This window comes from Manihot esculenta, chromosome 2, assembly GCF_001659605.2.
Source record: "Manihot esculenta cultivar AM560-2 chromosome 2, M.esculenta_v8, whole genome shotgun sequence".
Classification (NCBI taxonomy): domain Eukaryota; kingdom Viridiplantae; phylum Streptophyta; class Magnoliopsida; order Malpighiales; family Euphorbiaceae; genus Manihot; species Manihot esculenta.
The window spans coordinates 37,437,513-37,509,601 of NC_035162.2; the positions used below are offsets into that span (position 1 = coordinate 37,437,513).

The window sequence follows — 72,089 nt, forward strand, 5'->3', positions numbered from 1 at the left end:
CTCTGACTTACTCTGGCTTAACTTAGCTCTGGCCCTGCAAAACTGGGGTTAAGGGAAAGGGATGAGCTACAAGAGCCCAGTGAGTAGAAATAGATAAAACAATTCGTTCATTCATTACATGCTTTCATGATATGTGTCACAGCACAAACATTCCACATCTCGGATTAGACATGACCTCAAAACTCCCTCTGTCGGCACCCGATTCCCATAGGAACTCACACAGGATTTTCACTGCCATGACAGATCGTGGGCTATTGATGTCGCCTTGGTCCAATCCCCACTATCAGTAAATAATGCAATGCACCATCTTCGTGAGTCTAATGCAATCATCCTATTACATAACATGGCATTCATGATGCGTGTCTTATGCTCATACTGTCATTACCTTTAATCATCAATTTAAAACATGCAAGGTTAGTTCTACTCACCTGAAGCCACTGCTCAGCTAACTCTACTGGGCCAACTAGCACCGAAGCTAGACACCTCGATGTCTCAGGTCCGATCCTACACAGATGGACTCACATGAGGTACCAAACAACTCTAACATAGACATAAACATCTCCCCAAAAACCCCCCTAAAACATCCTCAAAACATGCATAGAACATACTCATGAAAAGGCTGGACAGGGCACTTTCGGCGGCACTTTCGGCGGCCGAAAGTCCCTTCCAGAGACGAACCTCATGCACCTTCGGCGGCACCTTCGGCGGCCGAACCCTCTCTCCAGAGACGAAAGTCAGGCACTTTCGGCGGCCGAACATTACCTTCGGCGGCCGAAAGTCTGCTTTCAAGCCAACACTCAACTTTCGGGGGCAAGGTTAGGCGGCCCAACCCTGCATCCTCAGGCAGGTTCGGCGGCCGAAACTACCTTCGGCGGCCGAACCTGAGTTCATCAGAACTCAGCCTCTTGAGCATACCAGCCTCCCAACCCCCCAAAACCAACCTCAACCTCACATACTCTCTCCCAAACATGCATACACACTCCCACAAGCATAAAGGAGCAAAGAAACTAGCTTAAACCTACCAACACAACACCACATAACATACATTGGGCATAAACCCACAAAAGCCTAAACATGCATAACTATCCATACATAAACATTAAAACTTCATAAACTTATTTAAAACTTCATTAAACCATAAGGGAAAACCAAGATCTACACTTACCTCTTGAAGATCGAGGGTTGGTGAAATCCTTAACTCGGAGGTGTGGAGGATCCAAGCTCCAAAAGCCTCCAAGCTCCCAAAACTTGATTTAACCTTAAAACTCTTCAAAACAAACGTAAAACTCATGAAAACTTGAGGGATGGGTAGAGAAAGCATGAAAACGACCAAAGGAAGGCAAAAACTCACCTGAGCTCGGGAATGGGGAGAAAACTCGCCCATTTCCGATCTGAGGGCCCTTTATAGGTGGCCTGGTCAAAGACCTTCGGCAGCCTAACGTGCCCCCTAAACTCATGCATGTTCGGCGGCCGAACTTGACTTTCGGCGGCCGAACCTTGGCTCGTTTAAACAAGACTTTCGGAGGCCAAAGGCGCTCCCGAAGCCTTTCCATGTTCGGCGGCCGAATTTCACTTTCGGCGGCCGAACCTGGCAAACGCCTCCTTGGTCTTTTCTCTTCAAAACTCAAAACATTTCTTTTACAACCATAAAACACTTAAAACCATTTTAGAAAACCTTCCCTTAACTCTTGCTATACCCCTCAAAAAGGATCCGACATCTGAAACTCCACCTGACGGCAGGAATTCCGATGCCTGAACGAGCGGGGTCTTACATTCTTCCCCCCTTATAGAACATTCGTCCCCGAATGTTCAAACAGAAACACATAAAACCTCAAACTTGCGACTGAACGCCACCAGCTTCCGCTGCGTTACTCTGATCCTTCTCTTCTTCCTCCTTCGCTGCTCTTACCCTCTACTCTTATACTAACCTCTTCTCTAAGCTCAACAACCTGAACCCGAATCTCAGATCTAGGAAAACAACCGACTCTTGCCAGCTGATCCATAGATCATCGATCCACGGTAGAGATTACCTACTCCCGGTAGTAACCCTGCACAACTGCTTATAGTCGCTACAAAGGCTCAAGGATCCATCCTTCCTTTCCCGCACAATACTGGAGCGTTCCAGGGTGAGGTACTAGGTCGAATAAAACCCTTGTCTACCAAGCACTCCACTCCTCCTATAACGCTACAGGTACCATCCTGGGGAAAGAGAAAAACGGTTCTGGTACTAAAATACCACTTCTAAACCAAACTCTACCTCCCTGACCGATGGTAAACCTGACACTAGCCTGGAATCTCTAAAACTCGCTCTATTTACGGCACTAAGGCTGGTTCCTTGACCTGCCTACTAACCTTTCAAACCTGAACAAGAACCCTCTAACAACCACTCCTACACACCCTACGAGCCTAACGGGATGACATCAAACCTCTCGGCATCTCTACACTGTCCCCTCTGAAGACTACCTCTGACCCATCCTGAACTCTGAACTTGACCACCTCGTCTCAACAGACCAAGGTAGCACCAGCACCACGAGTAGAGAAACCGATCCATCCCCCGAATGACATCCAGACAACTAAGTCTCGGACCTCAAGGTCGGGTGGAAGGTATCTACCCTCACCTGATACTGGACTGAACCGGCAGACTGACTCCGCCACAGATGGATCATACTTAGATTCAAAGAGAACACTCTACACCCAGAAGCTATCAACTCCACCTTTCAAAGGCTCCTAGAGCAACAACAGAAGAAGAAACACACCAGGGTTCACAACAACACACACATCAGAACAGTCAAAAGTGAGCGTACCTAGCATCACCGTGTTCGATGTGTCTGCTCCCCTTCTATGATCACTGGTCTGAGCCACATTACTTGGAGCTAACCACTGGGACCGTACCATCCTGGGCGCAGTAGGACACTCACGTGCGAAGTGCCCTTCTTGTCCGCACCTAAAACATGCCGTAGTCCCCGCCAGACAAACTCCTTTGTGTGGCCTCCCACACCTCATGCATCCTGTAGTGCCTCGACCAGAACTCGAACCATCTTCAGCCTCTAGCCTAAACCTCTTCCACAACCTACCCTTCCTAGTCCTGCCCCATTGCCTAGGGGTTCTTCTCCCCCTTCTACCTCTCTTGGCGGCTGTACTCAGCATGGAGGGATCAACTTCTCCTGAACTTGAACTCTTAGAATCCTTAGACTTTTCCATATTTTCTTCATCCATATCCACTTGCAGACCTACATCCCTCCTCTGCACCTCCATCTTCTCTTCTCTGCTGGCATCAACAGACCTTCCAGGGTCTCTTGATGTTTCCCCACTGCCAACTCTACCTGACTGTACTCCTGGCAGAACGGGAGGAAAGGCCTCCGTACCTTCCCACTCAGACGGATCTGTCTCCACAGATCGACCAGCACCTTGCATCTTCTCTCTTCTGAAAACACAACAGGCATGCAAGCAAACATCAGCATCGCATCACAGCATACAGTCCATGTAGAAACACATGAACTCACAACACATAGCATGCATCGTATCATATGGTTCATGTGACAAACACATGACCCCTCATGCAACACATATCATGGATGAGCTTGTCACCTACAGCCTACAACATAGCAGAACATGCCATGACCAACTGTGCCAAGGGCCACTCCTGGTCGCTCGGCTCATCTCATACATATCATGCCATCTCGCAGCTAAGGGACCATCAACATCCATAATACAAACACAAATGCACATGCATCATACATGGCATTACACATCATCAAGCAAGACAGGACTCCTCATCCTATCCTAGTGGACATGATCTTACTCTGAATCTTTCTTATTGTGCTTGCCCATCTAAAGCAACCTCTTTCCGATGTGGGATACCTTCATCCCTGAGCATCCTTGCTCAAAACACCGTACTCTTGAGGCCCTATGCTCTGATACCAACTGTAACAGCCCGCATCTTCGGACCGCCACCGGCGCTAGGATCCAGATCAGCTTAAGGCCGCCGGGACCCGTAGCAAGCCACAAGACATGCTAAACTTCTGGTCTAATCCCATACATGATCAAACTTTTCTTGAAAACTTAAGCTATGTTTCAGAAAAACCTTTAAATTTGTTTTCCTTACCTTCGCTTGACCTATGCATGAAAACATAGAACCTCATACCAGATGGGTCATCAAGCTTGCTTTAAAACCATGTCCGCTTTGGGTCAAGGGGTTGAAACCCTTTCTTCCCTCACGGGCCATTCAAATCTCATAACATTTAAAACATTTCACATCATGAAAACCTTTAACTCATAAACATCAAGACATTTTCTTAAGATCATGTAAACCAAGGGATCAACCAACTCTAGGGTCAAGCACAACTCTATACATCACATGACATACTATACTTTCCATCCTCTAGCTTTTCATTAACTCTTTACATACATCATCATATCATATCCTTTATATACATCATGTCCACTACTATACTATTCAAGCATACAAAACATAACATCTCTTTATATCCAGCTTACTTAACATATACATGCTTTTTCCTTTACAAGCTAAGCTATACTATTACATCAAAACACGGCAACCCATGCTTAAACTCTGCTTTCCCCATAGCTTACTCTGACTTACTCTGGCTTAACTTAGCTCTGGCCCTGCAAAACTGGGGTTAAGGGAAAGGGATGAGCTACAAGAGCCCAGTGAGTAGAAATAGATAAAACAATTCGTTCATTCATTACATGCTTTCATGATATGTGTCACAGCACAAACATTCCACATCTCGGATTAGACATGACCTCAAAACTCCCTCTGTCGGCACCCGATTCCCATAGGAACTCACACAGGATTTTCACTGCCATGACAGATCGTGGGCTATTGATGTCGCCTTGGTCCAATCCCCACTATCAGTAAATAATGCAATGCACCATCTTCGTGAGTCTAATGCAATCATCCTATTACATAACATGGCATTCATGATGCGTGTCTTATGCTCATACTGTCATTACCTTTAATCATCAATTTAAAACATGCAAGGTTAGTTCTACTCACCTGAAGCCACTGCTCAGCTAACTCTACTGGGCCAACTAGCACCGAAGCTAGACACCTCGATGTCTCAGGTCCGATCCTACACAGATGGACTCACATGAGGTACCAAACAACTCTAACATAGACATAAACATCTCCCCAAAAACCCCCCTAAAACATCCTCAAAACATGCATAGAACATACTCATGAAAAGGCTGGACAGGGCACTTTCGGCGGCACTTTCGGCGGCCGAAGGTCCCTTCCAGAGACGAACCTCATGCACCTTCGGCGGCACCTTCGGCGGCCGAACCCTCTCTCCAGAGACGAAAGTCAGGCACTTTCGGCGGCCGAACATTACCTTCGGCGGCCGAAAGTCTGCTTTCAAGCCAACACTCAACTTTCGGGGGCAAGGTTAGGCGGCCCAACCCTGCATCCTCAGGCAGGTTCGGCGGCCGAAACTACCTTCGGCGGCCGAACCTGAGTTCATCAGAACTCAGCCTCTTGAGCATACCAGCCTCCCAACCCCCCAAAACCAACCTCAACCTCACATACTCTCTCCCAAACATGCATACACACTCCCACAAGCATAAAGGAGCAAAGAAACTAGCTTAAACCTACCAACACAACACCACATAACATACATTGGGCATAAACCCACAAAAGCCTAAACATGCATAACTATCCATACATAAACATTAAAACTTCATAAAACTTATTTAAAACTTCATTATACCATAAGAGAAAACTAAGATCTACACTTACCTCTTGAAGATCGAGGGTTGGTGAAATCCTTAACTCGGAGGTGTGGAGGATCCAAGCTCCAAAAGCCTCCAAGCTCCCAAAACTTGATTTAACCTTAAAACTTTTCAAAACAAACGTAAAACTCATGAAAACTTGAGGGATGGGTAGAGAAAGCATGAAAACGACCAAAGGAAGGCAAAAACTCACATGAGCTCGGGAATGGGGAGAAAACTCGCCCATTTCCGATCTGAGGGCCCTTTATAGGTGGCCTGGTCAAAGACCTTCGGCAGCCTAACATGCCCCCTAAACTCATGCATGTTCGGCGGCCGAACTTGACTTTCGGCGGCCGAACCTTGGCTCGTTTAAACAAGACTTTCGGAGGCCAAAGGCGCTCCCGAAGCCTTTCCATGTTCGGCGGCCGAACTTCACTTTCGGCGGCCGAACCTGGCAAACGCCTCCTTGGTCTTTTCTCTTCAAAACTCAAAACATTTCTTTTACAACCATAAAACACTTAAAACCATTTTAGAAAACCTTCCCTTAACTCTTGCTATACCCCTCAAAAAGGATCCGACATCCGAAACTCCACCTGACGGCAAGAATTCCGATACCTGAACGAGCGGGGTCTTACATTCTTATCTCATCATTTTAAAGTGTAAACATTTAACTTTTATTTATTTGTAAAAAATAGTGTACTTACAAAAATTATTTAACATGAAAAATATTTTACTTTGCTAAATTACTGTCACATTTTTCTCTTTACCTTTATACCCACATTTTTATAATCAATAGCTAATTAAAGATTTCAAGGTTTACTAGCCTACTTATCAGGGAGTCTACTTATCAGGGAGTTTACTAATGTCGCAGTGAGGAAACACTCATAAAAATAAATGAGCTTGTGATAAGTATTTTAATAAAATAAATTATTTTATATTATTTAATTTTAATTTTAAAAAAAATTTTTAATTACACTCACACGATTAATTTGATAGTAAATATATCTGGATAAATATCTGAGTAAATATGAGAGATTTTAAATTTTACTTCTCTAATTTTTAATTTTTATTTAAAAAAATTAATATATTTATATATGTTAATATAGTAAATTCTCGTAATATAAAAATTATTTTTTTTAAATGAAAAAATGACTTTATTAAAAAGAAATTTTTTTCTTATTTGTTTAATTATTTTTTATTATTTATTTTTTTAGAGTTTCAAATGGAAATATAATTAAAAAAATTGAAATTAAATAATAAATAAAAAAATTATTATTTAATTTAAAAAATTTACTAATTCATTTTTAAATTTAAAAAAATATATTAATATATATATTTTTTAAAATAAAAATCAAAAATCGAAAATCGAAAATTCAAAGAGTAGAATTAAAATCTATTTACTAATAAGTCCATCAAAAATTTTTTAAAATATTAATTTAAAATATATTTTAATATTTTAAAAAATTTATTAATTAATCAATTTGATAATTTTAATAATTATCTTTTAATATGAAAAATTAATTAATAAATTTTTATAAAATTAAAAAAATTATATTAATTAATAAATTTTTTATAAAATTAAAAAACTAACTAATAAAATTAGTTAAAGTAAAAACTAATAAAATTAATGAATTTTTTAAAATATTTTAATATATTTTTTAAAATTAAAAATCAATTAATCAGTTTTTACCTATAAATTAAATAATAAATTTTTCATTAAAAAAAATTGCCCATTTTTGGAAATAACAGTGTCCGGGTCTAGCACCAGTGCATAAACCCTAAACCCTGGAGACTTGCCCAAGTCCTCTCCTCTCTACCTCTGTTGTCAGCCATGCAGTTGCCAATTTTCCTCCAACGTTCCAGAACCATGTCAGACCACATCCGAACCCGAATCTTAGCCCGGCTCATGGGCGGAGGTCCACGAACCTTCCCTGGTGGCCTGAACAAATGGCAATGGAAGCGCCTCCATGAGAAAAGAGCCAGAGAAAAAGAAAAGAGATTGCTCGAGCAAGAGAAACAACTATACCAAGCCCGAATCCGCTCCCAACTTCGACACAAACTCGCCGGAAAAACTGACCTGGATTCTAATCCGGATACAAACATTTCTTACAGCCCTATGACCCCCAAGGACCACGTCAAAGCCCTTGCTGATCGTTTCATGAAAGAAGGAGCTGAAGACTTGTGGAATGAAAACGACGGCTCGTTGAAATCTCCGTTGCCGAAATCAATTGAAAGGACAATACCAGTTGGGCCGAATGGACGGCCGGGATCGATCAATTCGCCGATCGATTTGAGGAAATTGATATCGGAGGCTCCGAATATATCACATAATTGCGAAATTTTTAGCGAGGGTTATAATTACGTAAAAGCAAGGGATTATTCGGTGCAGAGAGGCACACATAACAAGGGTTTCTCTTCTCCTAAATTGAGGAGATTTCGGAGATCTGGGAGTTCTTCCAGCGATGACGAGGATGACGATTATGGATTTGATTCGTATAACGAGGGGGAAAGGCGAGGGAGAACGGCGGAGGAGATCGGGAGTAGAGCTGCTTTAAGGAAGTACGACGTGAAAGTAACGAAAAGAGTGCCACTTAAGGAGCTTGATAAGGAGTCGGATTTTGCGAAGGAAGTGGAGTTGATTAGGCATGAGCTTGGGAAGAAAAAATTGGCGGAGAATCAAGGTGAGAATAATGAGACAGCCGAGGAGGAATCAATTCTCAGTCAGAAAAGGTAAGTGATCAGGTAGTGTTTGTTAGTAGGTAGCTGTAGAATTGGATGTTTTCATGTGTTTATGATTTCCATTTGTCTGAGAAATGAATATTAAAAAGAAAAAAAAAATTACATACTCTGGGGTGGCTTTTGATTTTTCTTAGGACTGGGAAACAGAGTGGCTTCTCATCTGTATGATATGCTGCCTTTTCTTGTCCAGATTTGACGAATGTGGTTTATCACCATTGACTGTGAAGGCACTTACAGCAGCTGGCTATGTTCAAATGACCAGGGTGCAAGAGGCTACTTTGTCCGTTTGCCTTGAGGGTAAGTGAATAGCCGCTTATGTGTCATCTCCAAACCTACACTTTGTCCATAATACTTTAGTTTGTTAGTTATTTTGTGATATTGCAACTTGTTAACGTTTTTGCCAATGTTAAAAATTCTTAATTCCATTGAGTTGACTTTGGTTTTTAATGCCTGAAAGTAGTCTGATAATATGCCAAAGCATTATTGAAAAATAAAAATTCACTGTAGTTAAAAGCTACTTGTAAATATTCTATAAATTGATACATGTGATGGATGAATGCTTGTTATCAGGTGTAATAAATTACAACTTGTGGATCTGATGTTAGTCATTTGAATTGCTTAGAATGGCTCAATTTCAATTATAATATGGGCCATGTTTCTGATTTTATTTTGGAGCAGGCAAGGATGCTTTGGTTAAAGCCAAAACTGGGACAGGCAAAAGTGCTGCTTTTTTGGTAATCTACGACTCTTAGGCATTCTTTAGTTGTCATATTTTGGCTCTTTTTTTTTCTCTGTGCTGTTGTTAAGGACAAATAGCTTCCTGCAATTGAAACAGTTCTGAAAGCAAAAAGTAGCAATTCTAATCCACGGGTGCCTTCCATTTATGTTCTTATTATCTGTCCAACAAGAGAACTAGCAAGTCAAATAGCTGCTGAGGCAAATGCTATGCTGAAGTACCATGATGGCATGGGTGTGCAAACACTAATTGGGGGTATACGTTTCAAAGATGATCAGAAGCGCCTTGAATCAGATCCATGCCAGGTTTGCCTATATGTTCTATTCTGATAAATCGCATTCTGTTGGTTATATGATTCTATGGATAGGGAATGAGCCATGAAGGAAATAATTTAAAGTTACTATTGCGTGTCGTGTGTGTTTTTTCTAGATAGTTGTTGCAACTCCTGGTCGGCTGCTGGATCACATTGAGGAAAAAGGTGGTTTATCTGTGCATTTGATGGGCTTGAAGATGCTTATACTTGATGAAGCTGACCATCTACTAGACCTGGGGTTTCGAAAAGATGTGGAAAAAATTGTAGATTGTTTGCCCAGGAGGAGGCAATCCTTGCTGTTCTCAGCAACAATTCCAAAAGAGGTTTGAGTTTCCTTTATCACTTTGTTCATTATGTAAACACTCAGTTTCTTAAGGTTTCATGATTTCACCCAAATTTGGATTGTTTGATCATGTGCATGCAGGTTCGGCGAATATCTCAGCTTGTATTGAAAAGAGAGCATGCATTTATTGATATGGTGGGCCTGGGTTCTCTGGAAACTCCTGCTAAGGTATTATCTAAAACCATACTAACTAGTTTAGGGAAATACAATCAGGAAATTTCTAGTTAATCATAGTTGCTTGTAATAAGTGGATTTGCTGGGATTTCAACACCAGAAATTGTATGCAACCATTTTCGTTTAAGTGAATTTTCAATTTTGGCTTTTTAACTGCAGATTAAGCAGTCTTTCCTTGTTGTTCCACATGAATTGCATTTTCAATTGGTGCATTATCTGTTGAAGGAGCATATCCTACGGACACCTGATTACAAGGTAAAATGTTGTAGTGTTTGAGTTTTTGCATTATTTGAAAAATGTGTACCTCAGGCTTTAACAATTTGATTGCACCCAGGTCATTGTTTTCTGTACGACTGGGATGGTAACATCACTCTTATATATGCTTCTCCGGGAAATGAAAATGAATGTTAAGGAGATGCATTCTAGAAAGCCTCAATTATACAGAACTCGTGTCTCTGACGAATTCAAGGAATCAAAACGATCAATTCTTATTACTTCCGATGTTTCAACACGGGGAATGAATTATCCTAATGTTACTTTGGTAATTCAGGTATTGATAAAGCTTGAGAATTTTTTTCCTGCACATATAAAAACTCACAATGTTCAACATTCACATTATTGAGCAAAGTTTCATGCTAGGACTACCACATGCATGTACAAGAAAGAAACATTGGACTGAGGCTGAGATGCATTAACAATAGCAGCCAAATTTATCCCAATTTATTTCACCTATCCATTTATATGAAATTCTCAAACACCTCATTTTTATTTCTGGTAATAGTTGTTTCTAGATAAATATTTGAAAACGCGTGAAAATGTTAGTTTGAAATGTATGCTTGGATTTTAAAAGGGAATTTGCCATGTATTTATGAAAGATTCTTGTATTGGTATTATGGAACTAAATTAAGAATGTGAATCATGAATGAAAGCCTGAGTATTTCCTTGTTTTACCGTGCATCTCACCTTGGTTATTGTATAATAATGTATTAATTCTAACTATGACCAGCTCGGCATTCCTGCTGATCGGGAGCAATATATACATCGTCTTGGAAGAACAGGGCGTGAGGGCAAAGATGGAGAAGGAATCTTATTGCTGGCACCATGGGAAGAATATTTCCTGAATGAGTTGGAAGATCTGCCTCTTGATAAACTTCCTTCACCTGATATGGATCCAGAAAGTAAACTTAAGGTCCATGTCTAACTTGATAATTGCATTTTCATTTATACTTTATACTGGATTCTAGTTAAATTTGTAGGCTATGGAAGATGAAGCTGAAAATAGAACATAATTTTATTTATTTGAAAGGGGTGTAGCATTTATTTATAAGTAACATGCAGAAGTTCATGAGACCACCTACATTGTTTTGCCATCAATTGACTAATGTCACAGACTAAGCTATTCTAACACCAAAACAACACTTCAACCATGCGGCCTTAATCCAACTGGAACTAAGTTCAGCCTCTCAACCACACACACAAAAATTCTAAGTGTGAAATGCACAGCACAAAAGTTAAAGTTGGGGAGAGGTTTGAAGGAAAGAAAGGAATAGAGGTGATGGAAGGAAGAAGAAATTTGTATTGCTTCACAAGTGATTTACAAGAGTCCTCTCTCACTTAGAAAAATTCTCTCTAACTATTTGTACACTTGATTATGGGTATTTATAGCTATACATGGAGAAGCTTAAAAGTCTTAGAAATCTACAATAACTTGGGAGACGCTCTATTTGACAGTTCGTGCAAATTGTGGCTCCCAAGGCTGCTTTCCTGTCCTTCCTGCTTTTGGTGTTTGGACTCCTCAAGCAGCTTCTAGAAGATTCAGGCTGACCTACACTGTCCAAGCTTTTCATTTGTGCGCCTTTGCAGACCAGCACGACCAGTGTTTGTGTCCAGCGCCTAGCCTGTTGTTCCGGGCATTGTGTATTGCCCTAGCAGGCCTACCGGCATCCAAGCTCCTTGCGCCTGGTAGGCCTGCCGAGTGCTTCTGCCCTTTCGACCTTGCTTGCTTCCGGGCATTACTTGCCCTAGTTGGTCTGCCCGAGTGTCCGACTGTTTTGCGTCTGGTCCCCATAACTCCCAACAGGTCGTCCCTCCTATCCAGCGCAACCCAGAAACCTCGTTTGACTTCAGCAAGTCGGTCTATGCCCGGTAGGTCTTGCTTCGCAGAAAATTTTTGGAATTAAGGACTGGGAAGAGTTGTGACATTCTCCCCCAACTATTCTCGTGATGCCCTCGTCATGTCTTGCCAGTAGTCTTGCACCTTGTTTTCATATTGCCACAAAGAAAGCTCATGTTCCCAACTCGCCTCAGCATTCGGGAGCCCTTTCCATTTCACTAAGTATTCCTTAAAAGGTGTGCACGGGACCCCTTTTCTCGGTATTGCTTGATGAGTTATGATAACTTTCATATCGTGATCCAAGACAGCAAAAACTGCAATCAACGCTCTTTGTGACTTGTTTTGACTTGGATCACTTTCATCTGGATAGTAAGGCTTTAGAAAACTTACATGGAACATCGAATGGCACTCTAAGTAGTGTGGCAGCTTGACACGGTAGGCCAGCTTCCCAATCCTTTTCTCTACTGAAAATGGTCTCTCGTACCTTCGGAGCAACCCTTTGCGAGTTTTCCCATAGTTTCGAATGATTTGAGCTCACCATGACAAGGTCCTCTTCCTCAAACTCTCTGTGTCTCCGCTTCATGTCTGCCCACTTCTTTATTCTCTTTGCTACCTTTGCCAAAGACACATTGGCTAGCTCAACCTTTTCTTTCCAGGCTTTGTCGAACCAGAAGACACCTAGACTTTTCCCTTTATATGGCACTACTATATCATATGGTGCAAGTGGCTGTTGCTAGCTCAAATGGACTTGCCCCCGTGGACTCACTTTTCTGCAGATTATAAAAGAATTGGGTTACATCCAGCAACTCAACCTAATTTCTTTGATTGGCAGTAACATAATGCCGTAGATACAGCTCCAGCAAAGCGTTCATACGCACGGTCTGCCCATCCATCTGAGGGTGGAAACTTGTAGAAAAGTTAAGGGTTGTCCCTATTATCTTGAACAATTCTGACCAAAAGTTCCCCCAATTGAGTATCCCGATCACTGGTAATGGACCGTGGCATTCCCCAATACAATGAACACCCCATACTTGCTAAACCGGTCAACCATCACCATTACATTGCCGATGCCATCTACTCTTGGCAATCCAACAATGAAGTCCATCGATACACTCTCCCAAGGACACTATGGAATGGGGAGAGGATCTAGCAGGCCTGCTGGCCTCTGCTTCTCAGTCTTGTTCTGCTGGTAGACCAAACAGGTCTTCACATACAATTTCACATCATCGAACATCCGAGGCCAGTAGTATGCACGCTCCACAAGTGCCATAGTTCTCCTTGCCCCTGGATAGCCAGCACAGAGGGAATCGTGACACTCCCTCATAATTTCCTTCCTTAGGTCTCCCCATCTCGGCACAAACACATTGCCCTTCGTAGTGTGGATTAGGTCCCCGTCCAACCAGAACCTCCTCTTCCCCTTCCTTGCTAACTCCATCAGTTGCTTGATCTGTATTATCCCCTCTCTGATGTGATTCAATAAGGGAGAACGCGGTTGGGTAGAAGTAGCAGCCAACTCGCCTTTCTACTGAGGGCATCCGCAACTAAGTTGGCCCTATCCAGCTTATATTCCATTAGGAAGTAGAACTCGGTCAAGAATACTTGCCACTTTGCTTGCTTTGGGGAGAGCTTCTTCTGAGTAAGGAAGTAGCTCGTAGCTACATTATCAGTCTTCACGACAAACTTGGAACCCAACAGTCTTCACGACAAACTTGGAATCCAACAGATAATGTCTCCAAGTACTCAAACAGTGCACCATAACAGTCATCTCCTTCTCTTGTACATCCTGTACAGTGTACCGTCTCTCGGTCTCATTCAGTTTGCGACTCTCATAAGCAACTGAATGTTTGTCTTGCATTAAAACACCACCAATAGCAAAGTTAGAAGAATCCGCGTGCATCTCAAAGGGCTTGGAATAGTCGAGTAGCACTAACACTAGCTCTTCCATAACCGTCTTCTTTAAAGTTTCAAAAGCATTATGACAATGGGTATTCCATTTCCACAGTTTATTCTTTTTTCAGTATATCGGTGAGGGGTGTAGCAATAATAGAATAGCCCTTGATGAACCTATGTTAATAGTTTACAAGGTCTAGAAACGATCTCAATTCTGGCACCTTCCTTGGTTGCTCCCATTCTATGATGGCACGAATTTTAGACTGATCCATCCTTATCCTGCCATGCCCAACAATATGTTCCAAGAAGGGAATCTCCTGCTGTGCAAAAGAACACTTCTATTTTTTCACATACAATTCATTGTCCCCCTCAACACCTTGAAGACTTGGTTCAAGTGATCCACATGCTCTTCCAGCGTTTTGCTATAGATTACTATATCATTCAGATAAACCACAACAAAGCGATCCAAGAAAGGCTGTGACACTTTGTTCATCAAAATACAAAACGTGGCAGGAGTGGTAGTTAAACCAAAGGGCATGACAAGAAAATCATAGGACACAAGCTGTCTTCAGCTGATCTCCTTCAACAATTCTGACTTGATAATATCCTGATCGAAGATCCAGTTTAGTGAACCTTCGACCCTCTCCGAGCTGGTTAAACAGGTCGGCAACAAGTGGAATGCGGTATTTGTTCTTCACAGTAACTTTGTTTAATGCCCGATAATCAATACACATGCGAAGAGAGGCATCCTTCTTTTGAAAGAGAATCGATGCACCATACGAGGCTTTGAAGGGCTGAATAAACCCAGCATCTAAGAGCTCTCTCAGCTGTCTGCGGAGCTCTTCTAATTCAGTAGGAGCCATACGATAGGGAATACCAGCAGGTGGTCTTGCTCCGGGCTCTCGCTCAATGTGGTGATCCACCTTCCTCTTGGTGGAAGCCTCTTAGACAACTCCTGAGGAATCCTCGAGGATGTCCTTAACAGCAGTAGGTGGCTCAGGAGTGAGCAGCCCGTCATTTTGCTTCAATGCCACCAAGTAAGTCGGCTTCAACCTCTTTACCCCCTTTGAAAACTGGAGGGCTGAGAGGGTGCTAGTGCTGGTCTTCCCTCTCGTCAATGAGACAGTGCAAGTATTGTTCCCTTCCAAGATACACATGCTATTGGCAAAGGGGAGAGTGATAGCCTTCACCTGATCTATGAAGTCCATTTCGAGCACACGAGTAGTCGTTCATCGCAACAGCAGAAAAATCAAGAGTAACAGACCAATCACCAATTTTAACTTTGACATTCCGGGGTATTCCGTGTGTCTGGGTCGGTTGAGAGTTCAGTCTTCAACCATCCCGTCTCCTTCTCATATGGAACCCCAGCCTCTCGGCTGCCTCCAACTTAAGAAAATTATTGGAAGCTCCAGTATCCACTGGTGTTTGCGAGGTCTGTCCGTTTATGCACAATGGCGCAAATAATCGCCCCTTACGCCCATGTGGAACCTCGGTTGCCTTGGCTGCCACGGCTGCCAACTGAAGAGCATCCATATAGGCTCCTTGCGTCTGTCGACCCAACTCCTTTTCTGTCACCATAGCTAACAAGGTATTGCGCTTCGAACACTCAAGAACTCGATGTGGTCCGTCGCACATGAAGCATTTAACAGGTGACCTCTTAGGTTTGTTCCATCCCTTGGAATTCCCGTCCTTTGATCCCTCCTTAGGTTTTCGCCTCTTTTGAGGTCCCTCCTTCTCTTTGATGGTTTCATGGGACTCTTGCCCTTGTCCCCTTCTTGTACTTCCCAGAGATTCTACTATTGAAATAGCAGTAGCAAGGTTCTGTGCATGCCGACGCCAAATCTCCATCTTCACCCATTGTTGGAGCCCATCCATAAAAAGCAAATAAAGCCTCCTCATTTCGATAGTTGGGAATCTCCAACAGGATTTCTGAAAACTCCTTGACATAATCTTGGATAGAACCTTTTTGAGACAACCTCCTCAACTTGGCTCTTGCTTCCTTGGCAACATTGTTAGGATAAAACTGACGTTTCAACTCCTTAAGTCTTCTCAGGTTGCTATGGTGCAGGTACCTTTCTCAATGTCAGCTTGCCTCCTTCTCCACTAGACCATGGCAATATCGGCTAGATATTGTGGGGCGGGATCAATCTTCCTAGCATCTTTCACAATCCCTAGCGCTCTGAAGTACTGCTCCAAGCTCCACAGGAAGTTTTCAATGTCTTTAGCATTGCGTGTACCTCTGAATGCATTTGGCTTAGGCACTTGCACTCGTGTCGTAGGAGCTCCCAAGGGTGTTGATGAGCCAAGCCACCTTGGACCACTATGGAGCGCATTTAAGTCACCAGCTCCTTCATTTTCTCCATCATCCTGTCCATTTCCACTCTTAGGAAATGGTTTTCCTCCCTGACGGCAGCATTGTCTTCAAACTGGGCGTGCCTTAGTGACTCCATCTCACTCGCTAGCTTCTCGATGGCAGAGTTGAGAGCATCTTGCATCTCCTCACGGAACTCTTTCATCCGAGCACTAAGCTCCTCCAAGTTACCGAGCTCTTCCCTATGTCGCCTACCGAAAGACTCAACCTGCAGAACGGGCCAATTTTTCGCACCTTGTTCAGCCGATAGGCCGCTGAGTGTGTTGGTAGGCCTATGGGCCCAGCCCAGCAGGTAGATGGTGCATGCAAGTGAGGTTCCAACGGGATTGTCCCGTAGGCCTACGGAAGACAATTGCGAGAACTCTCTCGAAGCTTCTTGAAAGCGTGCAGCCAACTACGGGCTAGTCTGTGTGAGAAGGCTCTAGATTGCCCCAGAAGAATCCAGCGCGCGCTAGAAGCTTCCAGGCAAGGCGAGAAGGCTCTAGAATTGGCCAAACCATCGCCCAAGTGAGGCTCTACTGCCACAATCTACCATAATCTTCTGAAAGCTTCCTAACTCTTCTAGGCAGTTGCTGTACATAGAATTCTCTAGAATTTCTTAGGCCTATAAATAGAATAGCCACCTTCATTTTTCAGCAGCTGAGAAATTGTAAAGCACTCACGCTCTCCTAAAGTCTTCCTTGAAAGCTAATACACTTTCTTTGCCAAACTTCTGCTATATTTTCCTCTGCCTTTCACACTCACGTTTTCTAAGCCAACTTCTTGCAATTTTAGCAAGCCAACTAGGGGGTTTCAAGGCTGACTAGCCTACTCATTGGGGAGTTAGCTAGTGCTACATGAGGAGAAGCACTTGGGGAATAAGTGAGCCCGTGACAAGTGGTATTAGAGCCTCGTTGTTTCATTCTCCTTCACACACATTTGGGTTTGCTTCTGTGTGTTCAGAATGTCTGGCAGCAGTGGGATGGAGACAGCCACTGGATCACAAGCCCCAAAGGAGGGGAGGGGACAAAGGGAAAAGTCCTATGATATCCTTGTTACGTTGGAAGAGAGACTGGCGAGGATGGAAGCCTTCCTGTCGGAGCAAAGGGACAAAAGTGATGACATGGAACTCCGCATCGCCGAGCTCGAGTCCAGTGGGGACGAGGAGCTGAGAGAGGAGATGCAGGGAGCTTTGAATGCAGCAATTGACACTCTGACCAGGAGGGACCAGGCCATGGAGACAGAATTGGCTGCCTATCATGAGAAGGTGGACAGGCTCGAGATCGAGCTTGTCCCCTCTATGCTTGCTACGATCAAACCTTTTCCCTTTGTCCTTGTTAGAGTCCTTCCTCCTGAACTCTATCAAGGATTCAGCAGCCACCATGGCGGTGGCAAGGTCTTACACCCCTCTTCGTTGAAGCTCCATTTTGCTCATGGGAAGAGACTATCAAGGAAATAGAAGAGAGCATCCTTCTCCCCCATATCAGTTATCTCCAACATTAATTCAGAAAATTCTTTAACATAGTCGCGAATGTTACCTACTTTGTGTTGGAGGTGTCGAAGCTTGGCGCGTGCCTCACCTTCAACATTTTCTGGTTAGAATCGTCTCTTCAGCTCCTTGGTGAAGTCTTCCAAGTGTTGACGGTGCAAGTCTCTCTCTTGATATCTTCACTTCTCTTCCACCATACTATGGCAATGTCGTTGAGGTAGAGTGGGACACTCCGAATCTTTGCAGCATCCTCTATGATGCCAACAACTTCAAACAACTTCAAAATATCTCTCCACGTTCCACAAAAAGTTATCAATCTTCCTCGCATTCCTTGCCTCACCGTAGGCCTTCGGTATGGGGGCGTCAATTATGGCAGTTGGAGCAACATCGCTTGTGCTAACCCCGCTGGCCAACGCTGCCTTGCACAAGGCTAGCTCAGTCTCGAGCTTGTCCACCTTCTCACGATAGGTAGCCAATTTTGCCTCAATGGCTTGGTCCCTCTTGGCCAGAGTATCAATTGTTGCGTTCAAGGCCCCCTGCATCTCCTCCCTCAGCTCCTCGTCCTCCCTAGACTCGAGCCCTCAGCTCCTCGTCCTCCCTGGACTCGAGCCCTCAGCTCCTCGTCCTCCCTGGACTTGAGCTCGGCGATGCGGAGTTCCATGTCATCACTTTTGTCCCTTTGCTCCGACAATAAGGCTTCTATCCTCGCCAGCCTCTCTTCCAACGCAACAAGGATATCGCAGGACTTTTCACTACGTCCCCTCCCCTCCTTCGGGGCTTGTGATCCGGTGGTTGTCTCCATCCCACTGCTGCCAGACATACTAACACACATAAGTAAACTTGAACGTGTGAAGGAGATTGAATCAATGAGGCTCTGATACTACCTGTCACGGGCTCACTTATTCCCCCAAGTGCTTCTCCCCGTGCGGCACTAGCTAACTCCCCAATGAGTGTGCTAGTCAGCCTTGAAACCCCTGGTTGGCTTGCTGAAATTGCAAGATGTTGGCTTAGGGAACGTGGGTGTGAAAGGCAAAGAGGAAAATGTGGCAGAAAGTTGGCAAAGGAAGTATATTAGCTTTCAACGAGAGCTTTACAAGAGTGGTTGCTTTACAATTCTCAGATGGTGAAAAACGAGGGTGGCTATCTTATTTATAGGCCTAAGAAATTCTAAAGAATTCTATGTACAGTAGCTGCCTAGAAGGGTTGAGAAACTTCCAGAAGATTCTGGCAGCTTGTGGCAATGTCCTAGCAGATTCTAGAGCCTTCTTGCACTGCATGGATGCTTCTGGCGCGCGCTGGAGCCTTCTGGGGCGATTTGGAACCTTCTCGCGCTTGTTGGCCCATGGTAGGCCGCTGGCTCGTGGTTGGCCGCACGCCTTCTGGCTGCTTCGAGAGAGTGCCCGCAGTTGTTCTCCGTAGGCCTACGGGACTGGCCCGTTGGACCTCACTTTAGGCAAGAGCTATCCCTCGCCCATGCGCCAACTGCCTGTCGGGCTGGGCAGTTTTTCTGGCCCGTAGGCCTACCAATGCATTCCGCGGCTTGGCAGCTGGACAAGGTGCGAAAAATTGGCCCATTCTACATGATGAGTCTTTCGGTAGGTGACACAAGGATGTCATGCTTGCAGAACTGCCCAAGAAACTCCTGCCTTGAAGGGAGGTTGATCATGCCATTGAATTGGAACCAGGGGCAAAACCACTAGGCAACTGAAAGAGTTGCTGGATGCTGGTTATATAAGGCCCTCCAAAACACCATATGGAGCCCCGGTGCTATTTCAAAAGAAGTATGATGGGTCGCTTCGACTATGCATTGACTATCGGGTTTTGAACAAGATCACCATCAAGAAGTACCCTATTCCTATCATAGCAGACTTGTTCGATCAGCTGGGCAATGCGAGGATATTCTCAAAGCTGGATCTAAGATCGAGGTACTATCAAGTTCGCATAGCCAAAGGAGATGAAGGCAAGACAACTTGTGTTACTCGCTATGGGGCATATGAGTTCTTGGTCATGCCTTTCGGTCTCACCAACGCACCAGCTACATTTTGCACACTAATGAACAAGGTACTTGCTCCAATCTTTGACAAATTCGTTGTTGTGTTCTTGGATGATATTCTTATCTATAGTAATACTTTGGAGGAGCATTTGGAACACTTGAGGGAAGTGTTTCAACCTTTGAGGGAAAATCAGCTCTATGTCAAAAGGGAGAAGTGCTCATTTACCCAAAAGGAGGTTGCTTTCCTATAGCATATAATTGGTGATGGCAAGCTGTGCATGGATCCTTCCAAGGTGCAAGCTATTGAAGAATGGGAACCACCCACCAAAGTCACCGAATTAAGGTCTTGCCTTGGGCTGTGCAACTATTATAGGAGGTTTATCAAGGGATACTCCTTAATCGCAACCCCTCTCACTGATTTGCTAAAGAAGGGCAAGGTTGGGACTGGTTCAGCAAGTGTCAGCAAGCCTTCAAAAGGTTGAAGGAGGCAATTGTGGTGCAGACGGTGCTGTTTTTGTCTGATTATGCCAAGCCTTTCGAAGTTCATACCAATACTTTTGATTTTGCCATCGGTGGGGTTCTTATGCAAGAGGGTCATTCTGTTGCCTTTGAAAGTAGAAAGTTCAATGACACCGAAAAGAAATATACGATGTAAGCCACCAGCTACTTTCAGACGCAGCGGAAGTTCTCTCCAAAATAGGCCCAATGGCAAGACTTTCTTGTTGAGTTTGACTATGTCATGAAGTATAAGCCTGGCAAGGCAAATCTTGTGGTCGATGCCTTGAGTCGCAAGGGTGAACTGGTGTATACTACTGGACACAAGTTGTGGAGCCATTGCCCATACCGGACAAGCCATGTCTCCGTGTCTTCATTGTGGGGCTGCCAACTTCGGAGGGATGTGGATGGATTCTTGTCGTGGTAGACAGATTCTCAAAATATGGGATATTCATCCAGCTCCGAAGGACTGCACGGCTGAGCAAGCTGCTCAATTGTTCCTCAAGCTCGTGGTTAAGTATTGGGGACTTCCGAAGACAATCGCAAGCAGCAGGGATCCACGATTCAATGGCAGGTTTTGCACTAAGTTGTTTAGACTCATGGGAACTGTAGAAAGATAATATTTGTTGTCGTTGTTCTCAATAGAGATTACAACCTATTTATAAGTGAGAGACCGTATCTAAACAGGAAGGAAAATAAAATCTATGATTATACAATCCTAAGATTAAGTAACTGATTCATCTATCAATATTTACTTCCTATATTAACATATTTACTTTCTATAACTTATAACAGGAACTGAGTTGAATTTCTCTACATCAATGCGTCCCCAAATGGATGGCCAGACAAAAATGGTAAATGCCTTATTGGAGCTATACCTAAGGCATTATCTAAGCGCCAACCAGCGAGATTGGGCCAAGTTGCTTGATGTTGCCCTATTCTCCTATAACCTGCTGCGAAGTGAGTCAACTGGGAGGAGTCCTTTCGAAGTTCTTATGGGGCAGCAGCCTAATACTCCAACTAGCATTGTTACGGGCTATAAAGGCAAGAGCCCTGCGACCTACAAGTTTGCCAAAGGCTGGAAGGAACAACAAGAATCAGCCTGTGCCTGCTTGACTAAGGTAGCCAAGCATATGAAGAAGTGGGCAGACAAGAAAAGAAGGCCACGAGAGTTCAAAGAAGGATACATGGTGCTGGTCAAGCTATACATGCTTGGGAAAGGGTCAAGGGGCCACCATTAGGGTCTATTGAGGAGATATGAAGGGCCCTATCATATCCTCAAAAGGATTGGCAAGCAAGCATATAAAGTGAGTCTGCCTACTAACTATCAAATCCACAGCGTCTTCCACGTGAGCTTATTAAAGCCCTTCTTGGAGGACAAAGAGGATCTTGCCCGTAGTGTTTCTACAAGAGCATTAGGGGGTGTTTGTGTCTAGCATGATAAAGAAGTAAAAGCTATCATGTCTGACCGGGTGGTACGACATATCAATCGGGCACCAACAAGGGAGTTGCTTGTCAGTGAAAGGGACTGCCTGATAGTGAGGCTAGTTGGAAACCATTGGATGAGCTATAGTAATTCAAATAGCAAATCACGGCCTATGAAGATAGTAAAGCGACGAGGACGCTGCTGGAATGGGTGGGGGAGAATGTCGCCCACCGAAAGACTCACCCCGCAGAACGGGCCAATTTTTCGCACCTTGTTCAGTCGATAGGCTGTTGAGTGTGTTGGTAGGCTTACAGGCTAGACGCAGCCCAGCAGGTAGATGGCGCATGGGTGAGGAATAGCTCCTGCCGCAATTGAGGTTCCAATGGGTCCATCCCGCAGGTCTACGGAGGACAACTGCGGGAACTCTCTCGAAGCTGCCAGAGAGTGCGCGGCCAACCACGGGCCAGTCTATGTGAGAAGACTCCAAATTGCCCCAGAAGCTTCTAGGCAGGGCGAGAAGGCTCTAGAATTGGCCAAACCATCGCCCAAGTGAGGCTCTACTGCCAGAATCTTCTGGAAGCTTCCCAACTCTTCTAGGCAACTACTGTACATAGAATTCTCTAGAATTTCTTAGGCCTATAAATGGGATAGCCACCCTCATTTTTCAGCGGTTAAGAAATTGTAAAGCACCCACACTCTTGTAAAGTTTTTTTTGAAAGCTTATACACTTTCTTTGTCAATTTTCTACCACATTCTCCTCTCTGCCTTTCACACCCACGTTTTCTTAGCCAACTTCTTGCAATTTTAGCAAGCCAACTAGGGGGTTTCAAGGCTGACTAGCCTACTCATTGAGGATTTGGATCTGACATATTCACCCAAACAGCAAATCAGGCTTTGATACCACTTGTCATGGAGTAAACAATTTTAACACTAGACAACACTTCAACCATGCGGCCTTAGTCCAACTGGAACTAAGTTCAGCTTCTCAATCACAGAAATTCTAAGGGTGAAATGCACACTAGAAAAGCTAAAGTTGGGGAGAGGATTGAAGGAAAGAAAGAAAGAGATGATGGAAGGAAGAAGAAACTTGTATTGCTTTACAAGTGATTTACAAGAGTCCTCTCTCACTTATAAAAATTCTCTCTTACTATCTGTACATTACAAATGGGTATTTATAGCTGTACATAGAGAAGCTTAAAAGTCTCCTAGAAATCTACAATAACTTGGAAGACACTTTATTTGACAGCTCCTGCAGATTGTAGCTCCCAAGGCTATTTTTCCTATCCCTCCTGCTTTTGGTGTTTGGACTCCCCCTAGCTTTTTCTAGAAGATCCAGGCTGAGCTACGCTGTCCACGTTTTTCATCTTTGCGCCTAGTGGACCAGCCCGGCCAGTGTTTGTGTCCAGCGCCTAGCCTGTTGATCCGAGCATTGTGTACTGCCCTGGCAGGCCTACTGCGCATCCGAGCTCCTTGCGCCTGGCAGGCCTGCCGAGTGCTTCTGCCCTTCCGACCTACCTTGCTTCCGGGCATTACTTGCCCTGGTTAGTCTACTCGGGCGTTCGACTGTTTTGCACCTGTTCCCCATACCACCCGGTAGGTCGTCCCTCCTGTCCAGTGCTTGCCCAGCTGGTCATCCAGCCAACCCAGAAACCTCATTCGACTTCAGCAGGTCGGTCTGTGTCCGGCAGGTCTTCCTTCGCAGAAAATTTTTGGATTTAAGGGAGGACTGGGAAGAGTTGTGACACTAATCATGGGGGTTGATTCTGTACTGCTGGATGCATGATAGAACAAAGTAAAATTTCATAACATCTTCAACTGCATGTTTCCTGGGATTTTAGTCTCTTGTATCTACTTGTTAGTAGGGTACATATTTGTGCTTGACCTTTGGAGATAATTTACTTTGACAGGTGGAAGATTCAATGTCAAAGATCGATACTAGTGTCAAAGAAGCAGCATATCATGCTTGGCTAGGGTATTATAATTCAATCAGGGAAATTGGCAGGGATAAAACAACGCTTGTTGAACTAGCCAATCGATTTTCTGAGTCAATAGGCTTACAAAGGCCACCTCCTTTGTTCAGGAAAACAGCACTGAAGATGGGTTTGAAAGACATCCCTGGTATACGGATTCGAGCATGACATTTGCTGGAGTGACTGGGAAAAGATAAGGTTCAACTTTTATTTAACCTGAAAAGTTTTGTACATGCTACGCTCCTTCATTTGATTGTCTTGATACTGTAAGGTCTTCTAAACTTCGACTTGCCATTTTGAAGTTTGTGCGTCTTAATAGTTGAGGATTCTGGGGGTCTGGTAAGGATCTAACATCTAATGGTGATTTCACAATCACTATGAATCAGACTTTACGCAATGCTGGATGTTATTGAGCTGCATCTATTCCATATTTATTTATTTGGACTACACTATTAATTTTCTTCACTAGCAGAGTTTTCCTTTGAGTTTTGAGCTGATAATAAAACATGGTGTGAAAAATTTTTAACCTTAAACCATTACACCCTGTTTTTGAGAAAGTAAAATAAAGGAAGGTTTCTGTAGTTTTTAGATTTTCATAAATTTTTTCATTGCTGGAAAGGAGGGAAAGTGGTTTAGCTTTTGTTTTAAACCTTCCGTTACTTTGAAATTTATTATAATAAGAATTTGAAAAGGCTTGGATCGCACCAATTCCTGTGGCCCTTGTGGTCCAATGTTATTGCTGACATCATTTTTTATTCTTTTCTAACGATTCATTGGATAAAATTCTAGCGAGCACAAATACGATAATAATGAGGTCTAAGAGTAAATTCACTTTGGATTCCAGGGAGATTGAAAAGGAATTTGGACAGAGGAAGCACATCTTTTCGGGTTTGGAAGCCCGGTCACGGAGGCCATACCAGCTAGATGAGAAAAACTTTTATTTTTATAATAATAATAAATAATTTGACTTGAAATCTGACGTAAAATTTCATTTCAATTGTGTTTTTTCTTACAAATTAATTATATCAAACGAATGGTTAATGTTTCATTTCAATAAAATCATTAGTACCGAGACCCCGATATATTTCTGACGAGAACTTTTTCCTAATATAATTAAAAATAAATTGATCCAATTCTCGCATCATCAGCAGAAAAATTAAATTTCAACAAAATTTGAAATAATGATAATAAAAAAATAAAAAAAGATGATCACATTAAAGTGTATTTCAAGATTTACCAATAACTTGAGTAACCCCTCACCATGGGTGATATTCAACAAGACAATTTTTGCAATTTCTTTCATCTCTATTATTATAATTTTGTTGCTCAAAAGAGAGGTGACTTTACAAATCTTTTTCGACTGGCCAAAAGTCCTGATGAAAAAAAAAAAATTAAAAAAAAAAAAAAACAACTAGCAACAAAACCTAACATTACATCCAAATTAGGCATCAGGCACAATCCAAAAGAAAAAAGCTTCCACAGAAAATTGCACGAGATTTAATACCAAATTAGTGAGATACTAAACAGTTGCCTTCTCTGCCTGACCAACCTCCCAACATCTCTGGCCACAGAAAGCATCAACTACAAGTTAACTCCTGTCTGTTAAAACAACCTGTGTTCACCTTATCCACAGCCTTACTGGTGCTTATGATCCCAATCGCATGCCAGAAGTTTGCTGCCCTCTTCTAAATTCAAAGTTTGATGAGCTATGGCTAATGAAATTCTCAACAAATTAAACCCTACTGCTTGGATCATAGGCAGATGAATCAGTCACTGTGCTACGATTCGCTATGCTTGCTGATGTTTCTTTACGACCATCTTCCAAGTGGAGATTTTGTGCAAAACTATTAGATATTTGACTTACAGTCTCATCAGCTAGTAGACTCAAAGTATCTGTCGTCGAATTAGCCACTTGTCTGGCCCTCCTTTCCTTCAAAGCTCTCTCCCTCTGATCATAGAAACCAAAATCATCTAGAATAGATGTGTGCATAACATGTTCCTTGAAAATTTTCAACATTTCAATACCTTGTTCCAGTTTCACCTGATCATGTTTCATAACCAAAAAGGAAAAAAAAAATCAGGAGAAAGAACAAAAGTTGATGTCCCATGATCAAAAAGAGCTTTGATAAAACAACATATTCATCTAGATGTGTAATAATGTAGGATTAACACGAATGAGAAACACAAAGTTGTATATGAGATGAGATGAGCTGACTAATGAAAATGTATCTATATTCTATAAAATTGCCAAGACTGTTATGCAGTTCACTTAACTATTCAGAGCTAAAATTATACTGTCTATCCTAATATTACTCTCATGAATCTGAACAAAATACCAGGCTTGGACAACAGAAATTTTCTTTTTTCATTTTTCTTTTCCCCTTTGAACCAAGCTTAACTCGACCTATTCCTGACATTGACTTATTTTTGGCCTTTTACAGTATTACCTTAGCCCCAGACCAACCTTGCTCAAGAGTATATATGTATCATCTATAGTACAAATATATAATTTTATTAGCATAAACTTATTAGCTTATCTAGAGGTACCAATTTTAAATAGGATGAGAAAATACAACTCAAATGCAAACATTATGAAAATAACTTCCACTTTCAAGAACACAATATTTTCTGATAAGATATGTTACTGCAAATAGCCTTACCAAGATTTGCTCTTATTGTGTAATGTAATTAGGGTTGTAAAAGTGAGATGTAATATTGTTTCCTTCCTATTTTGTATCTTATAAACAAGTATAAATACCCCAATCAGCTTGAGGGGAATCATCAAGCTAAAATATTATCTCATATTGTTCCACTCTTTCTCCCTTCTGTTTCATTTTCCACACCCTGAGAAATTCTTTATCAAGTAAAATAAAGCTCAACCCTTGTCACTAACTACCAGGGTCAATCACCAATCACTAGTGACAATTCAACTTACCTTTTCTCTAATTTTTTGTCTTATTCAACAATAAATAGGAAAATATGTTCTTATGGATCTAAAAATTTTCATTCACATATATACTCAAAGAAAACTAATTGTTTAATACTTATTCTAAATACAAAAATAATTTCCAATTGATTTTCAATATTATAACAAAAAAATGGTAAGTTATTTTCTCACATAAAGGTTTTACACAAGCAAACTATATTTTGTGAAAACAATAGAGCGCATGCCAATCTCCTACGATCCTTGATTAAAAAAGGAGCACGTCAATTAATCCCAACAGAAGAAAGTCAAATGCGAGCAATACAAAAGCCACTTCATAATGCATAAGAAAATAATGGACATTCTCCTCCCTTTTTCTGAACATATAGACGCAAAGCATCTGAACTCAGAGATCCTACTTAGGTTTGAAAATTTTTTTTTTTAAGTTTTCTATTCAATTTTGTAGTTTACTTAGTTTTCTATTCAGTTCCAGTATGGATTTTATTAGTTTTCTTTTGCTTCTTCATTCACGAAGCCTTCTATTAATTAGGAACAATTTTCAGTCCTTGATTAGGATTTATTCTACCTAGTATAAATAAGGTTGTTGTAGGCATACCAGCATTTCCTTTTTCCATTCAGAATTTTATCAAGAGGTTTATATGAATACAAATTATCTTCTCTTTCTTCCAATCAGAATACCCTATTGTAGTCTTAATTGTTGAGATCTAATTGTCTTAAAATCTTTTGCTGTGTCAAGTGTTATTAGAGATGAAAAATCTAGCACTCCATCAATTTTTGGCTGGGGAACTATGGTCGGCAGAAGTAGAGGCCGAAGTGGAGGCAACCAACCCCAACAAGTAGAGTTTGGCTGGGATGCAGAGAATGATCAACATCAAGAACCAGCAGGAGCCCAAATGGAGAATCCAAAAGGTGACTCAAGAAGATCTTCAGGTCGAGGATGAAGTTGAGGATGTGAATCCTTTCATGAAGTTGGACCTGCAAATCGTGCAGAGAGAGGCATATTGGAAGTAGGGTTACCACAGGCCCTTGATTTGAATGGAGTTATAGTTGAAGTAGCTGATTTTCATGGAAAGTTACATGAGGATTATTTGGATTGGAAAAACAGTTTGATAGAATTATTTCAAATGGAAGATGATGGCAGATGTTGAGATATTTGAAGATGCTGTAAATAACTTGATTTGCAGTAATTGTGTGCATAATTAGGTGCTAGAATTATGTATAATTAGGTGGTTGATTTTCTTATTTGTATACTTATAGACAACATAAATACTCCAATTAGCTTGAGGGGAACCATCAAGCTCATATTCTCTCATAATCTTACTTTCTTTCTCTCTTTTTCACTTATGTTTTATGGTATCACAGCCAAAAATTTTGGCCTCTTTCTTCCTCCTTTAAGCGGCAGATTTGCCATCTCTTGTTGGAGACTTTCTGAAATCTGAAATCAGTTGATCTCACCATTCTGCCCATCAGTCTCATTGACAACAGATTGGTGCCCCCTCAAAGCGCTCACTAAACCACCTCCACATGCAACCCCCTACTCTTCAGCATTTGGTACATGGAGCCGTTTTCCAGTGTCACGCTAGCAACACCTCCAACACCCTTGCCAGGAAGAGGAGACTCTAGCCAAGTGGATTCCATCACCTGCTCACTTCTCTAGTCCCTTCTACAGACCAGTAGCTTCAGCTCCACTATTCCATGCTTTGAGTCTACCGTTCCAGCAGTTTCAAGATCTCTATTTGGTTTGCACACACATTTTTTTTCCAACTATCTATCAATATGCTTGAGAGACAGGAAGCCTCCAATTCAAGTTGTGAGTTCCTTAAACTATTTTTTTTTTAAATTGTTAGCTCATCAAACATCACTATTGTTAAATTACAAGTAAATAACAATTATGCGTCATGAACTGCAGCAATAGAATTCTGGTTTCTGGATCAGGGATATGATGATATTGAAAAAATTGTCACTGTCTCATTGATAGAACAAGTTGGGATGCTCAATTATGTAATCTTTTGTGGCATTTGTTCGATCAAACTACTTATTTGTTTCAATCTTGTAAAACCTGTTGTAATTTTTGGACTAAGGCTAAAATGTTGTACAATGCATTTACAAGGTTGTATAAGATATTGTTCACTTATAATAGAATCACTTAGGACAGGCAAAGATGATGGAACATGAATTTTAACTCTCATGCCTTTTTTTTAATAATATTACTGCACGAGAGACAATGAGATAAGTTTTTTATGGTATTGGCATTGACTGGCTCCGATCTGACCTTGGCCATTATAAGATCGAATTTTAACTAGTCAAATCATTCCTACTCTAGAAAATGTGTCGGCTAAGTTCTTACACATCTCCCTCAGTAAGAATAACTCTACAAGTTGAACCCTCAGTCTTAGTTGTGAAACGTGAACATCAACAAGGACAAAACAAGTATTAGAAAGGGAAGAAGTCCCATTACACTTGATGTGATAAAAGTGGTCACACGGGAGATACTTGTTGGGCATTGCATGCTGACCTCACAGCCTAACTAATCTAATAGTGGTAGTCTATTAGCTGTTCATATGGCCCAATCTATTGGAGATGACTTGATTCTGCAACCTGAAAATAAATCTCATATATTAGATTCAATCACCTTACTAGAGCAGGTTGCAAGGAATATCTACAGTTCTAAACAGCTACGCAACAGTCCTCTTAATCCAGTATTGCTCTCTCTATTACTTTCTTTGCTCATCTAAGCCTTCACCTATTGTCCTATGAATCCTAGACTCTGGTACTTTTGATCATATATATGGTAATTACACCCTTTTCTCCGCTCCTATTTTACCTTCTTCACCATCTAAAGCAACATTAGCTAAGCATTCACAAGCTTTAGTTAAAAGAGTAGGAAAAGTACTTCTTCCTTCTGGTTCCTTAATTACAGTTATATTCACTCCTAAATGTCCATATAACTTAATCTCCAATAGCAAATTGATTAAAAACCTTTAACTATTTTATAACATTTACTACTGATTATGCTATTATGTAATGTAGGACTAGGATACTAGAAAGATAATTGGAGCAAGATATGAGTCACAAGGATCATACACCTCTCTACTTCCAAGTTCCAACTTGCCAATTACTTTTGTTTCTCTCACTTCTACTGAACTCATTCCCAATCGTTCGGGACATTTAAGTCTTACCAAGTTATAGACAATAGTTCCAAGTCTTTCTTCATTGTCTTATTTGGAGTGTGACATGTCAAACTCTGAAACAAACTCATACTTCATTTTCCCAAAAAGCCAATAATAAAATCACTTATGTTTGACATTGTTTATTCAAATATTTGAGGCCAAGTCGTGTCGGTACAACGGTAGTGTTTCACTATAATTAATGAACAATGTCACACATAGAAGTTGTCCTATAATTAACTCGCTTGGGAAATGAATTTCGAGTTTGTTTTCCAATTTGACATGGCTCACACTCCAAACAAGACAACAAAGAAAAACTAGGAACTATTATCAATAATTTGGTAAAACTTGAATGTCATAGACGACTATGAACCCTATGACTCATGTCCTACTATGATCATCTTCCTAGTTTCCTGTTATGTTATGTATTACAGGAAGAAATATAGAAATAAGAGGGAATAATTGTATAACATGTTATAGCTAGAGCAGGTTGTTATTGCTAGCGCTAGAGGTTGTTATGGCTAGTGTTAAGAGGTTGTTATAATCATTAACTACTCAGAGATGATATATACCCCAGTATAGTGCACATGTAAGGTATTCTAATACGTAATACAATCATAGCCTGCCTCCCTCTAAAATTCTTCCGCCGAACACTCTTCTTCTACTACTCTATTCTCTCTTCTTTCTAAAAATCCTCTGTTTGCTTTAACATTTGGTATTAGAGCCAACGCTTCAGTGGGCGATTGCTTCCTAAGAATTGGAGTCATGGCTCGATCAGCTGTCACGAGTCGGGAGATGGTGAAGATTGCGGAGTTGGAAGAACAACTCAAAATGTACAGGAGAATAACCAGAAAAATAGTGAGGAGCTAAAGGAATTTAAAGATTGAAGTAAAGAAGAATTCTCGAGATACAATGCGATCCTGTATGACCTGCAACCCCTGATGATTAAACATGTAACAAAAAAGGGAAAGAAGGTCAGTAGTTCCAGTGAAGCTGGAAACAGAGCTTCACAATCTGTTTTGGGAAATGATTCTGGCCACTCCAGCTAGGGAGAAAGGTTTTCTCAACTCCCAACCTGTCTTCCCTTTCATTAATCCTCTTTCCAATGATGTAACCCAAATGATGCCAAAGATAGAGCCGGCTACGTTTGAAGGAAAAGAGCCTAGGGCTTGGTTGAGGAAATGTGTAAAGTATTTTGAGATTAATAGAGTTCATAATCGAGCAGAGAGTACAATTGGCAAGCCTGTTCTTGATAGATAAGGCTAATGCACGATTCCATAACTGGAACATGGGAAGGGAACCCAATTGGGATGAGTTTGCGAGGGGAATTTGTAAAATATTTGGAGATGAAGGATTAGAAGACATAGTAGAAGGATTTATGAAGTTGATACAGGAAAATTCTGTAGAAGAATACCACGATGAATTTGAGAATATGAGGATTAGATTGAAGAGGTTCATGCCAGAATTGGGAGAATCTTACTTCCTTTCTAGATTTATTGCTGGCTTAAGGATGAAATTAGACTGATGGTGAAGATGATGAAACCTGTTTCATTATCCCAGGCTGTTGATATAGCTAAATTGCAGATGCAGTTGTTAGATAAAGGCAAGAAAGGGAGGGAGTCTAACCAGCACCTTTAAAACCTTCAAAAGTACTATCACTAGCCAAACAGCTTCACCAAATTCCACGAAGACCCATCCTAAAACAAATCAGCTATATCAATACCAATCTAAGACCTTTAGTGCAGACCAGAAACCTGCCTTGTCTAATTTCAAAGGTCCTAACATCAACAATTCATTTACTCCTCACACTCCCAATCCAGCCTTCTCAAATACAACTACAGCCTCAAAAACTTCCCATATCCCAACCAAACAACCACCCAAACCATGTTTCAGATGTGGGGATAGATACTTCCCCAGGCATCAATATAAACCTAAATCCTAAATGCCATCAGTTTAGAAGAAAATGAAGGAGATGGGATGGAGGAAGAATGGTATCAAGTCAAGGGAGCTGATGCAGAGGATGATGTGGGTGAAGCAACATCATCAGTACATGCCTTGGAAGGTAGTTTTGGGGTGGAAACAATCCGAATTTTGGGATTTCATAAGAATAGACAATTGGTGACTATCATTGATAGTGGCAATACAACCAGCTTCCTATATAAAAAGGCAACATGGAGATGAAATTGGGATTGGTATCTATACACCCTTCTACTGTCACAGTAGCAGATGGAAGGAAATTACGTTGTGATCACAAATGCCATGGATTCAAGTGGAAAATGCAAGAGTATGAATTCCAATTTAATGTGAAAACATTGGAATTGGGATAGATTTGATATAATATTGCGGGTAGATTGGTTGAAAGCCCATAATCTTGTTGTATTTGACTTTGAAGCTTTAGCAATTACTATCACTAGGCAGCAAAAATCAGTATCGCTGCAAGGAATTGGAGAAAGATCACTGCAATCTGAGTTTTGGTATTCTGAAAATCTGTTGCAAAGAAATGGGGTGGATTTACAAACTCCATTTTTCTGCTACTGTGTTAATTGCTCTTACTTGTGAGAATAATGTTGAGAATCGAACAATCACACAATCTAAAAATAAGCACGAAAAAAAAAAATAACACAGATTTAGTCTGATTCATCAATTTGGCTACGTCCACGGTGGTTAGGGTTTTCTTATTTCTCTGTGAGTTTTTGAACAGAATACACTAAGAGAATATTACATATTTATATGATCAGAGAAAATACAAAAAGGCAAAATAGCTCTCAAAAAAATGAAATTGAGGCTCCACGACAATGGGGCATGGTGTATAGTGCATAATATATTATTAGACTCCATATGTTAACAAATGAAGCACTACAAGGGTTACTGCAACAGTACCAAGCAATTTTTGATGATCCTCAAGGCTTACCTCCTTATAGAGACTATAACCATTCCATTCCACCCTTGCCAAACACCAAACCTATAAATGCAAGACCTTCCAGAAATCCTCAATACCAGAAAAATGAAATTGAGAAATTGGTAGTTGATATGTTGCAATCCTCCATTATTCAACCTAGCTCTAGCCCTTATGCCTCACCAGTATTAAAGACAGTTCCTGTGCCCATCATTGATGACCTCTTCGATGAATTGAGAGGAGCTAGGGTGTTCTCTAAAATTGACTAAAAGGCTGGTTATCACCAAGTCAGAATGAAGGAGCAGGACATCCTTAAAACAGATTTTAAAACACACTATGGCCATTTTGAATTCAAAGTTAAGCCCTTCGAATTAACCAATGCCCCTACCACCTTTCAAGCCTTAATGAACCATTTATTTCAGAAAATTTGTGCTAGTGTTCTTCGATGACATCTTGGTTTACAGTAGCAGCATGGCAGAACACCATCAACACTTGGAAGTTGTATTCCAGGTGTTTGCAGATCAACAATTGTTTGCTAAACTTTCTAAATGCTTTCTTTGGACAGCATCAAATTGAGTATCTTGAGCATATTATCTCTGAGCAAGGAGTGAATACCGACCCTATCAAGATAGAAGCTATAATTCATTGGCCCCGACCACAATCACTTAAAGACCTCAGAAGCTTTCTGCGGCTCACGAAGTACTATAAAAATTTTATTAGCAATTATGGCATCATTTGCAGGCCCTTAACCAATCTACTAAAGAATGATGCTTTTAAATAGAGTGAGAAAGCCCAATTAGCCTTTGAGCAACTTAAGCAAAGTGAAACTTTGATGAAAAGAAGAAAAAGAGAGTAGAAGATTTGAGAGAAAATGCTTGATTATTCCCATCAAGCCAATTGGGGTATATATACTACTTACAAGAGTACATGCTAGGTAAGAAAATAAATTAATTCCCTAATTATAGCCTAATCATATCACAATCATATCACACAATCATATCCCTAATTATCACTATAAATCTAGGCTATTTACAGAAATAATCTCAATATATAGAAATAATCGCAACACAAAGAATGACCGAAGCCCTTGTTTTAGCTCTACCAAACTTTTTCCACCCATATATTCACTATGGAAACTGATGCCAGCAATTAGGGAATGGGTGTTGTTCTTCAATAGCAAGGAGCCAATGACACCCTATAGCCTACATTTCTAAGGCATTTGGGCCAAGAAACCAAGCTCTCTCAGTCTATGAAAGAGAGTTGATGGCTATGACCTTTTATAGTTAACAAATGAAGACGCTACTTAGAGTAAGGGCAATTTTTCATCAAAACAAACCATGAGAGTATTAAATACCTCTTGGAATAAAGACTCCACACATATCTAAAGCAAAAGGGTATATCCAAGCTACTTGGACTAAGATTACAAGATTTTGTATAGAAAAAGGGTGGAAAACAAGGTGGCTAATGCTCTTTCCAAAAGGCCTACTACCCTGGCTGAGCAACACTTGTATACTCTGCAACCGGTGGTTGTTCCACCCTGGATGCAACATTTGGAAAGTAGCTATGAAGGTGATACTTTAGAATTTTGGGAGAAATTTTTAATTCTATTCCAATTGAATTGATCTTTACAAAGTTTGAGTATTTATACACAAAGAATCAACCTAAATTAAAAATATTTACAATAAAAAAAATTCCTAGAATCAAACCTAATTAGGATCCCAAAGATCTGAATCCTCCTAATTAGTAACATTCTATGTTGGTCAACAGATACAAAGGCCAGTGAATTGATGGAATAGTTATCCATTGCTCTTGGTTCTGTTACTAATTACCAGTAGAAGCATGGAGTGTTGTATTACAAAAATAGAATGTATGAATCAATACATCCCTCAAAGATCAACTATTGGATTCTTATCACAATTCAGTAGTAGGGGGCCATTCTAGAGTGCATGCCACCTATTTGAAGCTCAAAAAGTATTTCTATTGGCCTAATATGTTAAGGGAGGTTATGGACTGGGTCAAGCAACGTGAAATATGTGCAAGATGCAAAGTTGGGCATTGTCCTTATCCAAGGTTATTGCAACCTTTGCTAATTCCTACTCAGGTTTGGCAAGAAATCCATATGGATTTTATTGAAGGGTTACCTAAGTCCAAAGGAAAGGATACGATATTGGTAGTGGTTTGCAGACTGACCAAAAACTGGCTCACTTCTTGCCTCTCACTCATCCTTTTTCTGCAACTACAGTGGCGCATTTATTCATGGATAACATCTACAAACTTCATGGTATGCCCAAGATTATAGTCTCTAACAGAGATAAAGTTTTTACTAGCTTTATTTTGGTAGGAGCTATTTAAGTCCTTGGGGTTAAGTTAGCCTTCAATTCAGCTTATCATCCCCAATTTGATAGGCAAACTGAGAGGGTTTAATCAATGCTTGGAAACTTACTTAAGGTGCATGGTTCATCTGAAACCCAATAATTGGGTACAACGGCTTCCTATGGCTGAATGGTGGTACAATTCCACACCTCACAGTGCTAGGAAAATGCCTCCCTTCCAAGCACTTTATGGCTATCCACATCCTAGCTTTCCTATAGAACTATCAGCTGAAATAATTGTGGGAGCAGATAGAAGCTTAGCCAACTCTTGAAGGAGAACTTAGAGATGGCTCAACATAGGATGTAGCAACAAACTGATACCACGAGATCTAAAAGGAAATTTGTTGGGGGATTTGGCATATGTAAAGCTCCAACCATATAGACAGACCTCATTAGTCCTCAGACAATCTCTCAAGTTATTTGCTAAATACTATGGGCCATACAAGATCATTGCTAAAATAGGGCAAGTAGCCTACAAGTTGGAGCTCCTACCTGAATTCAATTCACTCTGCTTTGCTTTTCATGTGTCCTTACTCAAGAAAAAAGTGGGAACTCTAGATGATGACTTCACTGTGGCTCCTGAGAAGGTGTTGAAGGTTAGGACTATTCTCAGAGGAGTTGAACATGTTGAACAGGGATTAATTAAGTGGTACAATCTTTCCCCTAACGATGCCACCTAGGAAGATAGAGCTTTTATTTCTGCTCAGTTTCCTCATATTCCTCTTTTTTGGGATCAAGAAAGCTCTCAACCAAGGGATATTGTTACGTATTATAGGAAGAAATATAGAAATAAGAGGAAATTGTTATAGCTAGTGCTAGAGGTTGTTATAATTAGAGAATGTACAGCTAGCAAGTTAGTTACTAAACACTAATATATATCTCAATATAGTGCACATGTAAAGCATTTTAATGCATAATACAATCATAGCCTTCTTCCCTCTAAAATTCTTCTGCCAAACACTCTTCTTCTACTCTCTCTTCTCTTCTTCTTCCTAAATCCTCAATTATAGTCTATTTTTCTCTCGTTAGAGCTATTGCTCTAACATGTTACTGCACAATAATATAATCACCAATAAAAATTACAAAAAAAAAATTTTAAAGTTCTTAGTCAATTTGCCAATGGAGATGAAGTTATACGGACATTAAGGAGTGAAAAGAAATGGAGTTAAGGGAATAGCAATGTTGGAAGACATGGACTAATCGATGAAAGCTTCATTAGACAAGCAAAGGAATTATTAAAGTGAGTAATGTTGGAAGAAGATAATTTCTTAACTATTTTGAATAATAGACATTACATGTAGTATGCTCCAATTGAGGTACAATGTTCAAAGGCATGTCCTAATCGGTGAAAGCTTCACTAGACAAGCAAAGGAATTATTAGAGTGATTAATGTTGGAAGAAGAGGATTATTGCTTAGCTATTCTGAATAATAAACATTATATGTGGTTTGCTCCAATTGAGGTGATTACATCCAATATCTAAGATTTATTTTTAGGTTGTGAAAGCAAGTCTTCTTATTATCAAATCGATGACAATTATGCAATGGCCAACAAGCATCCCATGTGCAACCACTTTTATCATAGTAAGTGCAGCGGGACTTTTTTCCTTTCCCTTTTTAATTGTCTTCTCGTCCCTATTGACTTCCATGTTGTAGGCAAGGTTAAGAATTCAACTTTTGTAGAGTTGTTATGATTGAGGGAGATGCATAAGAGCTTGCATGACACATCTTCTAGAGTTGAAATAACTTAATTACTCAAAATTTAGTCTTTCAAAGGATCAAGGCCAGCGTAGAGCCCAATCAATGTCAATACCATATAAAATTTATCTCTTTTTTTTTCTTGTGCAATAATGTTATCAGTAAAAGACACGAGAATTAAAATTCATTTTCCAATGTCTCCATCCGTCCCAAGTAATTAGCCATGTCTTGATTTTTTTTGTAAGTAAACTATATCTGCTAGGACCTTATATATATGTTGCACATCATTGGTGTACATCGTTTTGGCCTTAGCCCAAACTCTGGAATAGGTTTTGCAAGAGTGAAATAGAGTAAGTATTTTGGGATCTAATGAATGCCAAAAAGACAAACAATAGACACAAAGCTACTTTCACTACAAGGAATAGGTGGACAGGAGGTGGAACCCACCTGACTAGAATGGCCTCTATTTGGCGAGGCTACTAAAGGTGTTGTTGGTGTGAGATGGACACCAAAGAAGGGCCAAGTGTTGGGAGGCTACAAAAGGTGTTGTTGGTGTGAGATGGTCACCAAAGAAGGGCCAAGTGTTGGGTGTCTACCGGAAGAGGAAAAGAAGCAGCAGCACATGGCAGCGAATTTGTTGACAGGCTCTGAAGGGACATCGACTTCACACTTCACGCCAACAAGACTGATGGGTTGTGTAGTGAGACCAACAACTTAAAAAGAGTCACCACCAAGAGATGGCAAATTTGCCTCTACAGAAAGAGAAAAGAGGGCAAAATTCTTGGCTCCGATACTATGAAACAGAAATTAAAAAGAAAGGAAGAGTGGGAGAATACGAGAAAATGAGCTTGATGATTTCCCTCAAGCTAATTTAGGTCCTAGTTACTTGGATCATGGTACTCTTGAGCCATGGTACGGGTACATGGTACGTGGTATGCCAATTACTGAAATATAGAACAGGTAGAGGGTAAACTTTAATAGGTACTTAATTCGATTAGTGGTATGTTTAACATTAGTTGGTAAGCTAATTTAATTTGAGGCACCTTATTATGTTTATGCAATATAATATATCGTTTATATAATTAAATTTAAATATATGACTAATAATTGATAATATTTATTTTTTTGAATTTTTTTTTCATTTTTAACTAGAAAATAATAATTTTATACTCTCAAGTTAACACTACTATCTATTCCACTCAAATTTAAATCTACTACCTTGCTTAAAGTATTTTAAAAAATGCATTTTCTTCTTTTATTTTTCCTTTATTATAGCCTTTCTTCTTCCTCCTCTTTTGCTACTCCTTGTGCCTGCATCCTATTGCACACATGCATATTTGTTTATCATTCTTCTTTCATTTTTCTTTCACCTTTTCATTTCTTGTTGGAATCTCTATTTTAGTATTTAGATCACATCTACCAAAAGTATCGCAGTTCAGCAGACGATACTCGAATACGGTTGTCACGGGGGTTAAGAGAAAATACTATTTACAAGTATACAAATTATGTCAATCCCTTAATTATAGCACATAACCTTAGCACCTAATTATGCACTCAATCATTGTAAATCAAGGCTATTTACAACAACTATCTCATAACTATCTCAACAATGCCATTAAATGCAACCTTTACCACCCACATTGATGTTGATTAGTAAAACATGGAAGGAAAAAGGAATTGGTACCCATTGTCAAACATTATGGCATCCACAAAATTTTACCCTTTGTTTGTGAAGGGTTTTTTTAAAGTAATAAAAGGTTTTTAAAGCCTTGAATATGTGTCTGACAGAGGGTGAGATTTTTTAAAATAAAGGTTTTTAAAGTTCTTAAGAACCTCCAAAATCCTCCAATTTCAACCCACCAAATTGGTAGATTGATAAAATTTTCTCTTGAAAATCTCTAAATACTTTAATACTCTCACTCTTTTTGGGAGGAGATTTTTTAAATAATGGAAGGTTTTTTAAGTTTTAAAAACCTTGAACCTTTGTTTGGGAGGGAGTGAGAGTTTTTAAAGTAAGGTTTTGGGAGGTTCTTAAAAACCTTCAATTTCAACCCACCAAATTGGCGGGTTGAGAAGGTTCTCTTGAAAATCTCCAATCACCTTAAAAAACCTTTTCTTTTTTCCAAACAATAAGAAGGGATTAAAGTTTAAAAACAATGAAACAATTTACCATATAAAACTATACCTTAGAAAACCTTATTTTACCTTACCTACTCTGTTTACAAAGTGTAAAGAACTTCTCTTCTTCCCAAATAATAAAAATTTACTAAGGTTTAAAAACCATGAAAATCCATACCTCAAAATTTTACTTACTCTACCTCTTTCCAAACAGAGGGTTAAGAACTAGCACTTCTTCATGCTTTATTTACAATATACAAGACAGTCATAGCATCTTAAAATTGACTTGAGAAAAGAAATATCTACAACCTACGTGTGATCATGCATAAAATGCACGACTCTTAGAATGATTTACATACCTATAATATACAACCTCAAGAACAATTCAATATAGGGGAAAGAAAAAAAAGCAACACATGTAAAAAAAAAATTTTAATTGCTATACCTCCTGAGCATCTCGGCTATGAGTAACAGGCTTGTTATCATTATTTTTTAGTAATATGTGTCTGAATCGACTGTTAGGAACATCTTTGATGATATGCCACTGGACTGGGAATTGACCACTCCATCTGTCTTGTTGCCAGTAATCAGCATCTTTCTCAAAATTGACAGGTCCAACCATCTGAGCTACCCCACAAAATTGTCCACTAGCATTGACCTGCACAAAGATGACGAACAAATCCAATATTATTCATAAGCTACGCAAATACAACTTATTTCAGATGAGTGATCAATATAAATAATGGTAGCAATGGAAAAAAGATTTGTAGTATTTAAACTTAGCAATGTAAAAGAACCAAAATTAGCAGTAGTCTTGTAAGATTCTATCTGTTACTTGTTACAAATTAGAAATAAACTAACAGTAACTCTAGAAAACAAAAATTACAATAACCAAATTGTACAAATTCATCTTCCATACAAAGACCACTACAAGAAGCAATTCACTAAGAGACAATAGGATAAAGGACATGAAAGTCAAATCAAGGTTTGTACACAGCGCAGTATTTCAACAGTGTTGAAAATAAGAGAAAAATATGAACAGGAGAATCAAAATTCTAAAGTATGTTGTACGTAATATAGATTGCAACATAGAACCACTCTTGTAGTACGATGCCAAATTGCCAATGTAAACCAAGACCTTCTTTGTTCTGCAGAAAGCATGTTTAAGAATTTGAACTTCCTGGGATTTAGGTGAAATGATCATCTTTTGTTGGCCAGAATTAGGTGAAATGGACATCTTTGGTTGGCCAGGATTTAAAAAAAAAAAAAAAAAAAAAAAGATTTGTAAGAGAAGCTAGACTTCCCTGCCACAACTCAATCTTATTGAATCTAAGTGACTTTATAGCTAAATGGCGATAGGGTTCAACTTCCAAAATGGAAGTGACAATAAAATCAACAAAAATTAGCCCAACTTTTCCTTTTCTCTTTCTATAAATTTTTATTTACAATCCTAGTAATAAATTTCCTAAAATTTATTAGTCATTAAATTTATGAATTAATGGATTTAGATTTATTTTAAAAAAGAAGGTAAAAAGCATTCATGACAAATAATTTGATTTTTGCTCCTAGAAACTAACTTCTTTTTCTTTTAAAATATTGCTTTAGTTATCTAGTTAAACATGCATTTGCTTTGATTTGCAAAATATGCAGAGGAGGTGGGAAAAGAGAAGCTAACCAAATTGAGACTAAGTGATCATAAACAATATTAAAACTTCAGAAACTTAGAATAGTTGTCCAAACTTAAATTATTAGGGTTTAATGCAATATAAGGTAAGTTATACAACCTTTTAGTGTTTCAAAATCTTATTGATATGTACAACAAAATAAATTAGCTAGTAATGCAATATTTTAATAATTTTGTAATTTCCAGCTTCGCTTAATAAGTTGGTTTGGTTTGATGTTATTACGAGGATTAATTTTATATCTTGTGTGTTTAACTGTTTATTGGTATAGAACAACATTAATCATTATTTTCTTTGGGAGTCTAGCCAAATCTTAAACATTAGGACTAGTTCTGGACATTTGATGTCTTAAAGGTTTTTGATAATGTTTATACTCGGTGAAAAAGATTCAAGCAATTATGATTCTTTGGACTGTGTTTCAACCCTAGTGTGACGCCAAAAGAAACCTTGTAATGCTACTTTCAGTCAATAAAAGTCATGTGGGAATTGGTCCCACATCGGCTAGAAAAGAAAAATATCAAAGCTACGTAGTAGCTAGGTCAAAACTACTAAATAATTTGGGTTAACCATTTTGGATCAAATAAAAAATGGGTCCAAAAGTTATTTAGGCTATTTTTAGCCGACTGTTATAATTAGTATCTGAAGAATTTTGGGAAAATTTTGAGTATTTTTGTATTTCACTCTTAATCTTTACAATTGGTCTACATGACTATTTATACACAGAGAATCATATCTAAACAGGAAGTAAATAATCAAATAATAATTACAGAGATAATTAAGGATCCTAATCATATCAAATCAAATCTCTAGAATCAGCTAGGATTAGTTAAATAAGTCAACACTCCCCCCTCAAGTTGGTGCAAAGATGTCACACATGCCCAACTTGCAAATCAGATTATGGTAGATCTTGTTGTTAAGCCCTTTAGTAAACACATCCGCAAGTTGCCCCGTAGAAGTCATATGAACTAGGCTCAAGACACCGTCTGTTAATTTTTCTTTAATGAAGTGCCGATCAATTTCAATGTGCTTGGTTCGGTCATGTTGGACTGGATTTTGTGCTATACTTATAGCAGCTTTATTGTCACAATACAAAGTTATCTTGTCTCTCTCGGACAATCTCAACTCTTCCAATAACTTTTGTAACCATAAGAGTTCACATACTCCTTGGGCCATTGCTCTGTATTCTGCTTCCGCACTTGACCGAGCAACAACACTTTGTTTTTTGCTCCTCTAGGTGACAAGGTTCCCCCCCACAACTGTGCAGTAGCCAGAGGTGGATCTCCTGTCATCGAGAGATCCTGCCCAATCTGCATCTGTAAAAGTTTCAATTCGGAGATGACCATGTTTGGAGTAAAGAAGCCCTTTCCCTGGCGCAGACTTTAGGTATCTCAAGATGCGAAGTACAGCTTGCATATGAGTCTAGCGAGGGTCATGCATGAATTGGCTGACTAAGCTAACAGCATAGGCTATATCCGGTCGAGTGTGTGAGAGATAAATCAACCTTCCTACCAATCTCTGATATCTTCCAATATCCACGGGCTCACCAGTTCCTGCTTTCAGCTTGTGATTACTTTCAATAGGAGATTCTGCTGGTTCACACCTCATCATACCAGTTTCTTCCAAAAGATCCAGAATGTACTTTCTTTGGGAGATGAAAATTCCTTTTTCTGATCTAGCCACCTCGATACCTAGAAAATATTGCAGTTTTCCCAGATCTTTGATTTCAAATTTCTGAGCCAACAACCTCTTTAGTTGAGCCATTTCCTCTTTGTCATCACCTGTCATCACTATATCATCAACATACACAATAAGAAGGGTGATCTTACCCTTATGATGTTTGATAAACAGAGTGTGATCAGCATTGCTTTGTTGGTAACCAAAGGACATCATGGCTCTGCTAAACCTGTCAAACCAAGCTCTGGGAGATTGTTTTAGCCCATACAAAGCCTTTTTTAACCTGCACACCTTTCCTTGTGTCTTCTCATCAGCGAACCCAGGAGGAATTTCCATGAACACTTCTTCCTCTAAATCTCCATGGAGGAAAGCATTCTTCACATCAAACTGTTGCAAGTCCCAGTCCAAGTTGGCTGCGCAAGATAACAAAACTCTGATTGAGTTCATTTTTGCAACTGGGGCAAATGTCTCTTGGTAATCCACTCCATAGGTTTGGGTGAATCCTTTAGTAACCAATCTGGCCTTAAACCGTTCAATTGTGCCATCAGCTTTGTGTTTCACTGTGAACACCCATTTACAGCCAACGAGTTTCTTCTCAGGTGGGAGAGTGACAAGCTCCCAAGTCTCATTTTTAGCCAATGCTTTCATCTCTTCAATCATTGCTTTCTTCCATTTAGGATCTGCAAGAGCTTTCTTCCAATCCTGTGGAATAGACACAGAGGAAATAGACAAGGCAAAGGCTCTATAGGAAGGAGATAAAGATTCATAAGAAACAAAATTAGAAATAGGGTGTTTAGTGCAAGATCTGACCCATTTTCTTTGTGCAATAGGTTTATCTAAGTCATTGAAACATTCAAGAGTTGTGGGTAACTCACCAGAAGAAAGAGTTGTGGGTAACTCACCAGGAGAAGATTCTTGACTCTGAGTAGACTGCATAATGGCTTCTTCTGCCTTATCTCTCCTTGAATACCTTCTCAAATCTTGCTTGTCCAAACGACCAGTTCTCTCTCCCTGATTGGACATCTCCCCCTGTCTACTAGAACTCAAACTTTCTAGTTGAACCATATCATTCAGAATCACAGAATTCGGGATCACCTCTTCTTGCTCATTATTCTCCCCCTGAAGAGGTGAGTGGGTGGTATTGAAGTAGGGTTCAGTTTCTCGGAAGGTAACATCCATACTAACGAAGTATTTCCTAGAGGGAGGATGATAACACTTGTATCCCTTCTGTGTTGGAGAATACCCAACAAACACACATTTAAGGGCCTTGGGATCCAGTTTTCCTGCCGTCCTAGTATGGACAAAGCAAACACACCCAAATACTTTTGGTGGAACAACGTATGAATTCTTCCCTTGTAGAGCTGTCAAAGGACTCATAAAGTCAAGGGTCTTGAGAGGCATTCTATTGATAAGATAAGCAGATGTAAGAATTGCATCTCCCCAATATGTTTTGGGTAGATTCATGGTGAACATAAGAGATCAAGCTACCTCCAATAGATGTCTATTTTTCCTCTCAGCAACGCCATTTTGAGCACTAGTATAAGGACAACTAGTCTGGTGTATTATCCCATTACTCTCCAAATAAGCAGAAAAGCTACTATCCATGTATTCTCTTCCATTGTCAGTTCTCAAAATTTTCACCTTAGTATCAAATTGAGTACAAACCATCTTATGAAAGGATTGAAAACAAGAAAAGACATCACTTTTAGCTTTAATCAAATAGACCCAAGTCATTCGAGTGCAACAATCAATAAAGGTGACAAACCATCGATTACCAGATAAGGAGACCATTTGAATAGGCCCCCAAACATCAGAATGAATAGTTGCAAAAGGAATTTGACTTTTATTATGACTCAAAGGATAGGATGTTCTAGTGTGTTTAGCATACTCACAAGCATCACAACATAAAGAGCCAAACTGGGTTTTAGCAAACAAATCAGGATAAAGTTTTTCTAAAACAAAAAATGATGGATGCCCTAACCGCCGGTGCCACTGTATTATTTCCTGATTGACATCCTTATTTTCTCCAAAACAGGCTTGAGATATCGAAGAAGCCGGATCACCCTCCAACATGTATAAGCCATCATGCAGCCTACCATTGCCAATCATCTTCCCTGTGCGAAGATCCTGAATAACACAATGATCAGGAAAGAATTCAATTTTACAGTTAAGAGCATTGGTGATAGCACTGACAGATAAAAGGTTGACAGGAAAGTGGGGAACATGAAGGACATATGATAATTTAATGTTGGATGTGCAAATAACAGAACCTGTTTCGGATATGGGAGTAAAAGAGCCATCAGCAATTCTGACACTATCTTTGGTTAGAGAAGGAGAATAATTGAGAAAGCCTTTATAAGAGCCTGTCATATGTCTATTCGCACCAGAATCGATAATCCATGGAACATTATTAAAAGAGGAAGCATTACCTGACTTTACAAAGTTAGATGTAGCACCAGAGGATGAAGAGGTGTCAATATGAGACAAGAGGCGCTTGAGACTCTGAAGTTCATTAGGGGAAAGGAACTCAGTCGTTGTTGTCTCCTTAAAGGGCTCCTCCACAGTTTCTGCTAACTTAGCTTGATTTCTAGAGGTACCTCGTTTTCCTCCACGACCTCTAGTGGGACGACCATGTAACTTCCAACAAGTCTCTTTGGTATGCCTTGGTTTCCCACAATAGTCACAGTGTAAGTGATCTTTCTCAGAAGTAGGAGGCTGTGGTGTGCTCAAACTGGTAGTCAACCCAGCCTTTTCAACTGGTGCAGTATGGAGCATAGCATGTCGACGACTTTCCTCTTGTTGAACATGGGCATGGGCCTCTTCTAAAGAAGGAAAATGATTTCTTCCCAACACTTGGACCCGAATTGGATCATATTCGTTATTCAACCCTGCAAGAAAATCATAGACCCGCTCCTTTTCAATCATTTTTCGAAATTTGACTGCATCTCCAGTGCAATCTGCCTGGAAGTCTTGATAGTAATCAAGCTCCTGCCATAAGCCACATAACTCAGAATAAAATTGAGAGATAGTCATTTCTCCTTGCTTAGTACCATGAATCTTATTCCGAATATCATAAATTTGGGCATCATTCCCAATCTTGGAATAAGTTAAGGACAAAGCTTTCCATATCTTTGCAGCAGTATCAATTAACAAATAGGACTTAGAGATATGAGGTTGCATAGAGTTCAGTAACCATGTCATAACAAGACAATTATCCGAGTCCCATTGAGGGAAATCTGGATCACTCTCATCAGGTTGCTTTTTATTACCAGTGACATAACCCTGCAGTCCTCTAGCCTTGATAAACAACAAACAAGACCTTGACCAAGCAAGATAATTGGTTCCATCAAGTTTTATAGGACTAATTTGCAAGGAAGGATTATCAGAGTTAGGAATCGAGACCCTTTTACCTTCTGCCATAGTAAAGATTTATGAACAGTGAAAGAATAGGAGGTACCCAAGGTTGTACACGCAAGAAAGCCCAATTGATTCACCAAAAGACCGAGTAACAGCACGGGAGAGCCGGAAAGATGGTCGGAATCGTCGCCGGAGTGATTTGAGCGGCAAAACAGTGACAGACGATGGATCACGCGCCGGGAAGCGACGGGTCACGCACCGGGAAGGGGTGGCGCATGAGCCTCACGCGCAGGCTTTTCCGACATCGGAGCTGGTCGATCGGCCGGCGGCAGTCCGGCGGTTCTCCTGGTGCCGGCGGTGAGAGAAAAAGAGGCTCCTAGATGAGTTAGTACCAAAATTGGTAGATCTAGGGTTTTGAAACCCTAAAAATGAAAAATTGAATTTGGACCCAAAAAATCAGGAAAAAGCTCTGATACCATAAAGAATTTTGGGAAAATTTTGAGATTTTTGTATTTCACTCTTAATCTTTACAATTGGTCTACATGACTATTTATACACAGAGAATCATATCTAAACAGGAAGTAAATAATCAAATAATAATTACAGAGATAATTAAGGATCCTAATCATATCAAATCAAATCTCTAGAATCAGCTAGGATTAGTTAAATAAGTCAACAGTATCAAAGCAACCCTAGATTAAAAAAATTGCATAAAACTAGTGGGCTAGGAAGGAAGGGCTACCCATGAAATGAGGTGGAGCCTCCGAGCCACTGGCAAACCTCAATATCCAAGGGTTTAGTCTTAGTTTAGCAATTGCATCTGATTTAGCACAAGACTATAGTAGAGTTGCAACAAAGACGTCGCAAAATTAAGTAATTGAGAAATGTGAAAATAAGTCCCACATTGGCTAGGAAAGAAAAATAGTAAAGCTATAGAATAACTAGTTCAAAATTATTAAATAACTTGCATTAATAATTTTGAACTAAGTAGAAAATGGATCCAATAGGCCTGTTTTATTCAGTTATTATAAGTCAGCCCTTGTATTGCTTCTTTGGATTTGTGATGCAATTCTATCCTATCATGACACCGGTGCAAACCTGGCCATGCCTAAGGAAGTTCAAGTGTGAATATAGCTACAGTTTGTAGTGCCTGAATTGCACAACAAAAAGCCCCATAATCATTCCTTTTTTTTTTTAATTCTGCTTCTTAAACCTATTTACAATCCTTAATTATTCACCTAAACTTCTAATTATTCTTGGTTTGAAATAAACCCAAAATCTAGCCTCAAAAATCAGTCTAACAAGCTATCCTATGCACGAAGTTAACCTTTAAGCTTGTGACTTCTTAAACCTATTTATAATCCTTAATTATTCACCTAAACTTCTAATCATTCTTGGTTTGAAATAAACCCAAAATCTAGCCTCAAAAAATCAGTCTCACAAGCTATCCTATGCACGAAGTTAACCTTTAAGCTTGTGACTTTTGAACATGCAGGGTTCAGAAACATGATTTATTAAGATGATCAGCACATCTTCTAAGAACCAAATGCTATAAAATACATGTCCCTAGTAAATGATTCTCAATAAGTATCAACTTTGAGCAAGTAATTTCCTACAAAGAGGAACACAAAACCAAACGAGGACCAGATATACCCATAAATGCTAAAGTCAAGTTCAAAAAAAATAATGGAACCCGACATTATCTCAGCCAAATGGAAACTTCCTAAGCCTATCTCATGGACAGCTTCGCTCATACTATCATGTTGAATCATTCATTAATATTGCATCAGCTACTGCCACTTATATTAGCTTCAACTATGATCGAATAAGACAAGTTGCCCCAACAATTGTAAAAAATAATTAACTTAATCAAACACATAGTTACATACCGAAAACAACAGAAAGACTGGACAGTTGCTTCCGCTCTCCTTTGCTTCACGATATGCAACATCCAGTTTTTTATTTCCATGTGGTGTGCTGGCCCAAACACTGTACTTGATGCTTTTATGGACATTGTCTTCACTGAAAGACTTTATTATAAAGAACCTGGCATTCTCATAATCTGAGACAAAATCTGGCCTGTTGTACAAATCAAGCTGAAATTCAGAGCTAGAAGAATAATCTTTGCCATGACCAGATTGAGAGATCTGCTCAGTCATCTTGCCCTTAAGCTCTGAAGCCCTTGGTCCTCGATTGCGGTCAAAAGCAAAAGAATCATTAGAAGAGTAAACTGAATCCTGATCCCTCTCTCTTCTTCTACCCTTATCAAGAGTCAGTGGCACCCGATCATAAACCCCTGGATAAGACACGGAACCACTGCCAAAGTTAGCGCTCTGAAATGAGCCACCATGCTGGTAGCGTCCAACAGAAGAAGTTGATGTCAGTCCATATCCAGGCAACCTTTGTTGAGAAACCTGCAATTAGATAATAATGCCTGAGAAACAAATATGTTACATAAAAGAAACAAAATGATAACCACTTGTTCAATGTTAAGTGCCAAAGAGTTATTATGCATATCAGCACATAAGGTGGCAAAATTCCTTATGTAAGAAGAACTAACATGAATCTGACCAAGTTGCTCCATTCCAGTAAATTGACATATTCTAATAACCATAAATTCCCAGCTCCGAGATGCAATTTTTCATTAATTTCTCATGATGAAACAATGATAAACTAGAGTATTATTAACTAAAACCCAAAAGGGTTTCCAAATGATTAAACAAAAACTTTCAAGTGATTATTTCCCATATGAGAAAGGAAATGACCACTGACTTGCACAAGAAGTTACACTTTAAGATTAGAGGAACTTGTCTACTAATTCTCAATAAACCAAAATGTTGTCACAACTGACAAGCAAGGGAGGCAAGCAATGGCAGGGAGCAAGAAATAATTGAAAAGGAATGGGGGAGGGGGGACAGCATTTTCTAGAACAATTGAAAAGCGCCAACAAGTATATCATGACTATTTCAGCACCTACCAAAATAAGCAACTTATATATTAGTTTATAGTAGTCAAGAATGTCACTCTTGCAGATGCCTGAACTTTTCATTGAAAAAATGTGTGAAAGCTGAAGCATAAAAGAAGGCGCATCTAAAATATATCATTCATTGAGATAGAATCATAATAGATAATCTCACTTTTATGCAAGAGACTTTACTATTGATTGGAGCGAAGAATTTGAAGATACAACTGAGTAAAGCACTCTCTTAAATATATTGATTAGAGGCCATTAAATTGTTTCTAAAGTTCATAGACATGTTTTTAGTCATCAAAACTCTGAAAGAACTAAAAAATTATCACAAATTGCATTTTGCAGCATCCAATATGTTGCTTGTTAAGAGCAGTTTTTTACCTAAATGCCAAATAGACTAAGATTAGAAGAAAAGTACATCTAACTTTTACTTTTTATAGAACAACAACTACATAAAACTCATCTACTTCCTATGAGGATAAGGTAATCAAGTTCAATGGATCAATGGACTCTATGACAGTGCACTCTCTCTAACTTTTTGGATTCACATTTAGTTATAAGGATAAAGAATTTAGAGGCACTCTTCTATAAGCAAAAACATTTGTAGATAATGTTGTTTTCATCTAAATTATTCGATCATTTTTTGTTTCTTTTCGTTTTTCATATAACTCTCAAGACCCACAAAATCAAGAGTTAAGTATCTAAGCTACTTTAGTAACTGATATGCATTTCCAACTTTTTTGAGTTTGTATCAATAAATTTACATTGTGTATGTCATCCATGCATGACATATAATATAGTTAGGATAGTTAAATCTGAAACTTCATGGAATGAGTTAACATGAAATGAATAATGTTAATAATAGATTACCTTATGTTTTTTATTTCGCCTTATATTACAGAAGCACTTATGCATATTAGATTATAAAAAAATGCAAAAATATCTCCTTCATTTTATCTTTTTTTTTTTTTAATGTGTTTAAAGTGGTACTATTTTGGCATTAATAGACCAGAATAATTTTTGACAAACTCTCAAGTTTTCTTTATAAATTCCACAGTAACTTCCTCTTAGAGTGTTTCTACAGCTTCAGAAATGGAAAAATTATCATGCCTGGAAACAAGAGTTTACCATTTCAAAAGAAAATTTTCAATCATGAGAACTTGATGGCTAGCATAGAAACAAATTCTGGAATTCGGATATCATCCATTCCAGGTATAAAGCAAATGATGCTGTTGTTTTTAGATTAGATTTGGTTGCTACCATCATTTTTATTAGGTTTGGTTGTATACTTATCTTTGTGAAGATTAAAGATGATACTTCTCATTTACCAATTACCATGACCCTAACACTATATTCTCATCCTATCCTTTCAGTTGCTTGACCAAAATAGGCCAGTGACTTCATTGCCACTTTTAAAGCAAAATGTAACAAAAACAACATCCAACTCACAAAAACAAAAATTTTTATAAAGTCAGTATTTAGTCATAATCAAATATTTTTGGTGTAAACCCATGGAAGTTGGAGGAGAGAGTAAATATTGGAGCCCCATCCTACAAACATTTATGCCCAACTTCACCCACTCTAAGCCTGAGGGTAGACTAATTGAATGAGATTGCCTACATTGCACACCATACTTGTTATGCAATCCTCGCATTTGAATAATATATATATATATATATATAGTTGGGGATGTTACTGTTGTGGAATCTAAACAGTATTGCAATACTTTGCAGAGTGGCACAGCACCAGTGCATTATATAATAACAGCTTGCTTTCTATTTGGTAATGATAATTATGACAAGATGACAATGAAAACAATGCAGGCAATAAAGCCAATAATAGTGACAATAACTATGACAATGAGGACAGCAACAAATGCAAGCTTCAAATGTTTGCTTAAAAGGAATGCTAGAACTTCACAAAATGTTGACAATCCAAGTGTGATAAATAAATAAAAAAACCTGTTGCATATGGTGCTCATATGGCCCAAGTATGCCCATTGGCTGAGGATAAACTGTTGGGGATGTTAATGGACCAGAGCCAGGTGTCCCAGACATGTTGCCTCCATATGATCCAAACTGTACAAAATAACCGGATCCTGGTCCAAAAGGCAAGTTATCAGTATTACTTTCTGACATCATGAGCTCAGATGATGAAACAGGAACTGATGAAGGCACATTGGGATGTGCATGTTGTGGATAGAAAGATGGTGAAAAAGGAATCTGCTTTGTAGAGTATAAAGGGCCTTCTAGCATTATAGAAGGCAAAGGTGTAGCAACTGGAGAATACTGCCCATATGCCATCTCAGGATTGAAGCCATAACCCGAATGAAACATGAGAGATGGATTTTCATTGTAGACAACCTAATTAATGCAAGATAAATTTGTGAGTTTAATAGAAAAATTAATGTGAAAGACGAAAGAAAGAAAGAATGCATCATTCTCACCGGAGATATATGCATGCCATCAGCAGCATTGAGATATTGAGGATATCCATCCCAAGCACCAGCATTATTGCCATAACCTGAAGCCAATACCAATTGAGAAATGAGATCTAATAAATATCATATCAAGCAGCAGCATAAATAAACAGGGGGGATTTTTATTTCACAATAAACTCCGAAAATAGCAGGAAATCTCAGTATAACATTTAGAAATTCCCTCAAAACTTGGATGTCTTTTATGAAAAGAAATAATTTTTGGTCAAACTCTCAAAATGGTCAAATAAGCACAAGATTCTAAATCAAGAAGAAAAAGAACACTTACAATGGTAAGTTAATAAAACCTTAAACGTTTAAGATCTGGAAACTTAAATCATAACACTCAATTATACTATCCATTAACTACCATTAGATGCCTCAAGCAAAAGAATAACAGATAATCGTTCATGGGTTGCAAAAATTTAATAATGTATCCTCTCACAATCTGCTATCTTTATATGACCATCGTGTCCCAAATTCCCAATACAGAACACCAAACATTCCTCCTCCCCTTGAAAACATTGTAGATAGCTAGATGATCTTTAAATCATTTAAAGAAAAAAAAAAGCAAAGGAATGGTATACTTACTACCATATGATAACATCTGTTCATGTGAAGTATAAGCATTAAGTGGTGGTAAAACACTAAGATCTCCACCAGCATCTGAAGGTTGTGGTTGTTCTGTGACATCTACAATAGCTGCATCCGGAGGAGGATTCGCTGAAACAATCCTTTCATCTTTGGGCGAAAGAGGCTGATAATATATTAAAAATAAAGAGCTAATAGAATATATTCATCTAAGCTTACCAAAAGAATTAACGTTAATACAAAGTATTAAAAGAATTCACAACTACGTACCTGATCTGTAACAGGCTCCCATCTAGTAGCTGTCTCTCCTGCACCCAACTTTAAGAAGTTACATGAAATACACAGAAAAAGGGAGATAAATCCACAAGTGGAGTGTGGACATAAAGTGGTATTGTGATATATCCATGCCTTGTAAATAAACATGTCTAGTCAGTAATTATAAAGAAAATGTTGAAGAAAATAAAATAAATACATTAAATGTGGGCATGAAATATCTTTTTTTTTTTTGAAAATTCTTTATCACATGTCCATTTTGAAGTCAGAGCACGTAAGCATATGATGTCATCCATAGAAGACTATCAAATGTCCAAATAAGGCTACAATTGACAGAAACAATCCGAAGTTGGGGACAAAATGCATCTTTGATGGGTTCAGTTGATGTTAAATATCAAAAATTTCTTTATTAGAACCATATTGAAAATTTTGAAATTTCCTTTTCATTCCAGGCTACTCTGTTCAATTGCTCTGAACCCCCACCCCCCACCAAAAGAGAGACAGAGAGAGAGAGACTAATTCTTGCTCTCCCTGTAGACAGAAATCACCAGTTGGCTTGGTCCAACCAAGAAATAAATGGGAAAGGTGTTGCTAAACATTGATACTACATTAAATTTTTGGACAATTTCAATAATTTATCCTAGATGGTCCGTCCTTCCCTGTGCAACCCACGCTGTGGGAACTGGGAACCAACCACCCATCTCATTTTCTCACATTAGTGAAGAAGCTTCTAGTCCTTCAATTACAAGAACATTGATAATCCAGTGATCCACACCACTAAGCTCTAACCAGAAAGATGATAAACTAAGCAAATGCGCAACATCTTCTGGACTGGAGGCAGAATGATTAAAGCAAACCTTCTAAAAGCTACTCAAAAGTGGAAAGAGATAAAGAAGAACAAATGTTTTGTTTGCTGTGCCTGATGGTTTAGTTGCTTCAAAAAAAAGGGGGGGGGGGGGGGGGGGCGGCATTTTGCCCAGAATCATTTTATAAAATCCAAACCCTTCTTTTTTCCTTTGACGGACGTCTTGTGTAAGAAAAAGCAAAGCTAATAGAAAACAAAATCCTAAATCCTGAAAAGGAAGAATGAAACTGAATTCCAGGATTGGACGTAATAGAAACCAAACCCTATACCTCAAGCATGAATGTGATAAGAATTACACTACAATTTCCTTCAAAAGGAAAGGAAAACAACAAAAAATAAAAAATATATATATACTGCCGATGAATAAACCAATAGAAGGGTAGGGTTTTACCAGCAACAGTGATTCGAGGGTGAACCTCCGGGGAAGACGAGTCCATGAATTGAAATCAGAGATCTGAAGAATTGAAATTTGAATTGATGAAAATGAAACAATAACAATTGTAATATTACAGAGGGAAACCTAACAATGGAGAGATTTTGGGTTTTAGGGGTTTTGGAGGGTTTGGGATTTTTGGAATTGTAAAAATTGTTTAGCATATGAATTTTTCTAAAAAAGAAATTAAATTGCACTTTAGCTCCAAAATTTTACAATAATTAACAGAAAAGTCTCTCAATTTTTAAAATTATATACTTGTATATTTATTACACCGTCTTTCCAACCAGCTTTCTAAAAAAATTGTCTTTATGTGTGATGAAAAATATCTACTTTGCACCCTAAGTTCTTAAAACTGGTTATTCAATAAATTTTAATTTTTAATTATCATTTATTAATATATTTCAAATTTCTCGTAATGTAAAAAAAGTTTATACATTTAGAATACAAGCAAAAATTATAAATATATAAAGCTTAAGATTTTTTTGAATTATTTGTTAGAACTTTACGGTTTGAATTTTCAGTAATGGTATTGAATAAAAAAATATAAATATTTAAGTAATTTAAATTTATATATAATATTTTTTAATTTGTTATTATTATAATTTAAAAAAACTAAATTGAATTTGAAAAAATTATAAAGCTTTATATTTTTAGGAAAACATATAATTCTTTAATTTAAATTTTATATTAAAACTAAATATATCTTATACTTATTATATGTAATATTAAATATATTATAAATATTTATTACAAATAAATTTATATTATATAAAATATTATATATAAATAATATATATTAAAATATTTCATGCTCATATTATATATTTTAAATTGTAAATTATTTAGAATTTATTAATTTTACAAGGTGAAATTAATTTACTAAAATAGAGTAAAACCCACACAGATGTGATTTAGTAATAGAAGAGTATTATTGGATATTGATATTTAATTTAAGATATTAAATTTTTAATATTAATATTCAATTTAAAATTTAACTAAATCTAAACCGAAATTTTCAATTTATATATGCGATGGATTATTCAATAAAATATTAAATACAATATTTTATAAAATAATATTAAGATATTAAATTATTATTATTATTATGTTACTAATTTTAATATTATCTAAATACTTTAAAAAATAATTTATTTAATTTATTTAATTTAAAAATGATAGAACGGTTGTTATTAAAAAAATACTGCAAATATCAATATATAATTATTTAAATCATTATATGTTGGATTATATTTTTAAATTAAAATTTAAAACTAAATTTCAAAATAAAAATAATTAATATAGATAATCTCTATTATAACTATAAGGTAGCGTTTGATAAACATTTGATTACTTATTTTATCATTATACACATATATAAATATATATTACAATAATACACTATACAACTCATGGCAATTATATAATTTATTATTTTCATGCAAAATTATATATTTAATTTCACTAGTTATATTATGATTAGTTAAATTTGTAAAAAAAAACATGAGAAAATGATTGCTCATAATAACTATTTCAATGTTAAGTTAGTAAATTAAAAAATAATTATATAAAAAAATAGCATATTTTTAGTTACGTGATTTTTTTTATATGATAAAAAAATAGAGATAAATATAATATTTTTTAATAATTCGACGATAATATAGTTCGCTGTTTAATAAGAAATTTCGCTCGGTAATTTCACGATTATAAGCGTTATAAAAATATATTACATTGTACTCGATAACGGTAATTTTATATTGAGACTCATCTTATTTAGGAGAGCGAATTTTGATGATGAACAGAATATTAAAGTGTCTGAATTTTTATTTTTTCGGATAGAACTGTGTTATTTACTTATTATATTCTTATTACGTGATTTTATTTTATAATAATAGTTATGATAACGACTTATTTTAAGCGATGGCCTTTAAAAATTTGAAGGTATTAATTGTTCAACATAATTTATTTTTTTAATATTAATATTTTTTTCATATATAATAAAGATTATAAATGCTAAATTAAATTATAGATTATTTATTTTATATTATATATTTTATAAATTAATCCATTTTTAAATTATTTTTTAATGGATATTATTATTTAATTAATAATCTCCAATATATATATATATATATATATAAGTGAAAAGGAGGTGAATAATTGGAATTTTTAAACTATGAGTTTAATAATTACAAATTATCTTCTATTTTGATTGGTTAAAAAAAAATATAAAGTTTTTATTATTTTAAAATTTCAATTTAGTTATCAATTGATTTTTATTTAAATTCAGATTATATTTTATCTATAATTTAATTTTAATTAGTTATATACTTTTAAAGTTTATATAAATTTAATTTTTTTGTCATACTTGTATTTAAATTTAACTTTTAAAAAAATTATATTTTTAAAATAAAAAATTTTGTTATAATTAATTTAAAATAAAATTTAAAAAAATAGCTAAATCATTAAATATTTTTCTAAAAAATATTATTTCATGCTTCTAATTTGAAAAATTATTAATTTAAAAAAATCCAAATTTAAAAAAAAAAAGTCTTAATGTCCATTAAAATTTTATATTATTACAATAAATTACTAAATCTAATTGTCATTAAATTATTTTAATTTTTATTCTTATAAGTTTTAAATTCTTATAATGTTTATACTTCAATTCTCTTAATTAAGTTTTTATTATAATTTAAATTGTTTCAAAAAAAGTCAATATTTTTAAAACTTTAAAAATAAAATACTGAATTTCTATAACCTAATTCCTTTTTTTGAAAAACAACTAAATTTTTTTTTAAAAAAAATTATCATTAAATTAAGCAATTTTTATAATAATTTAATATTAAAAATTTATAATACATTGAATCTAAAATAAAATTTATTTTTGTACTCAATGATATGAAGAGAAAAGGGAGAGAATAATATAATTGTTAAAAATATCCTAATATTTTTTAATTATTTATAATTTTATTTAAATTTTAAATTCACTGATATATTTTATTATTTAAATTAATTTTATAGTTAACTTATTATATTTAAATTTTAAGATAAGAACTATTAGAATGACATATTCAAATATTAAATAACATAAGAAGTATTATAAAAATAAGTTTTAAAATAATAACAAGTTCAATTTTATTAATTCATAAGGATTATTGAAATAAGACGTTTTTCAATAGATAAAATCTTCACAAGTTTATAAAATGAATTAATAATCAAAAAATTATTTAATTTTTCATTCTTAATTTTTTAATTTCATAATTATATTTAAAATTTAGTGTATTATAATTTTTATCAAATTGTAATACCCGGCTAGACTCCGGTATCGGAATTCCAACCGTTCGGTGGAATCTCGGATGTCGGAGACCTCTAGAAGAGTAAAATCATGTTTTCACAAATGTTTTCATGTTATAATGATTTTTAAGTAAGAATGAATTTGAGTTTTTAAATGGAAAAGACCATGGAACCTTTACCAGGTTCGGCCGCCGAAAGTCATGTTCGGCCGCCGAACATGCATGAGATGTGGGGGCACGTTCGGCCCCCGAACGTGAACTGGCCAGCCCCTATATAAGAGCTCCATGGCCGAAACGGGTGAGTTTTCTCCCCATTTTCGGCCACGGTGAGTTCTTGCTCCTCCATGGTTCATTTTTGATGATTTTCCTTCAATCTTTCATGTTTTAACAAGGTTTATGTCGTTTTGAAGAGATTTGAGCAAGTTTTGGAGCTTTGGGGTTCAAGAACTCAAAATCTCCCACCTCCGAGTTTAGGACGTCTCCCTCTCGATCTTCAAGAGGTAAGAGCCGATCTTAAGCTCATTTTATGTTTAAAGTAAGTTTTATGTAAGATCTATGGGGTAGAATGCATGTTTAGCTCATAGTTAGGTTTTTGAGTTAATGTTATGTTTTGAGCAATGTGGCTTGGATTGTGTTGTTGTTGTGTGTTGTAGTTGGGGTTTTAGTTAGTTTGAAACCCCTAGGAGCCAATGTATGTATATTTGCATGATTTGGATGAGTTATATGTATGTTGGAATGGAAAGGAGAAGTTTTTGTGCAAAGGGAACCAAGTTTCTGCCCTTTGGCAGAAACCAGGTTCGGCAGCCGAAGGAACTTTCGGCCGCCGAACATGGCTGGGGAGGCAGGCCTTTCGGCTGCCGAAGTTGCCCCCAAAAAGAGACTTTCGTCTCTGTCTGGGACTTTCAGCCGCCGAAGGTGCCGCCGAACCTGCCTGGGTTTCGGCTCTGGAGGGACTTTCGGCCGCCGAAGGTGCCGCTGAACCTGCCCTGTCCAGCCTTCCTTTGCATGTTCTTGCATGAATGTTTTGAGATGTTTTAGGGGGTTTTTGGGGGATGTTTTAGAGTTATGTTCTAGTATGTTGGTCCCTCATTTGAGTCCACCTGTGTAGGTTCGGACCCGAGGAACCGGGGACCCCAGCAGTGAGTCAGCTGCTTCAGTCAGTGTCAGAGCTAGCCAGAGGTGAGTGGAATGACTCTTATGCTTTTAAATAAATAAATCAGTTTTGAGCATGTTCATGCATCACGGATGCCATGTGATATTCTAGGATGCTTGCATTAGAAATCACGAATATGTTGCATTGCATAATATGTTGTTGATGTGGATGAATGTTGAATGATCCATTAGCCCTCATATGTTATGACATGATGATATAATATGGAAGTCCAGGTGTGGCCTGCACTACGCCCCTGGCACTATGTAAGAGAAAGACCGGATGTGGCCTGCACTACGCCCCCGGCATCATGGATTATGTATGTTATGATATGTTATGTATAAGAGAAAGACCAGGTGTGGCCTGCACTACGCCCCTGGCATGATTGGATTATGTAGGGGGCTAAATGGTGACAAGTTCATCCTTGATATGATTAGTTGTGATGTGATGCATTTCATGTTATCATATGTTTTAAATGCTTTACTATTCTGCTCACTGGGCTCTAGTGGCTCACCCCTCTCCCAATTTCCCCAGGTCTGCAGGTACGGGTTAGACAGAGAAGTCAAGAAGAGTAATGAAGTCATTTGTATGTAATAGTTAGAAGGTGGACATGACAGATTGTATTATGATGTATAGATATGTAATGTAACGATATTGAGGTTAGAAGTGTGCTTGACCATAGATTAATGTAATCCCTTTTTGAAACATGATCTTAATGTTATTGATGTCTATGTCTAGCCAACTCAGCATGTATATCGCCCATTGAGGGCATTGATGAGATCCCACAGAGGGGTCAATTTTATAATTATGTATATGTTCAGTGCATGCACAGGTTGAGTTTGGTGTATGATAGAATGTATGAAAGAAAAGTTTTAAATTTTTATGTATGTTGTTGATCATGTATGGGATTAAACAGGTTTACAGGTAACATGTCAGGCTTGCTACGGGTCCCGGCGGCCTTAAGCCGATCTGGATCCTAGCGCCGGTAGCGGTCCGATTTTCGGGTCGTTACAGAATGGTATCAGAGCCCTAGGTTCATATGGTCGGACCTAGAGTGTCGGGCTCATAGATATTATAGAAAGGTCAAGCACAATAGGAAAGGTCATGTCCACTAGGATAGGATGTGGAGTCCTGTCTTTCATAATGATGTGAAATGCTATGATATGAATGATATGCTATGATGTGTGATGCGGGTTCATGTGTGCCCACATGAACCATATGATGCTAATGTTTATGTGATGTGTACTGTTTTTCAGAAAATAGGATGAGAGGAACTCGTCGATCAGCAAGATTGACTGGAGTACCACCTGAGGATGAGGGCACGAGCGCCCGTCCTCCAGCATTGCCTAGGGCAATGTCTAGTAGGTCTAGCAGAGAAAGAGCAGTAAGAGACCCTAGAAGGTCTTTGGATCTGGGTAAAAGCAGATCAATCAGAGGAATAGTTCAGGGAGGAGCGTCAGAGGACATGGGGGATGATATGGATGTAGAGCAGAGGAGGGATGGCAGTTTGGGAGTTAGCATGTCAGAAGAGGGAATGGGAGAATCCCAAGGAGGCACTCAGGCCTCGGGATTTGTTCAGCCACCTTACTACCCACCCTTCTCACAAAACCCTGGGTATTCGATGGGAGGCACATCGGACTACCACAGCTTTAGCCCTTATCCCACACAGATGCCATACCCACCTTATTATCCACCATATTCACAATACCCAATGTATCCACCCCCACCTTACTATCCAAATCCAGCAAACCCTACCCCAGGGGATGCTGCACCTCCTCCTCCTCCAGCAAAACCAGCAGCCCCCGTTGCTCAACCTTCTAGACCTAGCTCAGCCAGTGGGAGCAATGTCAAGATGACCGACTACATGAAGTTGGGTGCTCCCCAGTATGAAAAAGGGGATGACCCGTTTGTGTATCTTGAGAGGGTCAAGGTGATCACAGATGAGATTGGGGCTGATGATAGTAGAGCCATTCAGATGGATGGGTTCACACTTAAGTGCAAGAAGGCACGAGAGTGGTTCAAGAATTATGTGAACCCGAAAGTGGATAGCATGTCTTGGGAAGAGTTTGCAAACGAGTTTGCAGGATGGGCTTTCCCAGATAGTTCAAGGGAGCTGAAGATGATAGAGTTTGAGCAGTTGAAGCAGACTGATGAGATGGGTGTAGAGGAGTTCACAGACAGATTTTTGGAGTTATTGCCATTTGCAGGGCAAAACCTGATTCAGATCAGAAAAGGTCAAGGAGGTATATCATGAAACTCCACTCCAGATATTCCTCCTTGATCCAGTCAGCAGATAGGGAGAGCTTCCATGCCATAGTGGATATGGCTCGAAAAATGGAGGCCAGTGCCATCGTTCAAGGGACAGTTAAACAGTCAGTGGCACAGCCTTCTGGTTCTAAGACCCCAGGCTCTTCTTCAATGAGTGCAGCAACTTCAGGTAGCAAGAAGTGGGACAGAGGTCCCAGGAAGTCTAAGAAGAACAAGTTCTGGAACAAGGTTAAGTCCAGTCTGGGACTAGGGAGTGGCTCAAGCTCTGGTGCGGATAATGCAGTTTGTGCAAGGTGTGGTAAGCCACACAGGGGAGTATGTCGGTTTGGGATGACAACCTGTTACAGATGTGGTCAGGAGGGGCATATGTCTCGAGACTGTCCAAGAGCGGCCCTGATGGCACAGTCCCAGCAGACAGCTTCAGGCAGTGTAGCGCAGCTAGCAGCTCCAGCCATGACTCAGGCCAGTGGCAGAGGCAGAGGGAGAGGGGCAGCCTCTTCTTCAGCGGGGTTCAGAGGTGAAGGTCCATCAGCTCCAGCATGGATCTTCACGATGACTCAGCAGGAGGCAGATGCATCTAACACTGTGGTGGTAGGTAACTTAGTCATTGGTTGTTCAGATGTGTATGCCTTGATGGACCCTGGTGCATCTCATTCTTTTGTTACACCGAGAGCCGTCCAGAGGTTAGGGTTGATGATCTCTGAGTTAGAGTGTCCTCTCTGGGTCAGTGGACCCAAATGTGATCCATCAGTGGCAGAGTCAGTCTGCCAGTGTAGCCCTGTGTTTGTTGAGGGAAGATGCTTGTCCGCCGACCTCGTGGTTCTAGATTTGACAGATTTTGACGTCATTCTAGGGATGGACTGGTTATCTACCCATGGTGCTACCTTGGACTGCAGGGACAAGGTAGTCAGGTTCAGATATCAGGATGGGTCAGAGGTAGTCTTCAGAGGAGACAGGAGGGGTACACCTAGAGGTTTGATATCAGCTCTTCAGGCTCGTAGGTTGCTTAGGAGGGGATGTCAGGGGTATTTGGCTCATGTGAGAGAGCTTAGCAGTCAGGTTAGAGAGCCCGCCTTGGTGCCAGTGGTTAGAGAGTTTCTAGACGTCTTCCCAGACGAGCTGTCAGGTTTACCACCTGCTAGGGAGATAGAGTTCGAGATAGAACTGATGCCTGGAACCCAACCGATCTCTATCCCTCCCTACAGGATGGCTCCAGCCGAGTTGAAAGAATTGAAAGAACAGTTGCAAGAGCTGGTAGACAAGGGCTTCATCCGACCGAGTACCTCACCCTGGGGTGCTCCAGTTTTGTTTGTCAGAAAGAAAGATGGATCCCTTAGACTTTGTATCGACTACAGGCAGTTGAACAAAGTCACTACCAAGAACAAGTACCCTTTGCCAAGGATCGACGATCTATTCGACCAGCTAGCAGGAGCGGGTTGCTTCTCCAAAATAGATCTGAGATCTGGGTACCATCAGCTGAGGATCAGAGATGAGGATGTGCCAAAGACAGCTTTCAGGACCAGATATGGGCATTTTGAGTTCCTTGTAATGCCGTTCGGGTTAACTAACGCCCCTGCAGCATTCATGGACCTCATGAACAGAGTGTTTAACCAGTACCTGGATCACTTTGTTATTGTCTTCATAGATGATATCTTGGTGTATTCCAGGAATGCAGAGGAGCATGCCCATCATCTGCGGTTGGTTTTGCAGACCTTGAGGGAACATGGCTTGTATGCCAAGTTCTCTAAGTGTGAGTTCTGGCTGAGGAGCATTTCGTTCTTGAGGCATGTAGTGTCAGAGAATGGGATAGAGGTGGACCCCAAGAAGACAGAAACTGTGGCTAACTGGCCTAGACCCACTTCAGTGACGGAGATCAGGAGTTTCTTGGGTTTGGCAGGTTACTACAGGAGGTTCGTTCAGGACTTCTCGAAAATAGCAGCTCCTCTGACCAGACTAACCAGGAAGAATCAGAAGTTTCTGTGGACCGACCAGTGCGAAGAGAGTTTCGAAGAGCTTAAGAAGAGGTTGACTTCAGCGCCAGTTTTAGCTCTGCCATCTAGTGATGAGGACTTTACAGTCTTTTGTGATGCGTCCCGTGTGGGACTGGGTTGTGTACTGATGCAGAATGAGAGGGTGATTGCTTATGCTTCTAGGCAGCTAAAGAAGCATGAGTTGAATTACCCCACACATGACCTTGAGATGGCAGCAGTAATCTTTGCACTCAAGATGTGGAGGCACTACCTCTATGGGGTAAAATGTGAGATCTTCACAGATCATAAAAGCCTGCAGTACATCCTGAGTCAAAGAGATTTGAACTTGAGACAGAGAAGATGGGTAGAGTTGCTGAGTGACTATGATTGCAAGATTCAGTATCATCCGGGTAAGGCGAATGTCGTGGCAGACGCCCTAAGCCGGAAGTCACTAGGCAGTCTATCCCACATCACGGCAGAGAGGAGACCAGTGGTGAAGGAGTTTTACAAGCTCATTGATGAAGGTCTACAGTTGGAGTTGTCTGGTACCGGTGCTTTAGTGGCCCAGATGAGAGTGACACCTGTGTTTCTGGAGCAAGTGGCTCAGAAACAGCATGAGGATCCAGAGTTAGTAAAGATTGCCAGGACTGTTCAGTCAGGCAAAGACAGTGAGTTCAGATTTGATTAGTAAGGGGATCCTCCGCTATGGGAGTTGGTTGTGTGTACCAGATGACATAGGGCTAAAAGGAGACATTATGAGGGAGGCTCATAATGCAAGATACAGCGTTCACCCCGGAGCCACCAAGATGTATCAAGATTTGAAGAAAGTTTATTGGTGGCCAGCCATGAAGAAAGAAGTGGCACAGTTTGTGTCAGCCTGCGAAATATGTCAGAGGGTGAAGCTGGAACATCAGAAGCCGGCTAGAATGCTTAACCCGCTACCTATTCCAGAGTGGAAATGGGAGAATATAGCTATGGACTTCGTAGTGGGGTTACCGGTAGCGTCCAACAGATTGGACTCCATATGGGTGATTGTGGACAGACTCACCAAATCTGCTCACTTCATCCCTGTCAGGAGTGGCTACTCTGTGGACAAGTTGGCGCAGGTATATGTGGATGAGATCGTCAGGCTACATGGGGTTCCGGTTTCGATAGTGTCGGATAGAGGGCCCCAGTTCACCTCCAGATTTTGGCGGAGTCTGCAGAATGCCATGGGTACTAGATTGGATTTCAGTACTGCCTTCCACCCCTAGACGGACGGACAGTCCGAAAGGACCATCCAGACTATCGAGGATATGCTTAGAATGTGTGTGCTAGACTTTGGCGGTTCTTGGAGGCAGCATCTGCCTTTGGTGGAGTTTGCCTACAATAACAGCCATCATGCTAGCATTGGGATGGCTCCATATGAAGCTTTATATGGGAGGAAATGTAGGTCACCTGTTTGCTGGGAAGAAGTTGGAGAAAAGGCCTTGGCAGGGCCTGAGCTAGTAGAGATCACCAGCAAGGTGGTACCCCTAATCAGAGAGAGAATCAAGACTGCTGCAAGCAGACAGAAGAGTTATGCAGACGTCCGCAGACGGCAAGTAGAGTTTCAGGAGGGGGATCTAGTATTGCTCAAGGTGTCTCCAATGAAAGGAGTGGTTCGCTTTGGGAAGAAAGGTAAACTAGCCCCACGATACATCAGACCCTTTGAAATCTTGCAGAAGATTGGGAATGTGTCGTACAAGCTAGATTTGCCTGCTTCAATGGCAAGAATCCATTCGGTTTTCCATGTTTCAATGTTGAGGAAGTTTGTGTCAGATCCGGGCAAGGTTCTTAGTGAGCCTGATGTGGAGATCCAAGAGGATCTCACCTATGTTGAGCAGCCAGTGCGGATCATAGACACCCAGATCAGAAAGCTGAGAAACAAGGAAATACCGATGGTGAAAGTCCTATGGAACCACCACAATATGGAAGAGTGCACCTGGGAGACACGGGAGTCCATGCTCCAGCAATACCCTTATCTTTTCTGAGGTTAGTTCCCTGTGAGTTTTATGTGCTTTGCATGTATGTTATGTGTATGCCATGCTATGTGTTAGTTGAGGAACATTCGGGGATGAATGTTCTTAAGGGGGGGAGAATGTAATACCCGGCTAGACTCCGGTATCGGAATTCCAACCGTTCGATGGAATCTCGGATGTCGGAGACCTCTAGAAGGGTAAAATCATGTTTTCACAAATGTTTTCATGTTGTAATGATTTTTAAGTAAGAATGAATTTGAGTTTTTAAATGGAAAAGACCATGGAACCTTTACCAGGTTCGGCCGCCGAAAGTCATGCTCGACCGCCGAACGTGGATAGGTTTTGGGAGCACTTTTGGCCTCCGAAAGTTTTGTTTGAAAGAAACCAGGTTCGGCCGCCGAACCTCATGTTCGGCCGCCGAACATGCATGAGATGTGGGGGCACGTTCGGCCCCCGAACGTGAACTGGCCAGCCCCTATATAAGAGCTCCATAGCCGAAACGGGTAAGTTTTCTCACCATTTTCGGCCACGGTGAGTTCTTGCTCCTCCATGGTTCATTTTTGATGATTTTCCTTCAATCTTTCATGTTTTAACAAGGTTTATGTCGTTTTGAAGAGATTTGAGCAAGTTTTGGAGCTTTGGGGTTCAAGAACTCAAAATCTCCCACCTCCGAGTTTAGGACGTCTCCCTCTCGATCTTCAAGAGGTAAGAGCCGATCTTAAGCTCATTTTATGTTTAAAGTAAGTTTTATGTAAGATCTATGGGGTAGAATGCATGTTTAGCTCATAGTTAGGTTTTTGAGTTAATGTTATGTTTTGAGCAATGTGGCTTGGATTGTGTTGTTGTTGTGTGTTGTAGTTGGGGTTTTAGTTAGTTTGAAACCCCTATGAGCCAATGTATGTATATTTGCATGATTTGGATGAGTTATATGCATGTTGGAATGGAAAGGAGAAGTTTTTGTGCAAAGGGAACCAAGTTTCTGCCCTTTGGCAGAAACCAGGTTCGGCAGCCGAAGGAACTTTCGGCCGCCGAACATGGCTGGGGAGGCAGGCCTTTCGACTGCCGAAGTTGCCCCCGAAAAGAGACTTTCGTCTCTGTCTGGGACTTTCGGCCACCGAAGGTGCCGCCGAACCTGCCTGGGTTTCGGCTCTGGAGGGACTTTCGGCCGCCGAAGGTGCCGCCGAACCTGCCCTATCCAGCCTTCCTTTGCATGTTCTTGCATGAATGTTTTGAGATGTTTTAGGAGGTTTTTGGGGGATGTTTTAGAGTTATGTTCTAGTATGTTGGTCCCTCATTTGAGTCCACCTGTGTAGGTTCGGACCCGAGGAACCGGGGACCCCAGCAGTGAGTCAGCTGCTTCAGTCAGTGTCAGAGCTAGCCAGAGGTGAGTGGAATGACTCTTATGCTTTTAAATAAATAAATCAGTTTTGAGCATGTTCATGCATCACGGATGCCATGTGATATTCTAGGATGCTTGCATTAGAAATCACGAATATGTTGCATTGCATAATATGTTGTTGATGTGGATGAATGTTGAATGATCCATTAGCCCTCATATGTTATGACATGATGATATAATATGGAAGTCCAGGTGTGGCCTGCACTACGCCCCTGGCACTATGTAAGAGAAAGACCGGATGTGGCCTGCACTACGCCCCCGGCATCATGGATTATGTATGTTATGATATGTTATGTATAAGAGAAAGACCAGGTGTGGCCTGCACTACGCCCCTGGCATGATTGGATTATGTAGGGGGCTAAATGGTGACAAGTTCATCCTTGATATGATTAGTTGTGATGTGATGCATTTCATGTTATCATATGTTTTAAATGCTTTACTATTCTGCTCACTGGGCTCTAGTGGCTCACCCCTCTCCCAATTTCCCCAGGTCTGCAGGTACGGGTTAGACAGAGAAGTCAAGAAGAGTAATGAAGTCATTTGTATGTAATAGTTAGAAGGTGGACATGACAGATTGTATTATGATGTATAGATATGTAATGTAACGATATTGAGGTTAGAAGTGTGCTTGACCATAGATTAATGTAATCCCTTTTTGAAACATGATCTTAATGTTATTGATGTCTATGTCTAGCCAACTCAGCATGTATATCGCCCATTGAGGGCATTGATGAGATCCCACAGAGGGGTCAATTTTATAATTATGTATATGTTCAGTGCATGCACAGGTTGAGTTTGGTGTATGATAGAATGCATGAAAGAAAAGTTTTAAATTTTTATGTATGTTGTTGATCATGTATGGGATTAAACAGGTTTACAGGTAACATGTCAGGCTTGCTACGGGTCTCGGCGGCCTTAAGCAGATCTGGATCCTAGCGCCGGTAGCTGTAACGCCCCGTAAATCGGACTGCTACCGGCGCTAGGATCCGGGTCGACTTAAGGCCGCCAGGACCCGTAGCAAGCCTGACATAAGACCTGTAAACCTGTATAATCCCATACATGATCAACAATAAGCATAAAAATTAAAACTTTCCTTTGCATACTCATCAACCAAACTCAACCTGTGCATAAACATTAACATAACTTTGATCCCTCTGTGGGATCTCATCTGTGCCCTCAAGGGGGTAACATAACCTGTGTTGAGCTGGTTTACATAAACATCATCAAAATCTCTAAGATCATGTATAAAAAGGGATACAACATCTATGGTCAAGCACACACTAACATCCATAAACCTCATTACATAACTATACTGTACTTTTACATTACAATTTGATCATGTCCATTGCTATCTATTACATAAGCATGACTTCTGTACTCTATCCGGACTCCCGTACTATATCCTGTACCTGTAAGCCTGGGGGAAAAGGGAGAGGGGTGAGCTAAAAGCCCAGTGAGCAGGACTATAAAACATTTTAATACTATGCTCCAATGAAATGCATCATAACACAAACAATTCACATAAGGGTTGGGTGAACTCGTCACCAATTAGTCCAAGTTAACTCTGTGCCAGGCCTGTAGAATGGGGCCTGGTCTTCCTGTCATAACATACATTACTTACCATTTTCCAGGGCCTCCTCTGGGCTCCTGGTCTTCGAGTCCCATAACCGTGCCTTACTCTGTGCCAGGCCTGTAGACTGGGGCCTGGTCTTTCTTACTTTGTGCCAGGCCGTAGCATGGGGTCCTGGTCTTCCTGTCTTGGACTAATTGGGTCATCCAACATTCACCCACATCAACAACAATTTATGCAATGCGGCATATTCGTGAAAACTAATGCAATCATCCTATTGCATAATCATGATGCATGAAACATGATAAAACATTTAATTTAAAAGATTAAGTTTAGTTCCACTCACCTCTGGCTGACTCTGACAACACCGAAGCAGCTGAACTCACTGCTGGGGTCCTCGGTTCCTCGGGTCCGAACCTACACAGGTGGACTCCAATGAGGGACCAAACATACCTGAACATAACTCTAAAATATTCCCCAAAAACCCCCTAAAACATCATGAAATAATCACATAGAGATATGCATGAAATGGCTGAACAGGGCACTTTCGGCGGCAGGTTCGGCGGCCGAAAGTCCTGGACAGAGACGAAACTCAGGTAGGTTCGGCGGCACCTTCGGCGGCCGAAAGTGCCAGACAGAGACGAAAGTCTCTTTTCGGGGGCACCTTCGGCAGCCGAATGCTGCCTCCATAAAAGGGGTTCGGCGGCCGAAACTCCCTTCGGCTGCCGAACCTGGTTTCTGCCAAACGGGCAGAAACTTGGTTCAAATGAACCTCCTGCCTCCCAAAACCATAAATCATGCATAAACTTGATCTACAACATGCATACAAGTTCCTAGGGGCCTCAAACATACATATACCCCATCTACAACACTTCAATCACACACAATCAAGCTACATTGTTCAAAAAGTCATCAAAAACCCATAGGTTCAACATATACCCTAACATGCATTCTACCCCTTAAAAACTTCATAAAACTTGTTTAAATCATACATTGAGCTTAAGATCGGCTCTTACCTCTTGAAGATCGAGGGTTGAGGAGATCTAAACTTGGAGATGGGAGAAGTTCCAACCTTTGGTCTCCAAGCTCCAAAACTCGTTCTAAGCTCAAAGATCTTCAAAACCAAAGTTATAAACTTGTAAAGATCATGGAAAAAGGAAGGAAAACTCAAGATTGGGGAAGGATGGCGGAATGCTCACCTTGGCCGAAATGGGGAGAAAAAGCTCGCCCATTTTCGGCTAAGGGACCCTTTTATAGGTGGCTGGCCAGACCACGTTCGGGGGCCGAATGTGCCTCCGCATCCATGCAATGTTCGGCGGCCGAACTTGACTTTCGGCGGCCGAACATGAACTTCCCTAACTCATGCTTTCGGGGGCCTAACGTGCCTCCAAAACGCATGCATGTTCGGCGGCCGAACTTGACTTTCGGCGGCCGAACCTGGGTTTTCCTCCAAAGACTTTTCTTGTAAAAACTCATTCAATTTCACACTTAAAACCATTAAAACATGAAAACATTTCATAAAACATGATTCTACCCTTCTAGAGATCTCCGACATCCGAGATTCCACCGGACGGTAGGAATTCCGATACCGGAGTCTAGCCGGGTATTACATTCTCCCCCCCTTAAGAAACATTCGTCCCCGAATGTTCCTCAACTAGTACATGCATACCAAACAACATAACATACACACATAAACACATAGAGACTAACCTTAAAAGAGATAAGGATATTGCCGGAGCATGGACTCCCGTGTCTCCCAAGTGCATTCTTCTATATTGTGGTGGTTCCACAGGACTTTCACCATCGGGATTTCCTTGTTCCTCAGCTTCCTGATCTGGGTGTCTAGGATCCGTACTGGCTGCTCAACATAGGTGAGATCCTCTTGGATCTCCACATCAGGTTCACTAAGAACCTTGCCCGGATCTGACACGAATTTTCTCAACATAGAAACATGGAAAACCGGATGGATTCTCTCCATCGAAGCAGGTAAATCCAGCTTGTACGATACATTCCCAATCCTTCGCAGGACTTCAAAGGGTCCAATGTACCGCGGGGCCAGCTTACCCTTCTTCCCGAACCGAACCACTCCTTTCATTGGAGACACCTTGAGCAATACCAGATCCCCCTCCTGAAACTCTACTAGTCTTCTGCGGATGTCTGCATAACTCTTCTGTCTGCTTGCAGCTGTCTTGATTCTTTCTCTGATCATGGGCACCACCCTGCTGGTGATCTCTACTAGCTCGGGTCCTGCTAAGGACCTCTCTCCTACCTCTTCCCAGCAAACAGGTGATCTGCACTTCCTTCCATATAAAGCTTCATATGGAGCCATCCCGATGCTAGCATGATGACTGTTATTGTAGGCAAACTCCACCAGAGGTAGATGCTGCCTCCAAGAACCGCCAAAGTCCAGCACACACATTCTGAGCATATCCTCTATGGTCTGGATGGTCCTTTCTGATTGTCCGTCTGTCTGTGGATGGAAGGCAGTGCTAAAATCCAATCTAGTACCCATGGCATCCTGCAGACTCCGCCAAAACCTGGAGGTGAACTGGGGCCCTCTATCTGACACTATAGAAACAGGAACCCCATGCAGTCTGACTATCTCGTCGACGTACACCTGCGCCAACTTGTCCACAGAATAGCCACTCCTGACAGGGATGAAGTGAGCAGATTTGGTGAGTCTGTCCACAATCACCCATATGGAGTCCAATCTGTTGGACGTTGCCGGTAACCCCACTACGAAGTCCATAGCTATATTTTCCCATTTCCACTCTGGAATAGGTAGCGGGTTAAGCATTCCAGCCGGCTTCTGATGTTCCAGCTTCACCCTCTGACATACTTCGCAGGCTGACACAAACTGTGCCACTTCTCTTTTCATAGCTGGCCACCAATAAACTTTCTTCAGATCCTGATACATCTTGGTGGCTCCGGGGTGAATGCTGTATCTTGCATTATGAGCCTCTCTCATAATGTCTCCTTTTAGCCCAATGTCATCTGGTACACACAATCGACTCCCATAGCGGAGGATCCCTTTGTTGTCAAATCTGAACTCGCTGCCTTTGCCCGACTGAACAGTCCTGGCAATCTTTACTAACTCTGGGTCCTCATGCTGTTTCTGAGCCACCTGCTCTAGAAACACGGGTGTCACTTTCATCTGAGCGACCAAGGCACCTGTACCAGACAACTCTAACTGTAGACCTTCATCAATGAGCTTGTAAAACTCCTTCACCACTGGTCTCCTCTCTGCCGTGATGTGGGATAGACTGCCTAGTGACTTCCGGCTTAGGGCGTCTGCCACGACATTCGCCTTACCCGGATGATACTGAATCTTGCAATCATAGTCACTCAGCAACTCTACCCATCTCCTCTGCCTCAAATTCAAATCCCTCTGACTCAAGATGTACTGCAAGCTTTTATGATCTGTGAAGATCTCACATTTTACCCCATAGAGGTAATGCCTCCACATCTTGAGTGCAAAGATTACTGCTGCCATCTCAAGGTCATGTGTGGGGTAATTCAACTCATGCTTCTTTAGCTGCCTAGAAGCATAAGCAATCACCCGTTCGTTCTGCATAAGCACACAACCCAGTCCCACACGGGACGCATCACAAAAGACTATGAAGTCCTCTCCACTAGATGGCAGAGCTAAAACTGGTGCTGAGGTCAACCTCTTCTTGAGCTCTTCAAAACTCTCCTCGCACTGGTCGGTCCACAGAAACTTCTGATTCTTCCTGGTTAGTCTGGTCAGAGGAGTTGCTATCTTTGAGAAGTCCTGAACGAACCTCCTGTAGTAACCTGCCAAACCCAAGAAACTCCTGATCTCTGTCACTGAAGTGGGTCTAGGCCAGTTAGCCACAGTCTCTGTCTTCTTGGGGTCTACCTCTATTCCATTCTCTGACACTACATGCCCCAAGAACGAAATGCTCCTTAGCCAGAACTCACACTTGGAGAACTTGGCATACAAGCCATGTTCCCTCAAGGTCTGCAAAACCAACCGCAGATGATGGGCATGCTCTTCTGCATTCCTGGAATACACTAAGATATCATCTATGAAGACAATAACAAAGTGATCCAGGTACTGGCTAAACACTCTGTTCATGAGGTCCATGAATGCTGCAGGGGCGTTAGTTAACCCAAACGGCATTACAAGGAACTCAAAATGCCCATATCTGGTCCTGAAAGCCGTCTTTGGTACGTCCTCTTCCCTGATCCTCAACTGATGGTACCCCGATCTCAGATCTATTTTGGAGAAACAACCCGCTCCTGCTAGCTGGTCGAATAGATCGTCGATCCTTGGCAATGGGTACTTATTCTTGGTAGTGACTTTGTTCAACTGCCTGTAGTCGATACAAAGTCTAAGGGATCCATCCTTCTTTCTCACAAACAAAACTGGAGCACCCCAGGGTGAGGTACTCGGTCGGATGAAGCCCTTGTCTACCAGCTCCTGTAACTGCTCCTTCAACTCTTTCAATTCTGCTGGCGCCATCCTGTAGGGAGGGATAGAGATCGGTCGGGTTCCAGGCATCAGTTCTATCTCGAACTCTATCTCCCTAGCAGGTGGTAAACCTGGCAGCTCGTCTGGGAACACATCTAAGAACTCTCTAACCACTGGCACCGAGGCGGGCTCTCTAACCTGACTATTAAGCTCTCTCACATGAGCCAAATACCCCTGACATCCCTTCCTAAGCAACCTACGAGCCTGAAGAGCTGAGATCATACCTCTAGGTGTACCCCTCCTGTCTCCTCTGAAGACAACCTCTGATCCATCCTGACCTCTGAACCTGACTACCTTGTCCCTGCAGTCCAAGGTAGCACCATGGGTAGATAACCAGTCCATCCCTAGAATGACGTCAAAGTCTGTCAAATCTAGAACCACAAGGTCGGCGGACATGCATCTCCCCTCAACAAACACAGGACTACACTGACAGACTGACTCTGCCACTGATGGATCACACTTGGGTCCACTGACCCAGAGAGGACACTCTAACCCAGAGATCATCAACCCCAACCTCTGGACGGCTCTCGGAGCAATAAAAGAATGAGATGCACCAGGGTCCATCAAAGCATATACATCCGAACATCCAATGACGAGATTACCTGCCACCACGGTGTTGGATGCGTCTGCCTCCTGCTGTGTCATTGTGAAGATCCGTGCTGGGG

General features: G+C 40.0%; 2 protein-coding genes across 8 annotated transcripts; one reads left to right on the forward strand and one right to left on the reverse strand.

Annotated features, from left to right (window-relative positions):
* The first annotated feature begins 7,490 nt into the window (after positions 1-7,490).
* Positions 7,491-30,014, forward strand: LOC110609372 (probable DEAD-box ATP-dependent RNA helicase 48). Of its 5 annotated transcripts, none has more exons than XM_021748906.2 (11): positions 7,492-8,460; positions 8,660-8,766; positions 9,148-9,203; positions 9,286-9,510; positions 9,635-9,841; positions 9,943-10,029; positions 10,195-10,290; positions 10,370-10,585; positions 11,042-11,224; positions 23,699-23,959; positions 27,442-30,004. In XM_021748906.2, exons 1-10 carry the CDS (start codon positions 7,562-7,564, stop codon positions 23,927-23,929), a joined length of 2,307 nt encoding a protein of 768 aa, XP_021604598.1. In that variant the 5' UTR covers positions 7,492-7,561; the 3' UTR covers positions 23,930-23,959; positions 27,442-30,004. The 5 variants fall into 5 exon arrangements, with proteins under 5 accessions (XP_043808373.1, XP_021604599.1, XP_021604598.1 ...); XM_021748905.2 differs by lacking the exon at positions 27,442-30,004 and adding an exon at positions 24,606-25,020; XM_043952438.1 differs by lacking the exon at positions 23,699-23,959 and having other exon boundaries at positions 7,491-8,460; positions 27,442-30,014.
* On the reverse strand, positions 25,141-53,435 carry LOC110609373 (YTH domain-containing protein ECT1). Of its 3 annotated transcripts, none has more exons than XM_021748909.2 (8): positions 53,235-53,435; positions 51,976-52,013; positions 51,709-51,871; positions 51,085-51,161; positions 50,600-51,001; positions 47,557-48,081; positions 39,400-39,612; positions 25,141-25,802 (listed from the first exon to the last, which is right to left on the reverse strand). In XM_021748909.2, the coding sequence occupies exons 1-8, from the start codon at positions 53,278-53,280 to the stop codon at positions 25,494-25,496; spliced, it is 1,773 nt and encodes a 590-aa protein (XP_021604601.1). In that variant the 5' UTR covers positions 53,281-53,435; the 3' UTR covers positions 25,141-25,493. The 3 variants fall into 3 exon arrangements, with proteins under 3 accessions (XP_021604601.1, XP_021604600.1, XP_021604604.1); XM_021748908.2 differs by having other exon boundaries at positions 51,706-51,871; XM_021748912.2 differs by having other exon boundaries at positions 51,706-51,871; positions 51,976-52,023; positions 53,235-53,363.
* Positions 53,436-72,089: the final 18,654 nt, after the last annotated feature.

What these genes read in the sequence shown, in the direction of transcription:
- LOC110609373 (XM_021748908.2), bottom strand. Translation starts at nt 53,280, where the DNA reads ATGGACTCGTCTTCCCCGGAGGTTCACCCTCGAATCACTGTTGCTG. An exon ending in CAGTCTTTCTGTTGTTTTCG is followed by an intron (nt 39,613 to 47,556) that starts GTATGTAACTAT and finishes ATCTTTGTGCAG; the next exon opens with GTCAATGCTAGTGGACAATT. An exon ending in ATAGCCGAGATGCTCAGGAG is followed by an intron (nt 25,803 to 39,399) that starts GTATAGCAATTA and finishes AAACATGATCAG; the next exon opens with GTGAAACTGGAACAAGGTAT.
- LOC110609372 (XM_021748906.2), top strand. Translation starts at nt 7,562, where the DNA reads ATGCAGTTGCCAATTTTCCTCCAACGTTCCAGAACCATGTCAGACCAC. An exon ending in TTGAATCAGATCCATGCCAG is followed by an intron (nt 9,511 to 9,634) that starts GTTTGCCTATAT and finishes TGTTTTTTCTAG; the next exon opens with ATAGTTGTTGCAACTCCTGG. An exon ending in ATCCAGAAAGTAAACTTAAG is followed by an intron (nt 11,225 to 23,698) that starts GTCCATGTCTAA and finishes TTACTTTGACAG; the next exon opens with GTGGAAGATTCAATGTCAAA.